The sequence below is a fragment of the Phycodurus eques genome, chromosome 17 (genome assembly GCF_024500275.1).
Source record: "Phycodurus eques isolate BA_2022a chromosome 17, UOR_Pequ_1.1, whole genome shotgun sequence".
Classification (NCBI taxonomy): Eukaryota; Metazoa; Chordata; class Actinopteri; order Syngnathiformes; family Syngnathidae; genus Phycodurus; species Phycodurus eques.
In genome coordinates, this window is record NC_084541.1 from 18,182,259 (window position 1) to 18,243,206 (window position 60,948).

At 42.2% G+C, this 60,948-nt stretch overlaps 8 protein-coding genes across 10 annotated transcripts in view; 4 read left to right on the forward strand and 4 right to left on the reverse strand.

The window, feature by feature from the left end:
* Window positions 1-1,272, reverse strand: part of LOC133415606 (replication protein A 70 kDa DNA-binding subunit-like) — a 23,076-nt gene extending 21,804 nt beyond the window's left edge. Inside the window, exons 1-5 of the mRNA XM_061701759.1 lie at window positions 1,151-1,272; window positions 801-848; window positions 530-611; window positions 353-458; window positions 199-284 (exon numbers count right to left, since the gene is read on the reverse strand). Coding sequence (XP_061557743.1) covers window positions 199-284; window positions 353-458; window positions 530-611; window positions 801-848; window positions 1,151-1,183 — 355 coding nt within the window. The 5' untranslated portion in view covers window positions 1,184-1,272. The remainder of the gene's footprint in view (window positions 1-198; window positions 285-352; window positions 459-529; window positions 612-800; window positions 849-1,150) is intronic.
* A 347-nt stretch (window positions 1,273-1,619) lies between these two features.
* On the forward strand, window positions 1,620-6,977 carry smyd4 (SET and MYND domain containing 4). 2 transcript variants are annotated; one of them, XM_061702644.1, is made up of 10 exons: window positions 1,620-1,823; window positions 2,422-2,575; window positions 2,662-2,751; window positions 2,971-3,844; window positions 4,414-4,599; window positions 4,665-4,825; window positions 5,215-5,350; window positions 5,417-5,533; window positions 6,083-6,206; window positions 6,819-6,977. In XM_061702644.1, exons 1-10 carry the CDS (start codon window positions 1,690-1,692, stop codon window positions 6,943-6,945), a joined length of 2,103 nt encoding a protein of 700 aa, XP_061558628.1. In that variant the 5' UTR covers window positions 1,620-1,689; the 3' UTR covers window positions 6,946-6,977. The 2 variants fall into 2 exon arrangements, with proteins under 2 accessions (XP_061558628.1, XP_061558629.1); XM_061702645.1 differs by having other exon boundaries at window positions 2,971-3,790.
* A 9,106-nt stretch (window positions 6,978-16,083) lies between these two features.
* On the forward strand, window positions 16,084-19,142 carry waif2 (Wnt-activated inhibitory factor 2). The gene has a single exon (XM_061703233.1). The coding sequence runs from the start codon at window positions 16,084-16,086 to the stop codon at window positions 17,116-17,118; it is 1,035 nt and encodes a 344-aa protein (XP_061559217.1). The 3' UTR covers window positions 17,119-19,142.
* A 5,439-nt stretch (window positions 19,143-24,581) lies between these two features.
* On the forward strand, window positions 24,582-26,802 carry LOC133416294 (cytochrome c oxidase assembly factor 4 homolog, mitochondrial). The gene is made up of 3 exons (XM_061703104.1): window positions 24,582-24,737; window positions 24,992-25,309; window positions 26,221-26,802. Exon 2 carries the CDS (start codon window positions 24,993-24,995, stop codon window positions 25,266-25,268), a length of 276 nt encoding a protein of 91 aa, XP_061559088.1. The 5' UTR covers window positions 24,582-24,737; window position 24,992; the 3' UTR covers window positions 25,269-25,309; window positions 26,221-26,802.
* LOC133416383 (olfactory receptor 2A1/2A42-like) lies at window positions 25,558-28,189 on the reverse strand. Its single transcript, XM_061703234.1, has 2 exons — window positions 28,013-28,189; window positions 25,558-26,715 (listed from the first exon to the last, which is right to left on the reverse strand). The coding sequence occupies exons 1-2, from the start codon at window positions 28,187-28,189 to the stop codon at window positions 25,861-25,863; spliced, it is 1,032 nt and encodes a 343-aa protein (XP_061559218.1). The 3' UTR covers window positions 25,558-25,860.
* Window positions 28,190-30,876: 2,687 nt separating this feature from the next.
* ubl3a (ubiquitin-like 3a) lies at window positions 30,877-40,267 on the reverse strand. Its single transcript, XM_061701934.1, has 5 exons — window positions 39,538-40,267; window positions 34,341-34,449; window positions 34,072-34,158; window positions 32,122-32,199; window positions 30,877-31,659 (listed from the first exon to the last, which is right to left on the reverse strand). The coding sequence occupies exons 1-5, from the start codon at window positions 39,562-39,564 to the stop codon at window positions 31,607-31,609; spliced, it is 354 nt and encodes a 117-aa protein (XP_061557918.1). The 5' UTR covers window positions 39,565-40,267; the 3' UTR covers window positions 30,877-31,606.
* A 905-nt stretch (window positions 40,268-41,172) lies between these two features.
* hmgb1a (high mobility group box 1a) lies at window positions 41,173-46,460 on the reverse strand. Of its 2 annotated transcripts, none has more exons than XM_061701931.1 (5): window positions 46,365-46,460; window positions 44,553-44,733; window positions 43,047-43,192; window positions 42,813-42,987; window positions 41,173-41,828 (listed from the first exon to the last, which is right to left on the reverse strand). In XM_061701931.1, the coding sequence occupies exons 2-5, from the start codon at window positions 44,697-44,699 to the stop codon at window positions 41,673-41,675; spliced, it is 624 nt and encodes a 207-aa protein (XP_061557915.1). In that variant the 5' UTR covers window positions 44,700-44,733; window positions 46,365-46,460; the 3' UTR covers window positions 41,173-41,672. The 2 variants fall into 2 exon arrangements, with proteins under 2 accessions (XP_061557915.1, XP_061557916.1); XM_061701932.1 differs by having other exon boundaries at window positions 44,553-44,716; window positions 46,365-46,457.
* A 5,695-nt stretch (window positions 46,461-52,155) lies between these two features.
* Window positions 52,156-60,690, forward strand: nufip2 (nuclear FMR1 interacting protein 2). Its single transcript, XM_061703123.1, is given in 6 exon segments — window positions 52,156-52,381; window positions 53,934-54,769; window positions 54,771-54,986; window positions 54,988-55,483; window positions 55,678-55,710; window positions 57,886-60,690. Coding segments are annotated over 6 exon segments (1,785 nt in total). The 5' UTR covers window positions 52,156-52,230; the 3' UTR covers window positions 57,939-60,690.
* Window positions 60,691-60,948: the final 258 nt, after the last annotated feature.

Sequence of the window (60,948 nt, forward strand, 5' to 3'; positions counted from 1 at the left end):
AAAACAATTTCAAAGCTTTGGGTTTGGGGATCAAAAGGAACCAAATCCTTCAGGGGAAAAAAAAAAAAAAAAAAAAAACTTGAATAGTGTCCGTGTCATTAGCTTTTTCTATAAGTGAAGGAGGAAAGGGAAATCAATAGAATCGTAAATCTCAATGATGTGAAATTTGTATTTTCCCCAGAATGTTCCATGCGTCACCGATTAACTGTGTGGGATTCCCGATATTTCCTCCGGCATCCGCAGCAGTCTGTAACACGTCCATGTCCACCACCACCAGAACCCGCCTGCAACGCACGTGGATGGAAACAAGCCAGCATGAAGACATATTACACACACACACACACACACCTACTTGTGGCCCAAATACGAGGAGATGGTCTTCTTGAGCATGCACACGCAGTTAGGCGCCAGCAGCTCCGCTTCCTTCAGGTGGTTCAACTGTGACGCCAGCAGGAAGCCTACGCAAACAAACACGCTCACCGCTAACTCATGACGTTTAACGACGACACGCGTGCGCGACGACACTCACAGGAAGAACTGCGCACGCCGTCGCTCAGGTTCAGGCGGTACCTGGTGTGTCCTTGTTTCCCGGGAGGGTACTCACGGATGTACTGGTAGGGAGGAGAAAGAGAACCCTTAAGTTGATGGAAAAAGACAAATACTTTCTGGGGAGGTCCCATTGAGAGTTAAAGGAGGCGCACTTATTGACAACTACAATATTTGTATACATTCGTCAAATTTTCCGAATATGACCCCTTTAATGTACAGTATCATTATAGAATTTAATAGCATTGACTCACCATAACCTGCAGAACTGGATTTATGACCGGAGACTCGTTAAAGAGGTCCTAGCACAAAATAAATAAAAGGATCAGAGGGGGTGACGTCACACGGCCAAATCACTAGAAGTTCTAGCGTGCATGTCAAGTTCAAGCCAAAACATTAGTGGTCCGTGTTTTGTTTTGGGTGCCACGCCTATCATATAACCTGATTAACATTACTTGTACACAAAAGTAGAATGTCAATGGAAGATAATTCCAGTCGTCGCGTAAATTTTCCCTAAAAGCGTGTTAGCAGTTTGAGGCTAAAAGTGTCACATTACCGGTTGAGCTACCGATTATGGCGTATAAATATTCGCACTCATTCTCACCTCAATCGCCCCTGCCGTGAGGTTAACGCTCATGTCTTTGCGTAAAAGTGTTCCAAAACACCTCAAGACTTCAGTTTGCTTTAAAAATGTCTGGGGGAGTTGTTGTGACGTAACAACATGGACCGGATACTGCGTAATATGCTATCAAAACAAAGGCAATCGAGAGGAACTGCGAAATTGCAAAGTATAGCAATGAGCAGACCGCACATGCCGAATTTTGCTTTCAAACTAAAACAACAACCACAATATCGCGGAAGTATGACTAACAATTTTAATGACATTTAAACTACATACATATTGACGTATTTTATTTACGCATGTAAAGCAACCACATTATAGCACTGACTACGAACAGGGCCGGATGTGTATTACTTTGAAGGGTTCATCTTTCCCGGAAGCGTCCCGTGACTACGCTGCTCGCTGGCTTTTGCCAGGGCCGGATGTGTATTACTTTGAAGGGTTCGTCTTACCCGGAAGCGTCCCGTGACTACGCTGCCCGCTGGCTTTTGCTGCATGAAAACAAGCTTTTAATTTCCCAAATGGATCTTCCGTGCGTCCCGTGGCAAGAGCACGTTGCTCGGAAATGGGTCGGACTCGAACCCGAGCTCAGGGAGCGTTTTAAGTCCCTGCTTGAAATAAAAGATGTCATTGAAAGCGCCCTGAGTCTGACAACGTGAGTAGCTTGATTTCGCCTCCTTAAGATATGAATAGGTGCTTCATTAATAGTGTAAATGGTGTTTGTGCATCATGATTGCATGCTTTAATTCTTCGTGCTGCACCTTTTGTTATACGTGCTTGGTCCACCAGGGGGGAGTATCACACATGCACACTACGTACGCATAGATTTGATAGTGAGAAGACAGAACATTGCAACTAAGCTGCAGTCATGTCGTTTTTCCTCAGAGAATAAATATATATGGATGTGATTTTTATACATTGCATGTGTTGCATGTTTGTGTTCAAATACAAGTTGTTTAAAGGCACTGTGATGCTAGTTTCATTAGCCCATCCATGACGTTTCCCATGATATGCTAGCATTAAGCTAGCTGACTTTTGGCGAAATTATGTTTTTTTTTCAATACACAAAGTATAAATCTTTGTTTTATGTTTAATTTGACAAGTTTCAACCAGTAGTTACAGTAAACTCTGGCGTTATCTGCCAAACTGCTGCTTGTTGTGGAGTTTACTGCCACCATCTAGTGCTGCGACTCTTATTAGCGGTACATAGTGCAACCCTACTATGGACTGTTTTGTTTTACTTGTGTTTCCAGGCAGCATGACGTGAAGTGCTTGCACAGCATCTCTGCCGGAAGACCTCATCATCACACACGAAAGGATGCAGAGGAGGCGGCCGCATGCAGGGAACGAGGCAACGCCAGCTTCAAAAGCAGGAGGTACACCGAGGCAGCCCTGCACTACTCACAGGTCACTCTTTTCTACCTTTATAAAAAATAAAAAAAGTTAATTGCATACACACTTTCATGTGCATTAATCATCTCACACCACGACAGGGAGTTTGTTTGGCCCCCCAAGGTTCTGAGCAACTGCCGTTGTGCTACGCCAACCGCTCTGCGGCACTCTTCCACCTGCAGCGCTACCAGGTAATTATTATATTTTTTATTTATTTATTTTATTTTATTTTTTTATTATTATATTACATTATATTTTGGTTTTAGGTTACAGCTCAAGTGCAGCATGGTTTTTATGTCCTTTTATCGGGTTTACAAGATCATTTGGTCTGAAAATGCCCAGAAAGTCCTTTTTCAAGCGATCGTAGTTTTTACGCTTTGCAGTTGAGACAGTATTGTTTGTCCCGTCAGGAAGCTCTTGACGACGCGGCAGAAGCCGAGAGGACCAACTACCCGTCCGGTCTCGCCCACAAGCTGGAGAAGCGTCGCGCACAATGCCTGGCACGCCTCTCTTCCTCGGAGCTCCATGCAGACCAAGAGGAAGGTGTCCGGTCGGGGGTGTCTCCTAAAGTGACCGTTCGAGTCAGCCTTGAGAAAGGTCGCCACGTGGTGGCGTCAGAGACGATCGAAGCCGGCGAGGTGATCCTGAGCGAGAGGCCGTACAGCTTCGTCCTGGTTCCGAGCAGCAGCGGCACGTTCGGGTCGGAGCACCGGCGTTGCCACGCGTGTTTGAACCCGACGTGGCGACCGGTCCCGTGCGGCGGGTGCTCATATGCCCGCTACTGCGCCGCCAGCTGCAGGGACCGCGCCTGGGAGGAGTACCACTGCCGGGAGTGCCCGCTGGGCGCCCACGTGACAGCTTTGGGCGTCTTGTCGCAGTTGGCTCTGAGAGTGGCGCTCAAAGCCGGCCTGAAGAACATCCGCCAGGCCTCTGGAGCCGCCGCCGAGCCCCCGGGGGATCCTTCGGGCGCCGCGTATGAGGGCGTCTCCTGCCTGCTACACCACTTGGACCGGCAGAGCGCCAGCATGCGCTTCCTGTGTGCGGTCACCATGGCGACGCTGTGCCTGGAGCTCAGCGGAACGGGACCGCCGCCCGCGGGACGACAGGTCGCCTTCGTGGGGGACCCCGCCGACGAGGATCAGGGGTGGCGGCTGCTGGCCGGCGCGGCGCTGAGGCATCTGCTGCAGCTGCGGTGCAACGCGCAGGCCGTCGTCATGCTGGAAGACCAAGGTGACGACCAACCGACTGAATGCCAGTCGATCGAGGGCACATCGCCACACTGGGGTGGGTACCATTGATGAACACTAGGGCTGGGCGATTACGGAAAAATAATTACGACTGTTTGATTATTAAAATTACAATTATTCATTTTAAAACTTTGTATTTATTCAACTCCCAAAACAACGTTTAAACTACAAAATAAATTAGCTACAAGTAAAATACATTAAAATAAAATCTAGCAAAAATACAGTCATGGCAGAAAACTGTCTATTATACTGTATATTTGCCTGTGAGTAATGTTATACTACCCGTCTGTATGTGTTCCTACGGCGTTTGTGTATGAATATTCATTACTTGAAGGTAAATCCCTCCTGTGAACTAATGCTAATTTTAGCTAGCTCGTCAATAGTATTTTCCATTAAGTGTTAGCATTAAGCTGACGGTCTTTTCTGAAACGGTGTGTTGTATACGCATTTATGTTTTACAGTAAACTACAACTGGGATGTAAATAGTTTTCCTTCAATTATGTTTTTAATGATCGTGAGAAGCCAAAATCAAGTTTAAATTCCAATGAATCGCCCAGTCCTAGGTCGAACACTAGATTGGTCGCCAATCGATGTTTTGTGCAATAGGTTTGTCAGACGCCCTCGTGCTGTCCAGTCAGGAAAGACGGGTCGCAACGGCCGTCTTCCCGACGCTGAGTCTCTTCAACCACTCGTGCCGACCCAACACCAGCCTGATGTTCGGCGGCGGCGGCATGGTCACGGTGCGGGCGTCCCGCAGCGTGAACGCCGGGCGAGAGGTCCTGCACTGCTACGGTGAGACAGATCGATTCCCGGCTGGGGGGCGATGGACGTCAACGTCACGGCCGGTTTTCTTTCAGGTCCTCACAACAGCAGCATGGCCGCCGCGGAGCGCAGGCACCTCCTGCAGGAGCAGTACTTCTTCCTATGTCAATGCGAAGCCTGCAAGGAAGAGCGGGCGCCGGGAAGTAGCAGAGATGGTACATCTGGACTGCTCTGCGCAGAGTGTGACACTTCCCTCGTAAGTGATGGAGGGATTGGGGGGGAAAAAGAAAGAAAAAAAAAAAAAAAAAAAAAAAAGATTCAAATAACTGCTAAGTTGACTTCAAAAATAAGTCGATGCAAAATTTCTGCTTATACGTATATCTATTTTTTTAGACAAATAGGATATATAGTATACAGTTAATGATGCGTATAATTAGTTTATTGCTGGTTGTCTCATTTTGACAACTTTCAGTTTAGGGCGCATCAACAATTTCCCACTGACTCTCATTAAATGATTGACACGGACAGTTGGTCCTCGTGAAATACAAAAGATATTGCCGAGGTAGAGCGTCGGATTCCAGCGCCGTTTAACATTAAACCTTGCACATTTCGCCCACCAACGGACTTGTCGTCTGTCGTGTCGAGGCGTCCTCCGGCGGAGGCGATCTGGAGTGCCGATCGTGCGGTTTCGCGTTGTCCTGTGGCGATCTGACCGAGAGGCTGCGGGACGTCCGCCGAGACTTGGACGAGGCCGTGGATCTCCTGGAGCAAGGCGAACCCGGTGAGTGAGCGCTCGTCTCCCTGCGTCCGATCCTGACGTCGAAAGCGTTTTTCCCCATTTTGTCAGGAGAGACCCTCGCCCTGCTGGAGAGAAGCAGGTGTCGCGCGGGCGTGACGCTGCCGCACACGCACCAGCTCCAGGGCCGCATGGACGACACTTTGGCCAGAGCGCACGCGACCAACGGTGGGGGGAGTCTTTCCGGAAATTGCTTCATTGCAAATGATTGCTTCATTTTCATGGATTTGTTTTGTTTCTTTTGACTCAGTGGTATATCAAAATAAGCAAAATCTACTCAAATACCTCACCTCCAAAACTATTGGTAATTATACAAATTAAACAGAAAATTAGCCTTATTTTACTAGAGATTGTATTTTATAAAATATACAAACTAAATTACTATATTCAAAATTAATAAAATTCAAACATAAGCATGACCTATTTTATCCATTTACTTTAAACAAATTACAAAATAATTGGTAATATTATATTAAATAATTTATATTTGTTACATAAAATATATATATTCAAAATCAATAATACAACTATTAATATTTTTTAAATAAGCATTAATAATTAAAGTAAAGAATATTACTTAGAATACAGAAGTATTGGTATTTTGCACCACAAGTCAAAATTTTGGACACAGTTTCTCCTTCATTTCCTTTTAAAACTCTAATGCTGCCCTTGATTTGTCGGCTTGATTCTCACACACTGTTCGTTTGTTCCGCGCAGGCAATTGGTCGCGTGCGGCCTTGCACTTGGAGCGCAGCAGTGCCGCCGTGGCCGCCCGCTTTGGCGCAGACAGCGTGGAGATGGCGCGACAGCTGGCAAAGTTGGCGCAGCTGCACTTCAACGCGTGAGTCACGTCACACGAGGACGACAAGTACCACCAAAAATAAATAAATACTTAACTCCACAAGTACCATCGTAGTGACCAATACTAAAATACAGTAGCTAGTAGGCCTACGTGTTCATTAGGAAAATGAGGCAGAGGTTTTATTCCGCAAAGGTATATTTCATATTATTGTAAGCCACTGCAACAGTCAGTTTTATCTGTGAAAAATGTGGATTTTTTTCCTTTTAAAAACGACTTTATGAAAATTTTTTCTCTTTGAAAAATACTTTCAAAAAAAAGAGACTCGGGAAGAAGCCCCACCGCGCCCCTCAAAAAGTATAACATTTTTCAATCTAAAACAAATCTTTAAAATCAAACAACCGCAACTTTTTTTCCCTTTCAAAAATATGGGATCTTTCCTTGGAACAACACCCTTTAGCTTGAAAAACAAAATCTTGACAAAAACAAAACTTGGAAGAATATACGGTTTTTCGGAAATAAATGTGAAAATGTTTGAAAAATGCTTTCAAAATGTTTCCGTTTTCCTAGCAAAATGTAATTTCAGTCTGGCCCTTGTAATTTCTCCATACAAAGCAAATGTGTATTTTAATTATTTTTGTATGCTTCCCGCAGCGGCTCGAGAGCCTCGGCCTTGTCCGTCATCCCCGAGGCCCGACGCCTTCTGAGCCTGCACTGCGGCGCCCTCTGCCCTGAAGTGCAGGAGCTGCAGGCCATGGAGGATTGTTTACATAATTCATAATTGATTTTGTCAATAAAAAGATGACTAAAATGTCTTTGTATTACACATGACCAGCTGCTTGACCCCGTGAGCGTCTTTTTAGATATGTAATTTATTGCCCAAAAAAATAATTCCACCCTCCCCCCCAAAAAATCTCAATACTAGTTTTCCTTGAAAGTAAACAAATATTTTTTTCCTCAGTCAAATTTTGTTTCTTAATCAAATTTTGTCTTAGGTGTATTTTTTTTATAATTTTTTTTCTTGCAAAAAAAATAAATAAAAACATTCTTACAAAAATATACATTTGTTTGAACCCCTACCTTAAAACGTGTAAGTGGGCGGTTCAACCAAATAATTTCTTAAACAAAAATTGCAAAAAAATGTTTCAGAAATGTGACTTAAAAAAAAACCTCTCTCTCTGGAGGATTGTTTGCGCTAGTGGTCAGACTTGCATCCTAAAACCCCGATCGTTATTCGTATTGACAGTAACGAATGACCATCGAATGGTTACTGCTTGTACTAGTCCAAAAAAATGAGTCCAACAAATAAAAAATAATAAAAAAATCCAACTTGATTATTTAAAAACTAACCTATTGAACCGGTTAGAGACTATGCATTGCCGTATAGAAAGGTTTTTCAGGTTTAGTTGAAAATGGCTTACTTTAACCAGAATCCCTCACCGTACGTTGGCCGCAGGTAGAATCCCGGCCGGGTCTCTTTTGCACTCGTCAGTGCCATAAATCCTCAAGGACTGGACCGAGTTGCAGTCTTTCCAGTTTAGTTTTCGAAATAAAACAATGATTTTGTGACTAAAAAGCTGAGCCCAAGTTTTTTTCTTTTATGATTATTTTTTTTTTTTTTTAACCCCCCAACACACACTCGCATTAGCATATGACCCACGGGCTTCCTACTTTCTCCGCGAATAATTCCAATTTGCCACTCGGCTGACAGCTAGCTTCCTGGCGCCCGGCGCCAAGCCTCTGCGTAACGATGGTCGCGTGACCTTTAGGTGGCAGCAGTCGACCTCCAAAAGCCTTGTGTAATTACACGCTTGAGAGCGGGAATGACTCCTGGCGGACGCGTCACCGGGCAGCTTCCCTCTCAAATGCTTCTTGCTCTTTTAGGAGGAAGATGGTCCCGTTAGGAAACAGTCCAGCATCCGTTAATGAGAATAAAGGTTTCCTAAGATTTGGATGACTGATTAAAATGTGAATTTGTGTCAATTACGCTATGAGCTCAAGGAATTTTCTATCAAAAATGTCTCAGACCTCTTTTTTTTTTTAATGGGTCGGAATTTTTGATCAAGTGCTTAAAATCATAGAGAACACGATTTATACTAACATCCCGGCTTCAGAATTAGTTTTTCTCTTCCAATAAAGCTTCAATATTGAGGAATTTTAATTCTAAATGTGGTCTTTAAACAAACCTTTAATTTTCTATATTTCAAGGGTTTTTAATGGGTCCGAATTTTGAATCAAGTGCTCAAAATCATAGCGCACAAGATTTATTCGGTCTGTCCGGGCCTTGGAATTTGTGTTTTTCTCATCCAAAAAGATTGGAACGAATTTCCGTCTTAAACATCACCTCGACAGTTAAGAGTTTCAACATGAAACCTTCAAATTCTTTATTTTCAAGGGTTTTCTTGGGTCAGTATTTTTTTGATCAAGTGTTTAAAATCATAGCGTTTTTACAGACATCCTGGCCTTGGACTTTGTGTTTTCTGGTCCAAAAACATAATATATCCTTTAACCTCCACATTCATCATCTTCGAGGATAATTAATGTGGTTTTCCGCATCCAAAAAAGCTTTGAGCTTGATGAATTTTCCATTTAAATGTCGTCTCTTCCTTTTTTTTTTTTTTTTTTTTAAAACATTAATCCCAGAAATTTTGGAAAAGGTGACGACCTTCCCTCCCAACACGCTCCAGAATCTCCTGATGGATGTCGGGCGTGAACGCACTGACGTGACGGACGGCCCGGGACTAACTGACACGCTCGTCCATCATTGTGATGAAAACGCGAGGAAAGACCGCACACACGCACGCAAACGGATGCTACACACGCTCACACTACGTACACTTCATCATTTGACTTTGACAAGCCTTTCGTTTGAAGGCTGCTACATGCGGTCAGGTAGCAGAGGTGAAGCAGCATGTGGCTCAAGGTTATTCTCCTACACGGTTTCAACCAACTAAAGAATTGCGTGTTTAACAGCGTCCAAAAAAATGTGACACACGCTTCACAAAATGTTTCTTCCTCTTGGGCGAAGAGGACAATAGACGCACTTACGTCGCCGTGGCGGCGGCACGTGATTGGCTACATGTGACTGACGGCGACTGGTCCAGCTGGGCCTCGGGCGCTCACCTTGTGACTCAGCAAATCTTTTTCATTTTGACACGCGTGCACTCACCGCTGCTCCATTTACGCTTATTGCTCGGCTCCACACCAGGAAAGATATTGTCGCTAATGCTCCCTGGAGGGAGGAAAAAACAATAACAAAAGGTGACCCTCTGACAAGAAAAATAAATAAATATGAAGAAGAAAAGTGCCCTGGGGGATGTTTGTTTCTTTTTCTATTAAATGTGCACCATCAGCAGTCCTGTGGTGTCTATTTGACAGGGGTGGGGGTTATATTTTAGCAGACATTTATTGGAATATTTACATAAAATATTCATTCATAAAGGGGAAAAAAATATATATATTTTGGGGAAATTATATTTTTTATATTATATTATTTTCAAAGAAGTTGATTTTTATATATATTTTTAAAGATGGATACTTAAGATAAAACTACATTTTCCAGAAATGTTGGATAATTGAAAGAAAAAAAAAGATTTTCTCGAAAAAAGTAAAAAAAAAAAGGTATATTTTCAATATTTTATTGAGAAATGTTCGCGATCACGTGGTAAACTATTGTGTGCTCTTGTTCACAAGGTAGACAAAAGTATGCGATTGTGATTGCAACGTGTATAATTATGTAACGACTGCATGTTTGCAATAATGAGATAATTGAATTATTGAGTAACAATTGTTTGCGTGTGACCACAGGATCAACAACGGTATGCTTGTGATCACAGAGGTAAACAATTGGGAGATTTGTGATCACGATGCAAATAATTGTGTTTTCACAGAGGTAAACAATTGCATGTTTGTACGGCAGCCATTGGGATTTTGCAAAAAGCTCACGCAATGATGATTATTTGATATTTGTCGTCATCATACAGATGATCGCGTCCCATTTGTTCAAGCCGACTGCCCCGCGTATCCACCGGCGGCTTCTTCTTAACATATGGCATGAATAAGGCATGAGCGGACGACCACGCGGACGACCCGTCACCGCCTCCCGGGGGAAGGCGGGTGAAGGAAAGGAAGATGGAGGATGGGTGGGGTGGGGAGGGGCGCCGCGTTTGCGGGGATTCGAAATGGATCTGCAGGAGACGGTGTCGCCTGTCCGTCCACCATCAATAAGTCATCTGGGTGGACGCCGGGGCAAACGCGGCCAATAGCTCTTAGCTAATGCCCACTTGGAGTCGTCCATCGAAACATTTTGCCAACAATGACCCCAAAATTCCAGAAGCTTCATGCATGTCTCTAGTGTCCTGTCCTACCGTTTAATAATGCCTCCATACATAATGTCGTGACCGTCATCTAATATTCCATTTTCCATCTCTCTCGGCTGAAAATATTCCGAACGTCATAAAAAGTTAAAATCCCATCTCACCAGGCGGGATGAAGAACGTTTATGAAGAGCCGCGTCACGTTGAGGCTTCATAAGTCTTGAAGATTCTTTTTAAATCATCCCCATACGCTTTGCAGACTTGAAAGTTCTGTAGACGACCGAGCAATTGAAGAGTTCAAACACAAAAGGTGTCGTGCGCCATTTTGACAAACGGCGTTGTTCGATGTTACATTTCCTAAGTCTGCAAAACCAAACAATGACTGCATCAATCTCAGCAAAAATGAAGGTTTGATTTCCAAAACCAACTAGAGACCGACTAATGACAAACAGTGTAGCAAGACGCAGACAGGCATGATGACACTACTCTCCGTCGTATATTCTTTATCCTCTGCGCAGAATGACTATTATTAGTGCCGTACTGCTGAGCTGAGACATCTCAATCCATCTGTCTGTCTTATACTATCCTGAGGTTGTCAAGGCGGGCACACACCAGAAACAGCAGCACTCAATTGAAATGGGACAACTGTTTAGTTCTTTTTAACTGTTTAATGACATTACTGTATATAATTTTTTTTTATAAAGTATAATATTAGAGTACAATTTTTCTTCATTAAAAGAAATTTTTTTTTTGCTATTTTTGGGGAGAAGGCTAGAAGGGATTAATATTTCCATTCATTTCAATGGGGAAAGGTGAATTACGATTTGAGTGTTTGAAATTACAATTAAATTTGTATCTCAAATAACCACTTTATTAGCTTCAACGCGGAACCAGTAATCAATTTTAAAAAACAAATTCACAAAAAAAAAAAAAAAAAAAATGGAGATGTCACATTTTTGTTGCTGCCTGTACAAAGTCCTCCATTCTGGGGTGCCCTCTTAGCCCTTAGTTTCTCTCAGCGGCTCTGATGACAAAACGCCGATGCGGCGGCGGGGTTGCACAAACGTATCGGTGACACGCGGCCCAGTCAGCGCGAGACCGGAGACGGCGGCCGATCGCTTTTAGACGACGCCTGGAACCGGATCGAGTTCCAAAGTGCAGATTGAGCGAGGATTTTTCCTTCCACTCCAACTGCTTCGCGCCGGGCAGTAGCAAGAAAACGCCTTGTTTTATTTACTAGCGCTGACTAATTCGGATGGACGGTGAACCCCCGTTTATATATGTTCCACACCTACCGGCAGTAACCAAAAATCGAAGATATTGAGACCATATAAATACATTTATCACTCCCAGTTGAAGTTTACTATAAAACCGAAAAAAACAAACATTGCGTATTGAAACACCAAACTGTTCCAAACCATTTAATTTCACTTTAAGTCAACTAGCTTAATGCCATAATGTAATGCAAAACGCTATTATCGGGCTGAATATATATGTATAGAGCCCTATACACAGCGAACGGTTGTTAGCTTGTTTCTGATGTCACTGATTGATTGACAAGTTCATTTATGCTAAACCATGCTAAAGGCTAACCATGACTGAATGCTAATGCGACATGTCAATCAATACCTAGTCGGCGCGCCGCTCGTCATTAGGCTGAACTCAGCGGTACTTGTCGTTGTCCCGCAACGTGGCGGTGGCATACAGGAACGTGTTTAGATGTGACACCACAGCCACGCCGAGCGTCCTTGAACGCCCCGCGCCGACGCCGGCAATGTCGCAGGCCTGTATAGTGTGATGAAGTACGACGGGCAGCGCATCGTTCACGTTGCTGAAAATACTCGGCCATTAGTGAAGGAACATTTGCGGAGATCGACGAGGAGAAGCAGATCTACAATTTATTAGCATGACACTTTTTTTTTTTTTTTTTTAAAGGATGTGGAGCTAAAATTAACTTCATCATCAGTGCCCAATAAATAAAATATCCCATGGAATATTTCAAATTATTTAAAATAAGGATGGGGCATAATGATCCAAGGAAAAATTACTATGAAGTTAATAAAAGGTTTAATTATGAGATAATGAAGCAGTAATAATTACTTATGGCATAATAATGATTTGAAGGTACAGTATACTCATGATATATGGTATACTAATGATCATGATAAGGTATAATAAGCAATGTATGTAATGAATATAAGGTATAATGATGTACAGTAATATGACCTACCTATAAATAAAGAATAATGCTCTGAAGTATAACAAGATATCGTAATAATATAGAGTATGGTAATAAATATAGGGAATAACGATACAGGTATACCACGGATTATAAAGTAGAATTATGAAAAGGTATACAGCGATAGGGACCGAACCCTGGCACAAATTTGTGCGGAATTGATGCCCACCAAAATGTTTGTAATTGTCGACAGATGCCGTAAAATGGCGGCAAAGGTTTTAAAGTGTGAGTGTAAAGTTTTATCTTTTGCAAAGACTTCAATGGCAAAAGAAATCCTAATTTCCATAATCACGCCTCTTTGCAGTTTCTGCGTTCATTCCCAGTTTAGGTGGATGTATCAGAAGTCTCGACGGGAGAATACACGTCAACGAAAAGCACGCGATAAACGACTTGCACGCAAACGTGAGAATATGGCGCTTAGCCAGCAAAAGTGGACCAGCGCCTCCAGACATCACGGCCAAGGTCACGGCTGTTACCCGGCAGCCTTTGCTGAGGAAATCAATGAAGCGGCCGAGCGTCAAGTTGCAGGCCGCAGTGATGACGCGGGCGGGGGCTACTAAATCAGCTGAGACCCCGAGAGGTGGTCCTTGTGTGTTTGGACACGGCACAACGAGGTGCCGTCACGCCACAGGCTTTACGGCGCTCGATGGTGTTTTATGGAGCTTATCGCAAGCATCCAGACACACCAACGCACGTCCTTATCTTACTCCACACGACCTTGTGTGTGTACACAGTGGACCGAGACCCCACGCCAACACTACATCCACCCCGTACATGCACAAAATATATATATATATATATATATAAAATTCTATTGCCACACAAAATACAATTGTCCGTAACAGTGGTTGTCAAATACACAAAAAAAATCCTTCCAAGTATCCCAGTCATGACAAACATCAAAATATAGTAGCGCAGTTGGCCAGTGAGGTTTTATTACTCAAAAATGTTTTAATCATGAATATTAACACCGTTTTTAAATATTAGGAACAATTTTAAAAAGTATAAAAAATAATAATACATTTAAAGAGGATTGCACATAACAGTAAGTTGTGCCAAAATAAAAGTTACACATTTCCTAAAGATTAAAAGCAAATTTAAATACAACTGAACTGTACCGAGGCAGTGATCCATCTGTGTACCACAAGAGGAAGCACACCACACTTTGAGAACCCTTGCTCGCTAGATCACAATTACAGTAACTTTAAATGGGAGTCCTGCCACCATTTAAAGTGCCTCCGATTAAGCCCAAATGAAGTTCAGATGTTCCAGTAGGCTTTTCCTGACAGTTTTAGCTTTCTCACAGAGGTGTAAAGTTTTTTTTTTTTTTTTTAAATCGACACAGTGACATTTGGAACTGTTCAAAATTATAGACAGCAAACCAAGCCCCCCCAATTTATTATTATTTTTTTTTTAAAGACCAGTATAATACTTTTTCCCCCATGGATTTTGAACATCCTGTTACGGTCCTGGCTTTCAAACAGGGGTGTGTAGACAATGTACTTGCCGAACAAAATTAAGGTGTCATTTCACCTTTTTTTGTCTCTTTTTTTTTGGGGGGGGGGGGGGGGGGGGGGGGACTCACAAAGACAATGAAATGGTTGTGGTTGTTGTCAGACAATAATTGGATGCTAATCTTTGTGGAATCTCTGCAGCAACAAGGTAAATAAAGTCAAAAGTCAGCCGAAGCTTGTTGTTCCTTCCGTCCTCTCGTGAATACGACAGTAAAGCTCCAAGGTAGAAAAGCTTCTCGGATCTCAAGTTTTGCCATCGGACGACACAGACGACATACCAATAGAAATGCTCAAATCTGTGCAGGCAATGTTTCAGGTGGCATTAAGCGTTACAACAACGTCTTTGTTAAGGGTGTCAAATTTTTGGGTAACGAACGATGATTTTCGTCAGCATCGTTCGTTATCTAAAAAGAAGGGAAAAAAAAGACTGAGAAAGTTGAGGGCTGGTCATCGAACACCGGTTTGGAACATCCCACAGGTGAACAGGCTCATTGGGCACGGGTGGGTGCCATGATTGGGTAGAAAAGGAGCTTCCCTGAATTGCTCAGTCATTCACAAGCAAAGGTGGGGCGAGGAAGTCAGAACTGGATTTCAAGTTTCAAGCAAGTCCCAAATTACTGAGGGAGGGGGAATAAAGAAATTCAGCAAGTCGAGTTTGCTGTATCTCCCATGTCAAGTCGTTAAATTAACTGACAATTGTACAGTATTTCGGTGTTTGGTGATGAAATGCGGCACGGGATCGTGCAGTTGAATCTCTGTGGGCGCTCGCTGGAATTCAAAATAAAAAATTTTAAAAAATTAATAAATAAAATTGCTGATCCTTGGAGTACTGACGAAAGCATGAAACAACACCTGGGAACTGTTTTGTCGTGGTGAATAAAAATGGAAAATGTCTAAGTCACATTTGAACATACAATCCGCGATAAACTGGGGAGGGGGGGGGTCACTGCAGTTAAAATATGAATAAAACAAACCTTAATACAGTATCAGGTTTACAAATTGAAACATGTCATGATCAACAATTTAATCTCAATATAATTCTTACTTACCAGAGGTGGGTAGAGTACTGAATACTTTTAGAATACTATGACTCAAGTAAAGGTAGTCCAAATAATTATCCAAGAATAAATAAGTGAATAATAAGTGAAAAAAGTACTGAGCAACTTGTGAGTAACCCATGATTTATTTTAATTCCCCCCCCCCCATCAGAGCTCAAATGAACAACATAAAATCGGAAACAGCAAATTCATAAATCGACCAATAGCTTTATTTAAAACTAATAAATGAAATAAATAAAACACGAAGGCAAACTTTGATTTGGGATTGTGAAACTTCCCAAACAAAATATAAAAGTGAATAAGTTTTTTTGTTAGTTTTTTTTAATCTTTTGACTCAAAGAGTGACATTTTTCCCCTCGACAGATGTAATAATCCATTTGGTTTTGCAAGGCATTTCGTTCTTCCCAGAATGTAGCATTAATCGAGCAGCCATAAAACAAACGAGGCACTTTTAGGTTCAGTTTGACAAAGGGAACATTTGTTGTCAACAAAAGAGTGATTGACGGTTTGCTCTACGTAATTACGCTGCGACGTCAGCACACGCGCTGCGACGTCGTTGGGCAACTTTGAGCAACAAACAGCCCCGCATTTTGCAAGTTAACCTGAAAATGAGGTCGGGCGCGCAGTCTACAAGACCTGCTGTGGGCACGCGCGTGCACGTCTCCCGTGTGCCGTGCCCCCGTGAAGGCGACACGCACGCGCTGATGAGGAGCTGGGGTGGCGGGGTGCGCGTGCACGAGGGAGCAGATAAGTGCCGACGCTCGGCGCGCGGACGCTCACACGAGAGCAGAGATGCGGACGCGCGCCTGCGTGCGGCGGCGGTGGTGGTGGTGGTGGTGCGGCTGGGCAGCCTTCGTGGCGTGCGCGGAAGACGCGTGCCCGCCGGCGTGCGCGTGCACCCGGGACTCCGGCACGGTGAGCTGCGGCCGCGACAGCGCAGCGTCGGGTGCGCCGGCGCGCGTCCCGGCGTGGACGTCCACGCTGATCCTGCACGGCAGGAACGTGACGACGCTGCGGCGCGGTGCGTTCACGGCCAACGGCAGCGCGTTGGACGCGGCGGGCACGCTGTCTCTCTCCGCCAACATGATCAGCGCGGTCCAGTCGGACGCCTTCGCGGGATTCCCGCACCTGCGCGTGCTCGACCTGAGCCACAACCGCGTGGAGCGCATGTCCGACGGTGCGTTCAAGGGCCTGTGGGAACTCCGCACTCTATGTCTCAACGAGTCCATCGTGCCCGAGGCGGCCTCGCAGCTCTCGGCCGCGCTCGCCGCCGGCGACCTGCGCAGCCTCCACCGGCTGGAGCTGGCGGGGAACCGGCTCAGGAGCGTCCCCCTGACCGGGCTGGACGCGTTCAGGCACCTGCACCAGCTGGTTCTGGTCAACAACTCCATCCAGAGTCTGGGCCGGGAGAACACGAGCAGCCTGGAGCAACACAGGCGCGTCCGGGTCTACCTGGCGCAGAACCCGTTCCGCTGCACGTGCGAGCTAGAGGTGTTCTACTGGTGGCTGAAGAACGGCTCGCAGTGCGCCGACGCCTCGCTGCTGCGCTGCGCCGAACCCGAGGCCCGGCGCGGGGTCCCGGTGGAGCGGCTGCGCGCCGAAGACGTGGACTGTCTGAACGAGAACCTGGAGGCGGTCTCCTACGTGTTCCTGGGCATTGTGCTGGCCCTGATCGGACTGGTGTTCCTCATGGTACTGTACCTGAACCGGGGCGGTATCAAGCGCTGGGTCACAAACATCCGCGAGGCCTGCCGGGACCAGATGGAGATCTACCACTACCGCTACGAGCAGGACTCGGACCCGCGGCTCGCCAATGTGGCCGTCTGACTGCCAAAACCGCAAAAACCTTCTCGCACAGCCAAAGACTGAAGACTGACAGTCTTCACTAATACTTTATACTACTGTACTATCATTTCTGGCCATGAAATGCGTATACTGTAACATGCAAACAAAATACTAAATTGGGGTCACAAAATGACAATAATGTGTGCATGAAATGCTAATTGTGACCATAAAATAGGTACAACATGCTAACAATACAAATTATCTCCACAAAAGACTAAATTGTGGCAACAAAATACTAATTTAAACCCACAAAATACAGTGCAGCTAATGTTCGGATTTAGTGCAATGCAGATTGTTTCCCCCCCCCCCCATACTCATATCACACATATGCTGCCATATAATGAAATTGAGTAGATGTTGTGATTTTTAACGGTAAAATAAACGCTTCCTAGCCTAAACAAAACTGTAAAAAAAAAGAATAGAAATACTTAAAACATAAGGAATAAAATGTACATAGTGTACTACTGTATGTTAAAGAGATTAAAAGGTAAGAATACAAAAAGTGTTTACAAGAGGATGGTATGGGTTAGGAGTGGGCAAGATTAATTTATCTGGGGAGGTTCATAATGGCTATAAAATTTGTATAAAGTTTTTTAAAAATGTGGTCGCTACTTCCACATTTCACCTATTGCGGGGTGGTGTGGCACCTAGCCCCCGGGATAAACGAGATTACAGTACTAAATCTTGGTCACAATATACCAGTTTGGGGCCACAAAATGGGTTTAACGTCCGTTCGAAATAATTGTGGCCACAAAATATGAAGTTCTGGCTTCAAATTTATATTTTGTGGCCACAATATACTCATTTGTGGTCACACAATTGGTACGGCGTGCGTAGGAAATGCAATTGTGGTCACAAAACTGTCATTTAAGGCCACAATATAACAAATAATGGTGACAGACCATTTTGAGGGCACAAAACAGGTAAAACGGGCGAATGAAATACACATTTTTAGTTATGAAACAGGCATCACATTGTGCACAAAATTGTAATTTGTGGCCACAATATAAATTTTTGAGGGCAAATAAATATTACATGCTCACAGAATACTTATTTGTGGCCACAAAATGGTGCCAATAATACGACAAATTGAGGCCGCAAAAATATAGCCATGAACAACTTGGAGGTCCGGGTCAGCAAATGGAGCATAACAAACGGCAATGTTCAAAGAAGGTGCACTTGATTTGCTGACCCAGCAGCAGTCGAGGAATGATGATGATATGCGCACGGAATACGATTTATTACTCGCGACGCTGCCTAATGGCAGATTTTTTTTATTTTATTTTGCAACCTATCCTCCATTATTTGCTCAAAACTAATTTGCCTATTCACTGACTTTGGGTTCAGGCCGAAGAATTCTAAAGTATTGCTTTGACGCAATATTGTGGCATACTGGTGCCAAGGAACTATGTTGAAGCGAGGGGAGGAGCTTCATTCCGGTTGCTTGCGGGAGGGCTCTGTCCTGGGTTGCACTGTTCCTAATTCATTGGCACGAATTAGTGTTTTGTGGCCACAAATTAGCATTTTGTGTGCACGTTAATAAATCTGTCTAATGTAGCTGCAATTAAGCCCCTCCCACTCCTCCCGTGACGTGTATTCATAATAATAATAACCTTGCTTTGTCAGGCTTTGTCTGTAGCACAGAAGCTGAGATGTAGGTGGCAAATATATTTAAGATCAAAAGCCAACAAATCCATCACGTTTGTACAGCCTGCCTTACAACATCAACAATTATGAACATGGCAATAGTTATGCTTTCAAGAGAGAAACAATTAGCATGTGACAAAAAAAGAAAACAAGACAAGTGGACTTTTACTCCCGCATGCTCGTTTGTAAATATGCTTTGTAAATATGCCATTAAAGTGATGTTCGAGTCAAAAATCGACCTTAACGAGATGATCGAGTACAAGATTTTGCAGTGTCCACATCACGGGCGTTTTCACATTCAAATTCAATGGGAACTCAGTGTTAGCATTAGCCGCTTAGCATAACCCCTTTTTACTGGTTCTCACATGAAAAATAAAAAGTGTCACGTCAAAGTGCTCTCAGGAGGCTAAACGAGAGTGAAAATGCTTGTTTTCTTCCATTAACAGGTGATGACACCACTCAAGTCATAAAAGTGCTAAATGCTAACACAGCACACATCTATCATTACACTCACACACAACCAAAATGTTTACATAAACACAACTGAAATGCTCTCAAATACAACTGAAACGCTTCGTCAGTCTTTCCTCCCTAACTAATAAAGGCCGACGATATCCACATTCAACATTTATTAAGAATCAATGCCAACGCGCTCACATAGACATAAAAACGTTTCTTACTCTTTAGACGAAAAAAACATGGCCACTGGGTGGCACTGTCGCTCATTTTAAATTAGGCTCAAGCAAAATTTGATTCCAGCAAAATATTGCCTCCAACACTCGTGCACGCGAACGAAACGCTCACACACACACACACACACAATCACACACACTTATAACATCTCACATGCACCAAAACTACTCAAATGCGGTATCGCACACACGCCTAAAACACTCTCGTGAGAATGCGACTGAAACGCTCTCACACATGTTCAACTGAAACACTCACACGCACACACAAACTAATGAAACACTCTCACACATGTGCAAATGAAACATTCTTGCACACTACTGAAACACACTGAAACGCTCTCACGCATGGACAACTGAAACACTCTTGCACACTACTGAAACACACGCACATGAACACGACTTAAACTCTCTCACACATGTGAAACACACACGCTACTGAAACACTAATACACGCGCACTACTGAAAGGCTCACACATGGACAACTGAAACATTTTCACACTACTGAAACACACACACACACACACACACACACACGACTGAAACACTCTCACACGTGTGCAACTGAAACATTCTTGCACACGACTGAAACAGTAATACACACACACACACACACTACTGTAACGCTCTCAGACATGGACAACTGAAACACTCTTGCACACTACTGAAACACACATACACACTACTGAAACACTCTCACACATGGACAACTGAAACAGTCTTGCACAATACTGAAACGCTCTCAAACAGATGCTATCAAAATTGTAACGCTCTCACACTTACGTCGTACTGACACGCGGACAAATGGCTGAAACTTACACACACACACTCACGCACACTACTGATACACATATTTCAGTATGTTGTGAGAGCATTTCAGTAGTGTGCGCGCGTACGTGTGTGTGCAATCGATGCACTCTTTACAGTTGCTGACGCGTTTCCCATGACGACGACGACGATGGTGTAACCTTCATCTCAGCGAAGGATACACACGCTCACGCTCATACACGCACCCTCGCACGTGAACTAATGGACTTAACACACACACGTGCACGAAGTCATTTGCATATTTCACCGTTTTAATTGGAGCGCCGCCGCTGCCCTGCCAGGTCCGCAAAGATGACATTGACGCTCAAGCACGCCATCGAGGAAAATGGCGACTTCGATCAAAATTCGTGTTTTAATTTCAACTTCAGATGGACGACTCCTTTAAAGGACATGTGGTCACTACTTTAAAAAAAAAAAAAAAATTATTATTCATTTCAACTTTAGGTGGAGTATGTAACAATTAAATTCTAACACTTAAAACAAAAATTACATTTAAAAATATCCAATCTACCAATTCATGAATAAGGTACAAATTTGAACTGATATTTTAAAATGTTTGCCCTGTTAAAAAATATATATATGTTATTCCCCAAGTTTCCTTTCAATATTCATGTTTTTAATATTTATATTTGCTATAATGATCCATTTGAATATTTGTATTTTTATAAGTGATAATTTCTCATCATATTTTGCAATAGCTAATCCTATAATTTTATATTCCATCCATCCATTTTCTGGGTCGCGGGCGTGCTGGAGCCTATCCCAGCTATCATCGGGCAGGAGGCGGGGTACACCCTGAACTGGTCGCCAGCCAATCGCAGGGCACATACAAACAGACGACCATTCGCACTCACGTTCACACCTACGGGCAATTTAGAGTTGTCAATCAACCTAGCATGCATGTTTTTGGGATGTGGGAGGAAACCGGAGTGCCCGGAGAAAAGCCACGCAGGCACGGGGAGAACATGCAAACTCCACACAGGCGAAGTCGGATTTGAACCCGGGTCCTCAGAACTGTGAGGCAGACCCTCTTTGTCTCTGCCACCTCTTCTGCGGTTCTCCTGACATCATTGGGTACACTACCCTTCAGTCTGTTTGTGCTCGTAGCGAACTAGAGAGCCCACGTGGAGGCGTCTGACCTTGTGTACAAACCAACAAAAGCTCCGGTTCACGCTTAAGCCTCGTTAATCGCATCTTTACGTTGTAATTAAGAGCGGAGGGCAGCAAATGTGCTGATTAAAAAGTTGTTGGTGTCATGGAGGAAAAGAGTTAAACCAAGAGCACACATGGTCGTTATCGAACATTGGGAATCAAAATGAGTTAAATTGCGGACCCTGTGGCCTAAAATACAATATCATAATAAAATAGATTGCTTTTACTTTTTAACCGATAATGTGAGAATAAATGAAAAAAAAAAAAACATGTACGTAAACATGATCACTGGGAGCCATTTTCAAAGCAGCGTCCCCAATATTGCCAACAGTTTTAGACTATCTGGACTGACTTTTCAAGATCCACACAATACTATATTATTATGTTGTGTGACAATATAAGCAACCCACTTACCAAAAGAAACAATCCACTCGCTTCTTCTTTCACAAGAAAGAGTGTTTCTGATCAAAAATCAGCAAAAGCAAGCTTTTTGTCAAGCATAACAGTGACACTTTTGGTTTATGTGGCACTTGAAGAAAAGGACTTTTGAAGGCACAATTATCCTTTATTTACAGATATACAACGAAGAAACGTATCGAGGAGCGATTCACTGCCGAATCTTTAGCTTCTACTCAAAAGCTGTGCTGATCTCAAATCCAAAGCGATACAACGCCGCCATCTACGGGAATCTGTTAATCATTACGGTGTTTCACGAACCTGAATTTCACAGACAAAATGGGAGAGACGCTATTCCAAACCCACCCATTGAAACAAATATTACAAATATATACGTCGGTGGCAGTAAACGTTTGGATTCCAGTTGAATATAAACATCCACGGCAGTGAATGAGCTAATCAATTTAAAACATTTTAAATGCAAAGAAGAACATACCTCAGGTCAAACCTTACCAACATTGACTCTAAAGTTTTTCGGTGACTTTGGATGGAATTTTCATTCTGTCTCAATTTGGCCTGAGGAGTCGCAGTTTTGTAGGTGACCTGGTGGATTTGTTTTGTTTTTTTTCCATGCAAGCCTCTTGGGAGCTTCTTTTGTCTTCTTAATCCTTTGTACATTTGTCCTGGATCATCATCGTACTTCATTAAGACTTCATTTGAGTTTACAAGGGTCGCCCAATGAGAGCCCCCATCACACACAGAAAAAAAGTTATCACAAGACTAATGCAGTTGTTGTGCCTAATCAAGTGTCTAGTGATGCACACGCCGCAGGCTAATTAGCGAGCCGCATTAGCATCATGTCTGGGAAGATCGATTTTTATTACGCAATCTTTCCTGCTAATGAGGATCAATAATTGTTATGATTGATTTGATATACAGATAGTTTTTTTAAGGATGTTGGGCACTATGAATCAGTGATGACCTCAAGTCTGCATGCACAAGCACTTTTCCTTTGCACGTTTCCTCAATAGCTGAGTGCTGCCCCCAGGTGGACATTTGCATACAACACAACACTCGCTGGAGACCTCATTAGGTACAACACATCCACTTTTAAGATGTCATCCACTGGAATTCTTGTTTTCTGGACACCAACGACTTTTAATCAGCACGTTTGCTGCGCTCTGCTCTTCATTTTAACACAAAAATGAGATTAATGGGGTTTAAGCAAAGGCCAGGGTTTGGCCCTCTCCAAGCAGGAGGGCAGGGGGCAGAAACGGCAGTAAAACAGGCCAAAATCCAGATGGCGGGGGTAATAACTAAATGCAAAGTGCAAAAATAAATCTTTGGTCGAGATTTGAACATATTTACAGAGGTAGCCCACCTTAATTTCTGCAGGTTATCAGAGCATAGTATCGTGGAACAGACAACGATTTAGTCGACACAAGGTTGTATTAACGTGTATTCTACGTTATTTCACAATTCACAACACAACATTGCATAGAAAGACTACTTCTACAGAAAGAACATTCAGTGGTCAAAAGGACTTGGGATAATATTCATTAGCCATAAATAGCGAACTGGAAAAATGAACAACTTAAGGATACGTAAGTTAACAGTGTTTGTCACAGGGTAGTAGCTCCCCCAAAAAATCCTATTGTGCCCCTCTTTCAATACTTTTGGAGCTATTTTCAGAATTTTAGCTCAGTTGCCCAATTGTTTTGTCCGATGGTCCAGATGGTGTTTCTCTAAAAAGGACCGGCCTATGCTAATTAAGCGCCAGGAATGGATTTTTAATCATCAAAATCACGATCAAAAATGGACTGTAACCTCAGTTATGTTTCTCACATCTTTGGCGAGTTTGATGCTATGCAAGTGCAAACAAAGTCCCTGTTCCGCAAGCAGTTTACTTCCACAGTCACCTTCAAAAGAACGACAAACACTTATGAGTCTTTAAAAATAAAAATACTTTGCAGATTTACCCTCTGTTTGCAGGAGTAAGATCACATGCAGGATCAACAAACAGATATTATGCTGTTCTAAGAATGGAGCAATAACTTCACACGACCTACCTCACCGTGGAAGAGCTAAGAGCTTTACAACAAAGGCACAAATGTTCAAAGGAAAACTGCTTACGTACCAAACATACATGCAATAGTAGCAACACTCGATATAACTATATAATAATCACTTTAGAACATTTAGCTACGGAAGAATACAATGATTGAACAGATAGTGTTTATTGAACACCTAATGAGACACGTGAAAGGCATGAAAAAAAGCTTTCCCTTGAAAAGCAATACGCAGGTTTAGCCAACAGATGGCGCGCTTTTTGAGTGCGTCAAATGCTAAAAGCAGCGAATCATATTAGGCCAATAAGAGTGATTCAATGCTTCAGAAAGCCTCGGCTTCTCCATACTGAACTAATTCTATTATATTATGAGCTCTTGTTAACTCTTGTTTGCAGTATAGTACCTGTAAAATTGTAATTCGCATTGAAGGAAGCGGCCGTGCTTCAGGGGAACTAGTTGACTGCTGCACCAGGTCTCGAACTTGTTTCTTCACAAAGACAACCCAGAAAACACCTTTATTTAACTAAAATAATATGAAATATATTATCAACGTATTATGTACAGCCGAAATCACAACACTGCATATTTTGATATTGTGAGCATTTTACTGAGTATACACACGTGCGTAGGAAAGATTTGACAGTTACACCCGGTCCTACGCTTAAATGTGTCCCCCTGTAACCCGTAAACCATAATCCATTTTTTTTCTCTTCTGGTTTTTAATGTATGTTATTCTTATTAAAGGTTCACGATTGTGTGTTTATGTTTTTTCCCCTTCGATTACTGGAAACACGGAGCCAATCAGGGAAAAGATAACAGGTAAGGAAATATGCATTTAACGAACAAACAAATGGCGGACGTAAGGTGACTTCTAAAAGTCAATCAATCAAGTTACGTCAATCAATCACCTCGGCAGTTATTGTTCACCACATTTGGAACACATTGTATGATAAATTGTTAACAGTTAACCATATAATCATGGATGACATTAAATAACTAACACAAGAGGAAGTTAGACATAAATGGCATTATTAAACTGAAAGAAATATTCAACATGTGACATTTCTGCACAGAATGACATCACCCTCTCCTCACGACCGAAGCGCGAAGAAGATGCCGGGCGCCAGCGATGACGACGGAGAAGCCGAAGACCCCGTGGAGCAAATGATCTCACGCACGGGCTGCGCTGATCTGCACGAGGCGCTGCAGGACTGCATGGCCGAGCATCAGGACTGGCGAGCGTGCCAGAGCCACGTGGGGGCCTTCAAAAAATGCATGCGCGACTACCACAAGGCACGGCAGGAACACTTAAGCCAGGGCCGGCGGACGGGCAAGACCACGTCCACCTAAGATCACACCCACCCGGCAATAGATCTTGACCAGAGGATCAGGTCTGTATTCAATTTGATTTTACGCGAGACCTTCAGAGCCTGCAAACACAATCAAAATGATCAATGTCGAAAAAATGCTCACTGTGTATAAATGCGTAATCTGGACCAGGTCTGAACCATACTTGGTTGTGCACCTTCTAACCCTGAAAACACTTCGAGTAGAAGATTAAATGAAGATCGGACAGATATGTACGTATGTCTGAACATACCACAAACACAATCAACAAATCTGATTTAATGTTATCAGTGTAGATACATGTTCAATGTACCAACAACAAATGTTTAAACTGGATCATTTCTGGAATTCATGCAGTAGTAATATACATCCAGATATAAACAAAGAAGATGCTCACACAACTGCTCAGTAAGATGCAGTAATATTAGTCATTCTTCACAGAGGATAAAGAATAAATGCCTGTGAATATTATGTTGTCTGTCTACAAGTGTTGCTACCATTTGTGTTCAAATATGCATTGCTTAAACTTGAAGCATTATAACTACCGCAGCATCCACGTTAGCCCTTCTATGGCTTTTTTCATTGTGTGTTAGCATTAAGCTAGCGGACTTTCAGGCATTAAACACACAATGTGTAAATCTCTATTTTTGTTTTGTTTGACAGTGTATTTTAACTGGGAGTGGCAATAAACAGCTTCAAGCTTCTTTTTCGAAGAGTTGTTCACTTTCTCCCAAATTGAGTTGAGTCGCCGCCGTGTAGCGCGCGTATCGCAAAGAATCGGCCGAGCGACGCTGCGCATCTCGGAAAACTCGTGAGTCGGGTCGCTCGTAAGTGGAGTTGTGACTGCACGTCCTATTGGAGCACCGTCCACAACTTTTGAGGGTCTGACGTGTTTGCTGTGTCGGGTGCTCCTGATGAGCCTGCTCAGCGACTCTTTAATCTCTTGCGTCTGCAGCGTGTATATGACGGGGTTGAGCACGGGCGGGAAGACGGAGGTGAGCGACAGGATGACGATGCGGCCGTCCGGGTGGATGTTCTCCATCAGCGTGAAGGTGATGAGCAGCGGGATGAAGTAGATGGCCACCAGCGAGAGGTGGGCGACGGAGGTGCGGAAGGCCTTGAGGCGGTCCCGGACGGCGGCCACCTTGGCCAGGGTGCAGCCGATGGCCGCGTAGCTGAGCAGGATGAAGGCCAGCGGCAGCCAGAAGATCACCGCCGGGTACACGCAGCTCACCACGTAGTTGGGGTAGTGGCTGTTGCAGGCCAGCCGGTAGATCTGGCCGTGGTCGCAGAAGTAGCTGTTGATCACCACCGACTTGCAGAAGGACAGTCGGGTCAGCAGGCCCGTGGCCACCGCCACCAGCAGCCAGAAGCTCAGGATCAGCGACAACATGAAGCGGTGCGTCATCCTCACCTGGTCGAGCGGCAGGAACCTCGTCATTTCATTGTGCTTTTTCAGGACCGTGACACGATTAAAGTATGTCAAGAAACCAAAAAACACAATGCAGTTTTTTGCGTACCTTTCAAGATATCAGCGCACCTTGGGAAATTCTCAACTCAACTTTATTAATTTATTATATATCGCGGAGTCTTCAGGCGAGCTAACAAATGATTCCTAGGAATTGAATTATTGGGAAGGGGTTCTAGAAATGAACCGGTTTTTGATTCCCATCTACAGCGATAGGTGAGTATAGGCTTTGAACGAGGGTTAGTGTTGCAGTTCGGTCAGTCTGAGGGCAAGGGTCCTCAAATACAAACCCTAAAGGGCTGTGAAACATTTTTTTCAATAAGTCAAAGGTCCCTTCATCGAGTTGACTCAGGCCACATGCGATAATACTGCAATATTTGAAAAGACACGTCATTTTCTGCTAAAACAACCAACAAAAATACAAACTGAAATAAATTTTCATTTTGACATAAATCAAATGGTTGAATAAGACAAAACATGAATCCAAAGCAAATATATCAGGAGGATGTAAATAACATTTTTCTTTTAAAATATAAATACAAAGAACCACAAAATAAAAATAAATATGCTTTGGGGCGTCGCACTTCCGAGTGTGTGCTACTGCGTTCATTTGTGTGTTGGGGGTTTAAGCGAGAAATTATATCCAAATACAGACTGGTAAGTGAACCCAAATACAAGATAAACAACAACAACAATAATCAAATGAGCACACTTACAAATGATATCTATGAAGAATGCTGTTAAGTTAGCAGCATTTGCACAGTTAACATACTTGTTGTATTATGCCCTTATTCTGAAAGACAAAGCGCGCCACTTTCAGTGACGGATTGCTGCTGAATTAGCGATGGGCACATGGTAACGTTTACTAATTAACATCCCAACAAACAAAAAAAAACTCATTCTGGTGAAACAAGTAATGACTGATGCTCACAAGGCACTTCAAATACGCTTGTGTGTAGTTACTCAATTTGTCATTGACGCACATTGTTGAACGAAACTTAAAATCTGATACATGCTACCGTCACAATGTGTAAAAAAACAAATTGGTGCCATTTGCCTCTTGTAACGCTCCCAAAATAATCTCACATTTCTGTCGTTTTTCAACTCAAAGTCTGATCATACACACACTCAAAATGTATACTGGCTAAACTCAGGCAACTTATTTTGTTTTTAAAAGTACATTGCATGAAATATAGCCATATAGCATTTATGCTAATAGCTTGTTGACACAAAGGACATTACAACAATTCAACAAAAACAAAAAAAACTATTTTAAAAATGAACCAATTACATTCCAAAAATATTTTAGGTAACAGGACTGTGATAAGAGTTTAACAATCCCAGTCATACTTAAAATATAATCAATACAGAAAAATAAATAAGTGAACTTACTTTTGGCCTGCAGAGGAATTGAATGACTTCCTGTGGACCATGTGACTTGCGGAATATTCCACATTTTTCAGAGGGGGCAATGTGTTTACTGAGTAAAAACCCATTGATATGACCAAAATGTCAATTTAAACTAAATTGTTCTTTTTAAATATAATAAACTCAAGGTATAGTTGTCATAAGGAGTAACACAATATTGTAAAAAAAAAAAAAAAAGAAATTCTAAAGGATTTAAATTATTATTATTATTTGTTTTTTTCCTCTCGTGTTCAAGGTAGTTTAAATTCATCTTGTAAATTGTAGTTATTAAATATGAAATCCGATCAATGTGCAGGACATTTTACTTAGTAAAAATTACACTTAATTTTATTGTGCATTTACACACTTTTATTTCCTGGGGACTCAAATGGCAGCGATTCAGTGGAATGGCCCAAAGTGTTTATTGTAATTGTGACACTTAATGCTGTCAATTCACTTAAAAGGTCACCCGAGACGGCAAACTTGCCTGTGATGCCACGGGACTTATTATTAGGAGTTATCATTAATAATTAGCTTTCCCAGAGAGATTTGCAAGTGCACTGTGAGCTGTTAGTAATATTGTGACACGCTCCAAACACTAATATTAGAAACGGCAGGCACCATAATAAACATCTTTCATCAGAAGTGAAAATGATTCATGTTTGGATGGCGTACCTAATGAAGTGACCATCTAGTGTTTTAGTTCATTATATTTTTTTTATTTTGGTTGTATTATAGTCTCCTAAGAAAATGTATTGAAACTTGTTACATTTATATTCAAACAGATATGAAAATGTGTATTTTTATAACTCAAATTCACAAATGATAACTGTTGAACCTTTGTTGTTTGGATAGATAAATGTCATAGAAATGTCAGCCAATCACAGGGCACAAACAACCATTCACACGTACAGGCAATTTAGAGTCTTCAATTAATTTGGATTTGAACCCGGTTCCTCGGAACTGCGAGGCAGATGTGCTAACCAGTCGTTCACTGTGCCGCCTTATTGTAAATTGAAAACTAAAAATATTTGTTAAATATTTCTATACATAAACGGTATATTGAATATTTGGGAAATAATGGGTTAATTTGTAAAAAATGTAAATGCAAATATTTGTGAGAAATGTGCACGAATAAACACTTACTGAATCATTTGTAAATTGATTTATTATAAATTGGAAACTAAAAATATTACTGAAATATTTTGTATGCTTACAGTTTTGTATATTGAACATTTTGTATTTATTTTGTTGAATAAGTGGATCATTAATTTGTTATAACAATAAAAATATATTTGTAAAATAAACAATTGTACACATACAGTAAATAATTTTTATTTATTTCACACAAACAAAATTGGTGGATTGATTTTGTTTGTAAATAATGAAAAATATATAGAAAAATATGTTGACATACACTATATTTCCCCCCCCCGAATTTAAATAATTCTTTGATTATATTATAGTTAAATGAATTATAAATCAATTGCAATTTAAATACTTATTTTAAAGATTAATAAGCAGCTGCTGCTGACTTGATATATCATCAACAATATTTATTTAAAAAAAAAAAAAAAAATATATATATATATATATATATATATATATATTGTGGTGAAGAAGCGAGTCATTAAAGGAGACAAACAAATGTGTCAGAGAGTCACTCCAGAGACGGTGGCTTGTTTTTCCCACCTGTGCTCCCTCCGGGCTTTCGCAACTTCACTAATTGAGCCTCAGGTGACACGCACGCACGCACGCACGCACGCACACACGCACACCACACACACACACACACACGCACACACACACAGTTTGTTTTGAAATATTCACACCATAGTGAAGTGACAAACTTTCAACTTGTCGCGGCGAAAACTAGTTCTAAGCTCGAATGATATCTGTAGTTGACAGAATGCTAAAAAAACAATGCTAACAAAATGCTAACATTATGCGACTAACAGGCCAAAAAGCTTTGCAGCAGCACGCACTCATTTACCATCCTTCAAAAATCAACCTTTGTCTGCTCCAAGTTAAACATTGTATTATCCATGTTGCAGTTACATGTTTTGACCAAAGGGTGGCAGCATAAGCAAATTTTAGCAGTTTAGGTGACATTTGAAACAAGCACACACACCTGCTCATATTCACTGTGACGACAAAGTTCTGTATCCCCGTCTAGTTACCAGACTTTACTAACTAGTTACCAGTATCGAGTGATTTCAGTCCACAATAACTAAGTACTAGTAACTATCTAGTTACTGAAACTTAAGTCGTCTCTTATTGTACTCAAGTTAACTACATTTGACTCTCACAGTACGCAATTACTGAAGCGACAAAGTTTACATCAAAACTAGTGACCATCTAGTAACTAGTATCTTCAATCAACAGTAACAAGTAGTTCAGGGATAGGCAACTTAAAAAACGGGGACAACTTAAATAATACTGTTACTAATCTATTCTCACTGTACTGAATGACTAACTTGTTGCTTTCTAGTTAATATCTGTTGCTACAGTAATCAGTCATCTTGCTGAATTGAAAATTGTTGACGTGCACATAGTGTGTAATCATTACATGTACTGTAAACACCTGATATGACATCGCCTGTTAAATCTTACGACACACACACACACACACACACACATATGATGAGTTCATACTTAACCAACACAATAAATGCCACGAGGTTTACACGCCTTTAAAATCTGAACTGAGATCAGCAAATCAAGTCATCAGTCATATGAGACTTCAATAAGCTTTATTTAGTTTACAGGTGTGTGTGGGGGGAGCTATTTATAATTGAAAATGTTGATTTCATGTACACGTGATTGCAATAAATGATCATGTTGATCAATTCACAATAATAATAAAAAAAAACAAAAACAAAAAAAACAAGCGCACATCAAATAAATCTGTCAATCATGAGGCCAGAAGCGAAGCACACATACAGTACATGCAGAACAACTCTTAAATACAAATAACATACATACATACACTTATACGTACGGTTGTTATCGAATGTGCCTAAGTAGCACACACTTGTGTTGTGCAAAATGGATGTCATTAATAATTCATGATAATTAGAAGAAAAATATGAATATTCACAAAGAGAAAAGACCAAATTGAGGACAACACTGTTGTGGAGCGTCTCTTCTTCTTGGCAACAAGATGGCCACCAGTGTGTGCGCGTGTGTGTCTTGGTATATTAGTGCACTTGTTAGAATTAAAAAAGAAAAACAAGGCATCACCGTGGCAACCAGCTCCCAGCCAGTTACACAATGTGTGTGTGTGTAGGCTTACAGTGTTGAGGAAAAGAAAAAGAAAAAAGAAACAACAAAACAAACTCCAAACTTCAGTTTAGCGGCCCAATGTAGATGTGTTGTTGTCACGAGATAGTGGGGACGGACCCAATAAGGCAGGGTGGTGGTCGGGGGGTCCGGATGACAAATTGGAGGTTTTAAAGGGTTCCATTTACAGGATGACACAGCAGTTACTCTCCCCGCTCTTCTCCCGGTTCCTCTGACCTGAACACAGAAACCCACTTGTCAATATAGTATGGAAACACTTTAAACCCGTGATTCTCAACGGGTGACACATATTAATATAATACGACCTCGGATAAGCGGAAGAAAATTTATGAAATATATGTGGGCCACGGATAGTGTTGGGAAGATGACTTTGGAAATGTAGTTGGTTACAAATACAGGCTACTGTTGCAAATGTAATTGTAGTGTATTTATTACAATTACTTTACCCAAAGTAATATAACTAATTACATTTGATTAAGTTTTGATCACTTTTCTTGATTTTGAATGAATGCATCAACAGGACCCTTGGATTTCTTCCTCTAAAAAAGTGGATTAAAACCATAGATTTGGAAACAAAATGACTAATATGATGTTTTCTATGTACATCATTACCAATATAATTGTTTTATGTGTAAATAGTTTTATGGTTAAATAAATGACTAATATGCAGTTGTTTACCTTGGGAGTTGGGCTCAGGCAGCGTCTCCCTGGCCACTAAGTGCATGACGGTGGTCTTGCCCAGAGGAAGCTTCAGGCCTGCCATGCAGTCACAAACACAAACATGGTTAACACCAACAAAGTGTTTTCATAAATTAAAAAAAATAGAGCATTTTTGTGTCTTTCAACGGAAAATTGTAATATTGTGGCTGAACAGTGTTCTAATTTGTAAATACTAAAATCGAAGCAAAATTGAGTATTAATGACCAAATAGAGTGTACTGTTTTCAGGGCAAACTATTACATTTTTGAGAACAAATTAAAAACTCCTGTTACTAGTGTTTTAATGGCATATATAAAAATTGCTTTGCCTAACTGCAGCAGTTCATTTATTGCTGAAAATCTGCAAAGTAGCAACTATATATATATATATATATATATATATATATATATATATATATATATATATATATATATATATATATATATATATGTTTTGTTTATTTTTTTTAATTTTGTATATATATATATATATATATATATATTTTTTTTTTTTTTCTTCTTTGTATATATTTTAAAGCTTTATGAGACTTCCTATTAAGGCTGGGGCTATCGAATAATTTTTTTTAGAATCGATTATTCTACCAATCATCCCATGGAATATTCAAGTAAATGCATAAAAATTTATTTTGCATGACACCAATACATAATTTGCACGTGAGGTGCAGGTGTTATTTTTGTCCACTTGGGGTCGCCATCTTCACCTTGTACAGGTCTGTTGTGCTGTGACTTTGGATGTGCGTGGCTTTAAAAGACAGGGCCCGGCTTGGTGAGTGATGTGGGAGTTGGCCAATGAGAGTGTGGTATGAATGTGGTTGTGACGCATTTATTTGGTTACTGTTGGTATATTATACAGTGTTTTAATGGCAACATATTGCATTTTGTTTTGATATAGTTACATGAAAAATATATTTTTAGGCAAAATGGAATATTATAATTTAATGGTAAACTACTATTTTTAAAGGTAATATTTACTCTTCATATGAACAAAAAAACATTGTATTTAAGGCAAACCCTGACAGGAAAACTCTTTGTTTGTCATTGCACTCATAAATACTTTTTGGTGCAGATCCGGATAAATGTCAGAAAGGAAGCGTCTGCCCCTGACACCCAAAGTCAACTCCGGACTGCGTGTCCCCGACTCGCGCTCTCTTTTCCCCGCGCCACTTCCTGTCTGGCTCAAAGGACGCTTGTCATGAGCACTAAGCTTCCTCTGTTCTGCTGCTCGGGAAAAAAAAACCACACGCCACACAGCAAAGAGCTTTCCAACAACACTGTGTGTGTGCGCTTGCTTGCTTACATGTGTGTCCGTGTGAGCCTTTGTGTTTGTTTGAAAGAGTGTGACAGAATGTGTGTGTGTATAAGTGTCCATTTGTTTGTGAAAGTGTGAGTGTGTCTGTGTGTGTGTGCCTGAGTGTGAGAGTGTTTGTGTAAGTGTGAGAGTAAATGTGAGAGAGGGTGAAAGCGTTCGAGACAATGAGAATATGTGAGAGTGTGTGTGTATGAAAGAAAGTATGTGTGAGTTTTTGTTTCTGAGAGTGTGAGAGCGAGAGTTTGAATGTGTAAAAGTGTGAGGATGTGACTGCGTGAGAGTGTTTGAGAGAGTAAGATGTGTGTGTGAGAGTGGCGAGTCAGTGAGTGAGTGAGGGACTGTGTGAGAGAGACAGGGAGTGACAGAGACAGGAGACCAGGAGTGACAGAGTGAGTGAGTGAGGGTGTGTGGAAGAGTGAGAATGAAAGTGAGTTAGTGTGTAAGAGTCAGGGAGACTGTGTGTGCTCGGAAGAGTGTGAGAGTGAGTGTGTGAAAAGTGTACTAGAATGAAGGCGTGCAAGAGTGAGCTTTGGCGAGAGTGAGTGTGTGAGAGTGTGTGTCTGATAGAGTGCGAGAGCGTCCGCGCGTGCGTGTGCGTACCTCCAAGCGTCACGTTCCCGTGCAGGAAGCGTCCCTGGTAGATGAGCCTGAGGATGTTGGGACTGCTGACTTGCTCTTCCTCCCAGTCTGCAAACATCAAACATGCACATGCACATTTCTTTCTTTCCTCTGACTTTTTAGACAACTTTTGCCACATCAAATGCTATTGCAGTGAATTCAAAAACATCATTATTTGCGCAAAATATCATAATTTGCCTTTAAAAGACAACTGAAGGAGTATTGTAATGAAGACGGAGTTACCAGCTCACCCATTGGCCAGTTGTCATAAACGTGTTTGGCGATGTCCGCCGCAGAGTCGTCGGGAGAGAACAGAAACTCTTTAGTCTTCCCACTGACCAGGATGAGTCGCAGGTTAATCTGAAAGCACACACAAAGACAATCAACAATAACAACGAGAGGGAATTCCTTTTTAGAAAATATATTTTTTTCATGGCAAAACTGAGTATTTTCGTCATTTTGTACAAGTGGATGTATTCGCAGAAGAAATCATCAATGGGAATGTAATTTGAGATGAAGAGGAGGGGACCCAGGATTGAGGCCTGGGGCACAACCGTGTTTACTGGAGGCGCCTGGGAAGTGAATGTTTCAAGTTGCTTGTGTTAGCTCCCATAAAATTTTATTAGATTCTATGCACTGTTGATACACGTGTGTCAGCTCCTATAAACCTGTGTTGTCTTCTATAAAATAGTTAGCTTGTGCTCTCTTGTATGATCAAGTTAGCTTGTGACGTCTCTGATGAGCTACTAAACTTGTGTTAGCGCCTATGAGCTTGTGGTTGTGTTATCTTGCGTTAATTCCTATGAGTTTGTGTTGTTTGTATTAGTTCCTATGAGCTTGTTATCTTGTGTTAGCGCCTATGAGCTTGTTAGCTTGTGATAGCTCCAATAAGATAGTATTAGCTTGTATTAGCACCTATGCACTAAAGTTAGCTTGTGCTAGCATATAGGAGCTTGTGTTAGCTCCTATAAGATAGTGTTAGCTTGTGGTAGCTTCTGTCAGCTCCTCCAAAATTTTGTTAGGTTGCGGTAGTTCCCATGAGCATGTGTGAGATCCGATAACATTGTGCTTGCGTCAGTTTGTGTTAACTTGCGTTACCTCCTATAGTGTTAGCTTTTTTCACGAACTGTTAATAATGAGTCAACAGTCAACTCCTGCAGGGCGTCACGCATTCACGCGTGAATGCAAACACACAGCACGTGCATGCTCGCCTGCGCACCCCCAGCGGCCAATTGTGATGACATCATCACTGAGGATGTCAACACCGCCGCCAAGCCACTGACGTAACAAGTATAAAACACGGGACCTTGACCCTCCTGCTTCATTGTGTGTGTGTGTGTGTGTGTGTGTGTATTGTGCACAGACACACTAAGGCGGAACAACGTGACCGCTGCTCAGTGAGCTAAAGCTAATATTGATGTTTGCTACTGGTGAGTCCGGGCATGAGCCTCAGATCAATTTCGAGCGCACTTCCTGTACTCTGCTGGACCTTGTCAAGCATTAACCATGAGATGGGCTGATGTGAAAGTCTGTGACCACTTCCTGTGGAGCGAGACGCTAATGACTTCCTGTTGTAGTGTCCTGGAGACATGCACTCTAAAGACACATTGACTATACGTACTGTAGTGTCTGTAGACATGCATCTGCCTTCCTTGAAAACCCCAACCTGATTTTCAAACCCTAATCTTGCAGTGAATCCCTAATAGGCTTGACACCGCACTTTGAAACCCTACCCCTAATTTAAAACAATAGCTGCAGTTTGAAACCGTAACCTTAGCTATCCCTAACCTTATGGTGAAACTCTAATTTGAAAAAAGAACAGAGAAACACACAACACTGACACAAATTCATAAACACTAATACACACGCTCCCTTTCACACACACACACACACACACACACACACACACACTGACAGACACCCTACGGCTGTGCAATATAGCCTTAATATCGGAGAACTAAACCATAGATGTCAAAACTTCCTGTAATATTGTAAATGTGCATATATTCTTTATTTGATGCCGTTTACTTAAACCTACTAAGTATTTACCTAAGAAAATATGTTTAAAACACCGCATCTACTCATCTACAAGAGATTGTGTAGCAACAAAAGTGTCACTGAACACAACATGTAACAAACGTTACATATAGTACTCTTATTGTGAAGTCGCACCACCGTAAGTACTCGGGTAAAAAGCACTACAATGTGACTTACAGCGTGTAATGCACTTGGATAAGCGAAAAGTACACATTGTATTTTGTTTCTTACAAAAGCTGGTGGTTCAAATGCTAAAAACAATTTCCTTCTCACTCAATCGATGTCACTTCCTGCTGCCTCCCCATCCTACCGGGTCCCAGGAGACCCTCCCCTGCCTCCTTCCTCCTCGTTTTCCTGCAGGAAGTCTGCGGCGAGCCCAAGACGGCCTGGAGGCAGGATTAGCACCACTGACCTTTAACACTGTTCACAACCATCCTCATGAGGAGTCTTTCTCAGACCAATACATTTGCTACATCACAGGTTTGAATATTATGTAAATTTGAAATATGACGTAAATATTCCACATTACTAATTAAACCGTGAAAACAATGTGTGCCAGCTGGGGTTTGAAGACAGTACAGACCAAACTAGATGATGAGTTTAATGTTTGGTTACTTCAAACGAATCGCAGCCTTCGACACTCGCACATAGTTTTGTTTTTCAGCGCTACCAAAAGGCACACGCTGGGGTCCGAGCGGACATTTAAAGGGCAAACGCACACGTGAGTGAGAAAGAGGAGTGAGGAAGATGAGGGAGGAAGAGCGGCCCCAAGTCAACAGTTGCATCCACAACGCTGATTTTTAAGGACATAGCTCACCATGTGTGCGTGGGAGAGTGTGTCTGTGTGTGTGTGTGTGTGTGTGAGAGAGCGCGACTGCAGGCAAGCAAAAATGTCCTCTGTGCTGGAATTTACCAGATGGCATACAGGCATGTGCGCACGCACACACAGGAAGACTCTCTCACACACACGCATAAACACCAATACACACACTCTCGGGAACACACACACAAAAGATATACACGCGAACACACTTTCATACAAACATAGACACACAGCACGTGCACAAAATTCTCTCAAACACACACACACACACACACACACTTGTTCAGACTCTCACAGTGATGGTGCACCATGAATATTACCCGTTATTCTCCGTGCTCGTCGCTACACAAATACAATAAATGTGTTTTTGCACATCCAGGAAGGTCAGTGAGAATAATGGAGAAAGGAGACCACAGGTTTCCTCTCAAAACAGATCTCCCCCCCCCACCACCCAAAAAGATGAACAAGTCAGACATTCTTTGGACCCGCCCGAGTGAGGTACAACCTGCCAACACTCACTCAAGAGATTTTCCACTTAAAAACACACGCACACACAAAGACCCACAAGTTGCTGGTTCTGTTACAATCGGAATGCCAAAGGGACAGCAGGAGCGTTGGTAGACGTGTGAAGAGGAAGGGTCCAACTACAGGATGTCATTATTCATCACACGCGATCAAGAGTACACAATCGGTTGCGCAATCAAACAATGACTGTGTGTAGTGTACTTGTCCGTCAATGTGGGACTTCACACGCGTGACAGCACATGAACCCTTGGGCGGGGTTGAGATGATGTCACGCGCATGTCAGCGTGGCCATGAAAACACACGCACACATTCAGCGACCCGCTCCACCCTTCTGGTTAAGTCCCACTCGTGTCGGGTTCTTTTCACTCTCCCAGAAATGTGTCAATCAAAGTCTGCGAGGGGGCCAGTCAAAAATCCAAAGACGCACAACTCCCATTGTAACATGAGTTAAAACAACAGAGAAAGACAACTGCCTTGAAGTCAATTGCCTTAAGCCAAAAGATCAACGACGCACAACTGCCTTTGTACCACATTCAAATCAAAAGGCACACAACTCCCTCCATAAAATTGAATCCAAACCTTAAATCCACACCTAAATATCAAGACACGCAACTCAGTTCGTACAATGAGTCAACACATCAAAGACACATTGGCGTTTCCTGTTAGCTGCCGTTACAACGCACAGAACACACGAACGCCTTTGAGGATTCATCTTGTACTTTAGAGGTCAGGAATAAGACACGTGATTATAGCCATAATCCATGATGTCGTGCTATTTTTAGACACTGGAGTTGTGTGTGCACCTACTGTAAGTGTGCGTTGGGTGTGTATGCGCGTGTGTGCGTACGTCGCAGTCGCCTTGCCACTTAGCTTCCTCCCCGCGGCTTAATGGACCCTCTGTTTTTCCCGAAGATCAGCTTCAACCCGCAGGAGCGCGTGAGTTGACCCAATAGAGACCGCGCCGCTCAAAGAGGCCGACCCGAATGGACGCAGTCGCGGCGATGCGAGGGCGGCGAAGCGGAAGGCCGCACTGCGACATCATGGCAAGAAATCGTGCCGCTAATTCACTCAACTCCCTTTTTATTAAATCAGAAATATATATTGTTTGTTCCATCTATGTGCGGCATATAGCTATAGACAGAACAATTTAATGCTCTTCCATTGGATATCAAAAGGTACAATAAACCTGTCCACCTGTTGCCATTCACAGTATGAATGAACGGCCTCCTTGACCGTTAGGTAACTCCACGAGCACTTTACAACTGAATGGAATAGCAAATGAGGGAGCTAACACCGACCGATCCTTGTGGACAGACAATGGCCTCTTGGCCAGGTGGCCTAATGGCTTTCCCCCTTTTTTGCAATCCAAAAGAATGATTCCATACGTGGTGTGGGCCTGCCCCTGAAATGGAGCATAAATAGTTGAGTTTTCCACACAAACCCTTGCTAGTGCGTCCTAACGAAGCCTTATTGAATGAATTGATGCAGCCTGGCGAAACACCTAAGAGAAATAGAACAGTCCAGTTGCAATCAATTCAATGCCCTGACAGCTTATCTTGAATAGATTGAATTAGAAAATCATATTTTATTTCTTTCGTTACTTATTTAGTAATTATTTCTTTGAAGAGGTATAGTAATCCCCGCTATATCGCAATTAAGGTTTGTGGCCCCGTGAAACCGCAGATGTGTTTATTACATTTTAAAATACTGTTGTCCAATTTTTGTGTTATCCATTGCTCTTGCTCCCTCTCTCGATATATGCATTTAAATGAGTTTTAAAAAGCTTTGAAAAGTGTAAGTGCCGTACATGCTTTAAAAGCATGCTTAGGGTGTACAGTATTTAAATAGGATATTTGTCTATCGCGCATTTCACTTATTGCGGTCTGGAATGTAGGAATGTGTACTGTAATCATTTATTATTTCATTTTGGATGATTTGTTTTATTGTGGTTGATGTTTAATGTTCAGTTGAGTGATGAAAACACGTTTAACACTTTAGGTTAGAGAGTGTAATCATGCAAACCCTTGTGTGTGTGTGTGTTTTTTATGAGAAATAAAGCTCACCATGTCTGCTGGCGTGCTGGATGTCATCTTGCAGGTCGTTCAAACCCAAACATCCAACTTCGGGTACCTCGGGTCAAAAACGGCCACTGCCTGAGATGGTCAGCAAGTGAATGTTTTGTCTATTTCTTTGTTTGTTTATTTTTGAAGGGGAACAGGCTAACAAATCTTAAGTTGGCCGCGACGACTAGTCTCAGGCAGGACCAGCACACCGAGCCAGACTGTCGTCCGTCCAGGTACGTCCAGCTCGGTCCAGGTTCGTCCTTTACTGCGCCGACATTTCTGCTAACTAGCTCGGAAGGAAGGCAAGCGTCGACAACATGTCTGCCGCAGAGTCCGCTCGCAAGGCAACCTTCTTCGGACGCTTTTGCCCCGTGGGGACCGCCGCCGTCGCGGTCGTCGTCGTCCCCCTGTCCCCCCCTAAACTCAAACAGCGTTCCGCCGTGAGAAGAAGGAAGAAGACAACGAAGGAATGAGAACAAGGAAGAGAAAGCTACGCCATGTCCGAACCAAAACAAGCAGAAGGACATTCTTTGAATCGTTCTCCCGCGGATGGAAAAGTCAAACGATTTGAGGGGTGAAAAAAGGTTGACAAAATACGTGGAAAGCGAACGGGGGGGGGGGGACGACGGTGGTCGGCGTTCCGGACTCGATCGTCGACGACGTCACCGCTTGGGCTGACAGCGACTTGATTGGCGAGTTAGCTTGTTAGCCTGTTAGCTGTCATCGACGACACGCCAAAGCTCCGAGGCACGACCACACGAGACACATCCTATTCCGTTTTCAGCATAAATCGTTCCTGCTCGCTTTCTCTAAATTCGCCTCTCCAAACCGTTTAGTCGAAACCCCAGAATGAGCTTAAATTTGTTTTGATAGTTTAACAGATACTCGTAATGTGAACGTAAAGGATTGTTGTCGTTATGATCACACTGGTGTTTTATTTTGAAGTCAAGGCTGCTTGGCTTTCTGGCGGATGATTTTTATCTGCGCTGCTTGACTCTTTTCTTCACCATTATCGAACAGGTAATTCGATTGTCCTAGGTATGCACTTTTTTCGGGAGCAGTTGTCCATCCACCCAGAACTTCACCCTCCTTTACTTTATTCCTTCACGACTTCACTTCTTTTTCATATTAGTTTACTCCATTTACCATTCACTTATTTCCTTCTTCACTTCAGTCATTCACTAACTAATTCATTCACCAACTCATTACTCATCATTCATGGTCATCTGTCTTCGTGAGATTTCATCGGACTCGCATTTATAACTTTTAACTATTTTTGCTTTACAACAGCAACATCTGGTGGACGGTTGGGATATTACAGGACGCACTTCACAATGCCCAATTTGGATCAACTCGATGGCGGCATAACGGTATACAGCATTGTTGTAGTTTGTCCACTAGATGTGGCCCAAAGACCGATGACGTGAAACGGCTGCTGTTACCATTTATCGACGTGTTAATTTTTGTGTAAAAATAGATAATTATATTTAGACTTTTATATTTATACATATGTACAGTATAATTTAATATCACCTAAGTAAATGTATACATTTATATATAAAAAAAAATCCACAATATAAATGTTCTTTTGTCAGCCACATAGCTTGATACACATATCACAGAAATAACACGACATATTACAAAAAATGTTTATTGACATCAGAAGCAATTTAAACTTTCAACAATAAACGAGGCTTTTTTTTTTTTTTTTTTTTTTAAATCATTTCTTCTCATGTTGCTAGGACAGTGGTACGTAAAGATCAATAAAAGTGATACGTTCAACAGCGATAAAATGAAAACAGAAAAACAGAGAGACACTCATAAGATCTAATGGTTTTTTTTTTTATGTGCTGTGCACATCTAGGCTAAATACTGTAAGAGGAGGAGGACATGGACACCAGACGTGTGTAGTGTTAACTATACAAAAAGGAGAAACAAACTGTACAGCATAAAAACAAGTGATATACACAGCCTTTTTCTGCATTTTTTTTTTTAACACCACCGTCCAACCCTCCGCCCCTCAGATGCGACTAAATGGATTTGCTTTTGTAAGTGTGTACACGGGGCGTCTTAAATGCTTTACAAACAACAACATCACCATCGCCGCATGACCGGGACCGACCGGGATGGACCGATTACTCGTCGTCGTCCTCATCATCCTCATCCTCGTCGTCATCCTCATCCTCGTCGTCGTCGTCGTCGTCATCGTCCTTTGCTGCCTTGGCCGCCGCTTTGGCCGCCGGGGCACCGCCACCGCCCGCCTTGCCCTTGGTGCGGTACGCTGCCACGTCCTAAACGCGCAACATGACATGGTCAGGTTGGGCTCGGCTCCAAATCAAGTTTAGCCTTTTGTTCCAATTTATTTGTCAGGAACTTTTTTCATCACTCATCTTCCAGAGATTTGAAAAAAAAAAAAAAAAGGCACATTACAGAATCCCCCCCCCCCCCAAAATGTTGAACATTACCAGGGAATTTTTTTAGCTTCTGTGAAAGAAAAAATAATCCCCCCCCAAGGTAAAAAAGTCAGACTTTTTCAGAATACACCACTTTTTTTTTTAAACTTGATTTTCAGGGATTTCTTTTGTTTTGTTCCTTTCATCAAGGAAGGAAAACAAATCTAAGAAAAAAGTCCCAATTGTTCAGCCTTATTTTTTTCACAAAAAGTCCCCCCCCCATAAAACATTTGATTTTTTTTTTCTTTTTAAAAGTCTTATGTCCTATTACCATTTTTTTCCAGAAAAAAAACTTGCATTAATTGAAAAAATAATATATATATATATATATATATATATATTTTTTTTTTTTAAAGAAAATGTCCTATTGTATCCATTTAAAATGACTACTTTTGAGAATAAGACTTAAAAGTTCAAATGAGATTTTTCCTACACAGAAAATAAGACTTTCAGGAAAATCTCTAAAAAGACTTGTGTTTCAGGGGGGAAAAGAGGAGTAAGTGTTATTTTTCTGACCTGGAAAAAACCTTGTAGATTTGGGGAATTAATTTTGTTATAGAAAACAAGCTCTACCCCCCCCCCCCCTTTTTTTTTTTCTAAAACAAGTCTTACATCATTCTGAAAACCTTTTACAAAGTCAGTCTTTAAAAAGAAAGTGTACAGTTTAAGGGCACACATTTTGTAAAGAGTCACATTTTTCCACCAAGAAAAAACTATTTTTTTTAAAAAATATTTTATTACTGAAAAGAAACTTTTAATGAAATGCTTTAATTATTTTTTTCTGAAATAAGGTTATAGATATTGGAAAATAAGAAGTCTCACCTTCTTGTACTTCTCCTTCAGCTTGGCCGCTTTCTTCTCGAAGGGCACCTTGTTTTCGGCCGAGGTTCCGTTCCACATCTCCCCAAGCTTCTTGGCCACGTCCCCGATGGTCAAGCCCGGAGTCTCGCCCTTCACCTTGGGACGGTACTCGGAGCAGAAGATGAAGAAGGCAGACCTGCACCAAAACAGTTTTTTAAGTGTCGACTTGGACTTGGGGGGACCAGGCACACTTACGGGGGCCTCTTTGGAGCGTTGGGGTCCTTGAACTTCTTATTCTTTCCTCCGTGGGCCGGCACGTAGCTCATCATCTCATGCTCGTAACGAGCCTTATCCTGCTTGGCCAGGTCCTCAAACTTGCCCTTGTCCTTGTTGGACATGGTCTGCGTAGTAGGGAGGAGGAAAACATTGTGAACCCTACTGATGCCGTCAAATTGACCAACTTGTATCCTCTGGGTCAAATTGACCCAGGCAATTTAATCCTCCAGTAAATTGTGTTGGTTACCCAAGTAGTCCTAAATAGTATTTATTTTCGGTTTAATGCAGCTGGAAAAATGCCCAGGTCAAATTTACGTGATCCATTTATAAAAAAGGTACCCAAATCTGTGTCGGTTACATAGTTGACTACCTAAATATCTATGTTCAATACAGCCAAAACAACCCTGGGTTAAATTGACCCGAGCAATTCAGAACACTTTTGAATGAATACGTAACCCCAAAGTTTTTTTCTTAAACAAAATGACCCAAGCAATTAAAACCTGCAGAATAAATATTGATACCCAAGTTTATAGGTTAAAAGTTGCCCTATCTGTATATTTCTACATGTTGTACCAGTTAAAGGCAGCCCTGGGTGAAATTGAGCCCAACAATTAAACCTCTCCCAATGATAAGCATCCAAGTTTATGTGTCGGTTATTTGTTGACTGCCAAAGTATCCCTAAATATATTCCTTATTTTGTATAGAACTGAAACTATTGTGTCAAATTGACACCAATGACAACACACAAGTACAGGACAACGAAAAAATATATAGAAAAATCTAAAATATCAAATCTAGTTGTGCCCATTAAACTGACTAAAAATATCAAATCCTAGTTGTCCCCATTAAACTGACTAAAAGTCATTAAGTATGAAAATTTTATTAATTTAGAGACATTAACCCACCGAACACCTGAAACTCATTTTATCCTTGCGGGTCAATTTGACCTGAGCAATTTGAACCTCTGGAGAGTAATTCTCAACAAATTGTTTTAACAAAAGTTTGTCTCAGTTACTTTGATTGCTGGTTATCTATATAAAATGCACTCAACACATTTTTTATATACAGTCCAACCTCGATCAAACTGACCCGAGCAATTCTAATTGTGGCACTGAAAGTCAACAAGTGACACAAAATAAATAAATATATTTCCTATAGGCTTTACAAAGCTAAAACAATCCCAGGTCACATTGGCGCAATTCTAATTGACGACAAATGTTTGTGTTTCAACTACCCAAGTATACTTCCTATAGGCTTTATAAAAACTAAAACAGTCTTGGATCAAACTGACCCTAAAGAAATCAGAAACAAAAATAGATGCCCACAGGTCATTGAAATCACAGCAATTATAAAGTACTATCAAATCATGGTTGTTCCCATTAAAGCGTTGGGACAGGGTGTTAACTATAAGGCAAAACAAATGTCAACCATTCATTTAGCCAGCGTGGGTCGATTTGACCCGGCTGGCGTGGGCGCTGCGGTTACCTTCCATCTCTCGGAGCACTTCTTGGAGAACTCGGAAAAGTTGACCGAGGCGTCGGGATGCTTCTTCTTGTGCTCCTCCCGGCATGTCTGCACAAAGTAGGCGTAGGAGGACATCTTGCCCCTGGGCTTTGTCGGATCTTTCCTCATCCTGGCGTGGAAAACACCTGAAGCCAAACAATATCTGCAATCCAATAATCTGGGTTAGAAGCGGGGGAAATATGGACTAAAATGACCTTTAAGAACGATCGAATAAAATATTAAATGCGGGGGAGGGAGGGGGGGACGTTGATACACAACTACTGTGATAAATGTAAATATGAATTCATTAATGCGGGCGACGTGTTCATTATGTCGCGGGACAAAGCGCGCACACAAACACACTTTGTGATGCTGGCAACTTCTTTTACGGTGACGTCGGAAGCTACGATCAAAAAACATGAACAAATGCGGCTCCGGTTGTTGAGCACATCACACACACAAAAAGACAAAACCACACATAAAGGACTGTATTTATTACAAAACAACACTTTATTATAAAAGCGTTGTCACACCAGTCGAAAAAAAAAAAAATCAATTTTTTTTTTTTTCAAAAATCGTCTAAAAATGTTTTATTGTTATTATTGTTTCAAATATCGCCGTTAAAGCGGTGTAAAGTTGCTGGAAAGAGGAGGAGTGATCGGCGAGTAGTTCGGTACTCATGCAGGCGCTCCGGGGAAAAGGAGGTCAAACAACAACAACGACGACGACAATATTTCTTCTTCCATTTTGTGAGAAGGGCCTCGCTATGAAAGAAAGTGCCCCTCAAATTGCTCCTTCAGGCCCGCTGCGAGCTTTCGGGGTCCCGCCGAAAGCTCCGGTGAGCTGTGCGCTGTCCTCCCGCTGCTCTTCCATACCTCGCAGCGTATTCCATTGGCTACCATTGGCTTCCATTGACTTGCACTTGAACGGCTCTCTATGAGCTCCTAATGGCCGCTCTCGTCTTCATGGAGGATATGGCTCCCTTCTCTTTGTGTTGGAGGCGGAGGGTGCAGCCCGAGCCGCTCGGCTTCGGACACCCGTAGCGCGGTCCCGCAACGCCGCACGGAGCCCTGCGAAGCGCCGTCGCGACCGCGAGGGTCTCGTCTAGCGTTCAACACCGTCGGGCGCCTCCGTCGCGGGCTCCGCGGGCGAGAAAAGCCGCTCGAAAAAAGTTGCTCGTCGCCGTTTGCCTCGTTTCCCATTGCGAATAGTCAGCCATTACAGTTAAAAGCACAGCTCGCTATGAGGCTCGTCTTTTTTTTTTTTTTTTTTTTTTTTTTTAATTTTTATTTTTGGAGGCCAAATAAGTAGACACACACACAACCCGGTGTCTTTTCACGCCTTTCTTGCCTTTTTTCTACACTTTTTCGCACATTTCAGTCATGTTTTATGCCATGACTGGCGGCTGTGGGCTAATGTTAACGGCGAATCTGCTACCATTGTCGCCACTGACGAGACGTCGTTCCCGGATTTTGGACGAGGTAACCGCTTGACATCCATATTCCATTTTGGACACACAATACCAGAAAAATAGTGAAAATTTTTCGCCTTGGTCAAATCCGCGGTTCACCGTCCGTTTGCCCGACGCGAATATTTGAATTTGTTCAGAATTACCACCGCGACTCGCCAGTCACTCTTTAACCTCAGCTGCCTGCATTTCTCGGCTTTTTCAGCCATTTCGAGACGACAAAACAGCAAACAGATATCAAAGACGTGAGGGTCGCGAGATCTTCTGGATTGCTCCGGTCGTCGTGGTGTTTAAAGACTCGAAATGACGCCGTGTGTGGTACTTACCGAACGACTGTGGCTGGGCTTTTAATGCTCGGCAATGGCTGTTGTGTGAGCGATACGCAGTGTCTTCACTCCTCCGTTCTCTAACATTACTCTCGACGGAGCTCACACGCGATTGGTCAGCACGCGGCCTGGCGCTCCACCGATTGGCTGCGGCCTTTTCATTGTCCTAATAGAAGACGAGTGGCCATTGGTGGGCTCTGTTTTACGTCACGGGGCTTTCCGGGGGCGCGTGGATATGAAAATATTTGTGTGGGAGCGGAGCACGCCGGAGCTGCTCGCACTGGTGCTGCTGTGCGCTCACTGTGTGGGTTTGCCCCACTCTTCAATCCACTGTGGATGAGTGGAAGAGGCGAGGCGACGCCGCCGGGAGCCGAGCCCCCCGTGGGGTCTCACTCCTGTCACGGACGACCCCGCGAGCGTCTGTTCCTTACCCAAATAAATGGAGTTGGCCAAAGTACAGCGCTCACATTCTGTAATTAACTAAAAGTACAAATACTTGAGTAATTAAAAAAAATGGGGAAACGTACAAGTACCCATTCATCTCCTTTCACTAAAACGTAAACAAGTAAATACCTTGAAATACATTTAAGTACAAAAGTAAAAATTATTTTTTACTGTCATTTACTGCACAGTATGCAGCTAGCAGGGGTCCGCAACCTTTTTAAAAGTGAGAGCTACTTCTTGTGTATTGATTAATTGACCCACACTTCTGAAAGAACAAATGTACTCAAATTACCTTTCGTTACATATTAATAATTAATGATATGCATCTATGTGCAGACACTGACCATGTCAATGGTTTATAACAATTATGATTTAAGGTAGGAAAAGATAAATACCAATTTGTAATGCTTTATTTCCACAAAATTCCTTGGAAATCACAATATCCTATCACCACTGAGCTACTTTTGTAGAACAGGCCCGTGGGCACTGTGTTGGTGACCACTGATATACAATAATTGACACAATGAAATAATAATAATAATAATAATTGACAGTAGTCTATACACTCAAGCAGCAAAACATAAAACACTTACGCTAAATTTAATTGCATGGTGACTGTGAGCCTAGTCGTTAACACAGCTGTCTCGCAGTTCTGAGGTTGGGGGTTTGAATCCAGGCTCTGGCCTCCCTGTGTGGACTTTGCACGTTCTCCCCATGCTTGGTGTTTTTTTTTTTCCCCCCTCCTCCAGGTATTCCGGCTTCTTCCTCCATTCTAAAAACCTGCCTCTTCATTGAGGACTCTCATTGTCCATACGTGTAAATGTGAGTGTGAATGTTTGTCTATATGTGTCCTGCGATTGGCTGGCAAACAGTCCGGGGTGCACCCCACAGTTCGCGCAAAGTCAGCTGGGATAGGAGGCTGCAGGCCACCTGTCTGTTTTGGCTAGCATGGACTTGGTACCTATGAGTAGGATTTCAATTTTATCACTGTTGAGTTGTAGAAAGTTGGATGAGAACCAGTGTTTGAGTTCAGAGAAGCAGGCAGTAAGGGAGGAAGGCGGAAGAGTGACAGTGAAAGTGTAAATTGAACTTATGGGAAATATTGCCAAGAGGTAGGATGCAGGCAATAAAGAGGAGGGAGCCCAAGACAGACTCCTGGGGGACACCAGAAGATTTTTTCTTCAAATGTTCTTTACTACTAGCATACGCTTTGACGCTGACAAAAAAGTAGTGATGTTAAGAGATGTGCCGAGTCTTTGAAGCATGTGTCGGGTAATGGAGGAGATGTTTTTGCAAAGTGTGTATCGAGTATTGATTCATTTAGGGGAGGGCCCGGAAATGAAAACGTCCGAAGCCTCGCTGCCTGGCTGTACCACAGAGATAAATGATAAGTGAGTCAAGTCTTATATACAATATCTATGATACCACGTGACTGATTCAGGAAGCCCTTCAGATTTTGCAGCGACGTTTGACAGCAATATAAACCCCTCTGGCTCCATTCAAAATGTTATTTTTGATAAAGTTCCGATCAGCTCATGGTTTAGACAAAGATTTTATAGTTTGTATAGTAGAATTTGGAGATAGTTTGGAGCTTACAGTGGGAGAGCGAGTGTAATGGATTTCAGCTCGCGCTGTGCCAATCAAACGTTACTCCTTGTAATCCTTATTAAACAGGATGCTGTCTGATAATTTAGCGGTTCAGGCTTTTAACCCAGCAGTTGGTGCACTGGACTCTCAAATTGGGGGTGCGCCGAAACATGAATAGTTTCGCTCAACAGCCCTGAACCAAATCCCATTCGATTTCAATGGTAGTATTAAACCACTACCGATGCGATACTGCAAACACATTTCAGACAATAAGCGGTCATCTTGAAATTGCCCGAAACCATTCGGCTACCATTTATTGAATGGTAATGTTTTTTTGTTTTTGTTTATTTATTTTTTTTATAGAGTTGCGGTCAGCACATAGTTTGGTGTAAGATTTTAGACCGTATGTGAAGCCCCCATGGATCACTGAGGCTTTCCAACCCATTGCGTCAGCAGGTTTAACGACTCGAGGCCTCATTGAAACGCTGAATACTGCCATCTGGTGTTCAAATGGACATATGACAGGAATATTCTGTTAGATTAGATTCAATTTTATTGTCGTTTCACAAAGTACTGAGACATCAAAATTTTGTTTAGCATCTACACGGAAGTGCAAAGAGAGCAGAAAGTGCGAATGGAAGTGGAATATGTCAAAAGATATACATATATACAGAGTATGAAATAAGACAGTGACAAGACGATGAACAGGAGCAGCAACATTGCTATTTTGGCAGTAGAAACGTAGTACAAATACGGTATACGTAAGAAACAAGACATGATAAGTACAATGAATAGTACAGACAAAGTATATGACGAGAAACACATGGGAGCATCATATTTTGTGTTCAGGCCACCCTTGTAAGACTACTGTCTTTATTGTCTGCAGGCATTTGTCATCAGCTGTGTGCTTTCTTTTCTGGGTCAGTCATTGGCTAGTGAATTTAGATAGCCTGATACATGTATTCGGTCGTCTCTTGTGCCCTCTTCAGGCTGCAGACGGAACGTATGCTACCTCAGTTCGATTGGTGTGTATGTACAGTCGCTCTAAAATGTTGCTAATGTGCATGTCGGGCCCAGGTAGGTGACAGTGAAAGGGTTGGCATGCATTTACTTTACAGTTCTCAAGCAATCCTTCTCAATCTGTGCATACTCCTGCTCAGTCTATGTCAGTGCACGGGATGCAAATACCACTGACTGTCCCTCTTGCAGGAGGCGACAACCCAGTCCCTTTTGGCCAGCGTCATTCTGAATAGTGATCAGCTTTGTCACGTCGTAGTACCTCAAGACCGGTGCTGCAGTGACCAGTCGTTTGATGTCTGGTTTGGGCAGCCAACGCCGTAGCACGTCCTTGTCCGGCAGTCGTCGCAAAGGTTCGCACAACTCCAATAAGCGGGGCAAAAACTTTGCAAGATAGGACACACATCCTATCAATCTCTGGACTACCTTACGCGTCGGCAGGGCTTATCTTGTACTGCCCTGATCTTCTTTGGATCCGGCCGCTGTCAGAAAGTGTTTGTGGAACTTCACCTCCTTGACTTTGAACTGGAACTTTTTCAGTTTGATCTCACTGCATCTGCAGATCAGTGCTATCGGTTTAGCGTCGTGATCGGCGTCAGCCTCTGCATCGGTGTCTCAGCAGCCAACAATCAGTATGTCATCAGCTATTGGCTCAACAGCACTGAGTCCAGACAAAAGTTCATGCTGTCTCCACTGATAAACCTCTGGGGCCACAGATGCACCGAAAGGGAGCATTAATCATCAATACCTGTACTACGGGGTCCAAAATGTTGTCATGTAGCTGCTTTCTCTGTCCAATATACGTTGTAGAAAAGCATCACATTCATTGTCAAACGTAAAGATCCGGGCTTTGGGGAGCTTTAGCAAGCTGGCCACTGTGGGCATCATATTGGACCCCTTTAAAGCTTTGTTGAGGGACTTGGGATCGATGCAAATCCTTAACTTTTCTAGCTGTTTGACAATTCAAATGTTGATGATCCACTCAGTAGGTTGAGATATACAGTAGTTTTTATATGACCAACCTTGTGTTTATCCAACTGAGCCTTGACGGCATTTCTGAGCGCTACTGGGACGTTCCGTGGAGATGCCTGTATAGGTGCCACTGTGTTGTCCAGCTCAAAATGAACAGGACTCGGCCATTGAATACATCTGCATATTTGAGACAACTGCTTGATGATATTGGCTCCAAGTAGGATTTGAGATATGTATTATTGCTTGGGCAATAGTTTAAAAAATATATTGTGGTTTGCCAGACATACTTGTGTCACTTCACTCTGTTTAGCCCATCCAACGTTACTACTAGAATTCCAGATCCCCTGCAACCCGAGAGGATAAGCAGTATAGACAATGGATGGATGGATTATGAAAACAAGAGCTATGTGATGCGCTGTCATTTGTGTCTGCCTAGAAATGTTGTCACTGCCTCCTACAAGAACGCTACTTGGAACTTGAGAAACTTACAAGAGGCTGTCTCGGGTCTGCGTTCGCAAAATGTAATGCTCCATGAAATAAAACCAGCAGGACAACCGCAGCACGTGAATGCACATTGCAGTCCGTCCATCCCAATCAGATCAATTGGACTTCTCTGTTCCTCGCTCTAGAATGCGTTCAAAAGAAGCAGAAAGAAAAGCAATGTATGCACAGCACTGAAGATAAAGATGTAAGATGGCAGAATTCATACTTTGTTTTTAAAAATAATAATAAAAAAAGCGGTCAGCATTGCTACTAAATGTGGGTGAATCCACCTGCTGAAATTCAATATGATCTACTTTTTTAAAGCGATATTGTTGGGCAATATTTGAATTTGCATAGTCCCATTTTATATTTTTGTCAATGCATTTGAAATTCATGTGCTATTTAAAAAAAATTCATTCGAAGTTAGTGTTACTCAGTAGCCTATTTGAGTGTTTTTTTTTTCTTTTAATTGAATACTTATTTACTCAAGTTATTATTTGGGGGACTACTTTTGACTTTTACTCAAGTCATCTTATTCGTAGTATATTATTAAGTTAAAGTAGTCTTACTTGAGTACAATTTTTGGTTACTCTTTACTCACTTCTACATATATGTGAGAGTTGTATTTTCCAATTATATTATAATTTGCTAATTTATCATCTTTGTCAGTTCACAATGACAGCAAAGCTATAGGAAAACGTTGTTTTTATAGCATGTCCAGTGATTTTTTTCTTTTTCCCAGTATGAGCATTTGATGCAAATAATAAAAAAATAAATAATAAATACATATATAAATAATAATAATTAAATAATTAAAAATAAATAAAATAAATAACTTCAGTACATTTCAGTCTGTATTATTTCATTTACTTGAGTTGAATCAGTGCTTCTACTTTTACTAGTGTTTATTTTATTTTTTTAAATTATTGTATCTGTATTTCTACTTGAGTAGCTACAGTATGTTATGAAAAAAAGGGGGGTTCCAGGTCCACTCCACCGGGACCCTCCACTAAAATGTGCTGGAGACGTGGCAGCGCCTCCGGTCTTATGATTTGAGTTGAAACAGCAACCCCATTTGTCAACAATATCATCGTTGCCTTCGATTCGTGTGAATTACCCAACATGCCTTCAAACTTGCGATCATGTCTGCTGTTTAACTTCGCATAGACACTCAACGTGGAATCTAGTAAGGGCGACAAACCATTTTTAGACGTTGTCGTTTACTGCTGACGTTTCCAGTCCTCAAATAGCTTCCGTTTTCGCTCTGGCAGTGATTGGACTGGTCTGTACTTTTTTTTCCCTCCCCTCTCCCCGGCGAGCTAGCATAAGCGCCCGTTAAACAAATCGCACATTCTCCACTTCAATGGAGGCACAGCCCAAAGATCGGGCACGGGACAGTCGAAATCAGCACCGCGGCGACGGCGCGAGCCCTCCTCGGTGGAGCGCTTGTGTAAAACATGATCAGAGCCACTTCCACCAGCGCCAGCATCAGGAAACGAACCCGAAGAAAACAGGTTTGGACAGCCCTAAAAGTTAGCTAACACTTGCTAGCCTTAGTCAGCTAATGTCAACTAGCCCCCACCGTGCTCGAGCTAACCAACGTGATTTAAACGTTAACGTACGCTGCTTGCTTTACGGTAGAGTATCACATGCGACATAAAGAGTGGCTTATTGATTAAAACTTGACTCGTTACTCGGCCGCTGTCTCCGGAGACACCGTTGGTTATGTAGCTCAATGGCTAGCTGACATTGCGTGACAGTTGTGGCTGGCGGTGGTTTGACATATCGGGGATTGACCTTGTGCGCCGCTCCCCTCGCCCACTTTTTTCCCTGGGCCAACGCTGCTACGCGGAAAGCCGCCGGGGTCGCCTCGAGCTATTAACAAGTGGTAGCCGTACGATTGAGTTGAGCTCTTTTCAGCAAGCTTGTACTGTCGCCCCGTATTGGGAAAGGAGCCGGCTCCACTGGAATGTTCGGAGCTGCCGTTTCCTGTCGGCCATGTTAGAGCATAACTGAGGGGCTAAGGCTGAAGTTAGCCGGTTAAGTTTTTAAATCCTACAACGACGTGCTTCCACTGTGACACGTATTTAAAACAATCTATTTTTAGGGTTGGTTTAGTTAGGTGGCCATGATTAGTCTTTTGGTATAGCCGAGCAGCTAGCGAGTAGACGTTAGCTTGTGCTAGCCAGCTTTGATAGGCCTGTTGCACATTCAGGGCCGAAAACACGCGACAAATCCGTGACAATTAAATAAAAGTACAAATATGAGGGTGTCCAACATGCCTTATACGTCAATATGGGATATGTTTGTTTCTCGCTACTTGCTGCGAGTTAACTGGGCTTTGAATGTGAAGTCCTTCGTTGACACAGCAGTTCATTGCTCAAGAGTAGACATTTTATGGTTCTTGGCTAGTCCAGTTATGGGTTTAAATGGTGATTTGAATCCACATTTTTCACCAGTCAAACATTATATTTGTTAAATTCTGCCCACTTTGAAGAATCAACTTTTGACACGTGTTGTGCTGGATATCACATGTCTGTAATGCAACACACAGAACACATCGTTGGATGTGTCAGTCATGTATTTTTGGGTTAAGGTTCATGTTTAAACCAGCAGCAGCACGAGTTGGCCTCTGTTGTCGAGGTAAAACCATGATGACAGCAGCAGTGTTTGTGAACTTTGACCTCTGCTGCAGGCAATAACAGGAAGGTTGGCTTTAAAGGAACAGAGCACCGAATTGCTCTTTGACAGCTTTGTTTGGGCACTCTGGTCACAGAACACTTCAGTTAGTGTATTTTGAATGGGTTTCATCAGTTGATGCCTTGTGTGGCTTTTGCACTTCGTTTTAACTGGCGATGAATTACTGCTATGACCCATTTAGATGAGGTAGGCAAGTTGAGTGATACTGCAAACTTGAGAGTGCTGCATTTCTCATCTTTGCAATATAACAACCACACACAACCTTTGACAAACCTGTTGAAGTAATTTTATAAATTACAGTTAATCTATCTCAATTTATTTAGTAAATAAATTAAAATAAAAAAAAGGTTTCTGTCTCCCTTGCAGGCAACAAAAAAGTAAGTGTCGGTGAAGAGGAGGTGGCAAAGAGTACGCATTCGTTTGCTACTGTTGGAATGCTGCATCCCCCCAACAGCAATGGAAACAGACACACAAGTAACACGAATGTGAAGCAGAAGTCAACGCAACGGCTGTACTCAACGGCTCCAAAAGCGAGCAGCAAAGGACTAGACTACAAAAAGGCTATAGATGTTAAAAATGATGACTTGAATTATGGCGAGGATAAGAAAGACTCCGTGTTGCTCCAAAATGGTGTCGCACAATGCGGCTTGATTATAAATGGCTATTCGTGCAAGGAAAATGACGGCAGCAGAGCCGATGGCGGGTATACCATGCCGAAGAAACGCAAGGCCAGATGTAACAACTTGAGGAACACTGACAATGCAATGCGAGAAAACGACATGCAGCAGGGCAACACTACACAGGAGCCTACAACTTTTAATACTGAAGTGACCGCAAAGGGAGGCACTTCCAGGTTTGACTGCTTAAAAGCCACACATAAAGCAGAGAGTCAGTCAGCGCAAAGACTGGCGGCGGCCTATGAGTCCTCAGTGGGGGAACCTCAGAGGAAGAACTCTGATGGGAAAGCGCTTGGGAAAAAGACTGAGGAGCGGCACAAAGCCAAGGTTTGCTCACCTTCAAAAGAGGACTCGTGGACTTTGTTCAAGCCCCCTCCAGTGTTTCCTGTGGACAATAGCAGCGCTAAAATAGTTCCCAAGATCAGTTATGCAAGTAAAGTCAAAGAGAACCTCAATATAGTAGCTCAAGGTGGAGCAGAAGCACTGCCTCCACCTGTGAGACTGTCGCAAGTCCCCATGTCCGCTAATGAAAACCATCATGTCAGCTAGCTTTACTAATGGGCCAGTTTCTGCTAACGGCTGCTCATCAGTGGGTACCTTCTTTGCTCCTGCTGCTTCGGGAAGTGGCGACAATGTAGCATCTCCTTTGGAAAGTAACTGTAGCTCTACAAGCAGCCCCATTGAGGAAGAGGCGTATGAACTGAGGAAGTGTTCTCTTTTAATTTACCCTTTAAATATGCAATCCCGCGCTCCCCAGTGCCCGGCACCTCAACCCGCCGGCTGCTCAGACAAATCAGAAAACCTTGGGAGCAATCTTCCAGAATAAATGGGGTCTTTCGTTCATTAATGATCCCAACTTGGGTCCGGAAGAGGGAACCGGGCCGGTGCCCGCAGAGGACAACGCAAGTGCGCGCCAGTGTCAGGCCAAAGCTGGCCAGCCGTACTTTGAGGGAGGCCCTTTCTTCTTGGAGCCCGGCACTTTGGTTCAAGACGCAGAGAAAAGGACTTCAATTATTTTGCCTGCTTGTTCTAATCAATGCGTCCTGGCTGAGGAGGAGAACAGAGACAAGACTAGCGTAGCTTCTGCTTTTCAGGACAATGGTGCTAATCCTGCACAGGGCCACACAACCACTGTGTTGTTTGGCACATCTAAAGAACAGGCCTTGTCTGAAGATGTCTGCAGAAGGCGTAGCTGGGGGTCTTTCGACGTCAAAGCTGCTGTCACTTATCACACTGAAGGTAACTAACTGCATTTAGGTCTCAAATGGTTTGTGTAATCGTAAAACGCTGGTTTGCAGTGAAATTGTCCGTGTCTAATCTCAACAAACACTTGTCAGCTTTCAAGAGATTTTTATGCTTAATCGAGCCATTAAACAGTGTTAAATATGTTTCATGCCGATTAACATTTACTGATGTTTTCTTCTACTCAACAGAAATGGAATACATTTTCAGCTTGCAAAAACAACGTGAGTTACATTTGTATTTTTATTTTTTTAAATACATTTTGTTGTATGACCAGGAATAAAATCGATAACAAAACAAAAACCCTCACTACTAGTCATACGAGCCCAAAAATATTTTCTGAAACTAAAGGTTTTAAATATGTAACAAGCTGATGTAGGGATAAACAATATTGAGATAAGTATTAAGATGCACTTCCTCATAGGTTGGATTCACACTGCATCGTTTGAGTGACACAGTTGAGATTTTTTTTAATTTAATTAATTTTTTTTTTTTTTTTGGCTCTCTGAGTCATGGCAGTGTAAATGCGAACCCTCCCTCACATAAACTCTGAGATCTTCAGATTCGAATCAGGCCTTTTCCAAATGTTTTAAATGAAATTAGGTCTGGCATACGCCAGCCAAGATGAGGGGCCTCTAAGATTAAAACTATATACATATATATATATATATATATATATATATATATATATATACTTTTTAGATCTGCACAATGAATGTTCTCAAAATTACATTATAGCTTATTTTTGCCCCTTAATTTAGCTTTGTTAAAGGAGCATACAACCTGATATTTCTTGTAGTGTCATTCTGTAAATAAAACTTTCACTGCGTTGTAAAATAATTAGCAATTTACTGCCAAAACACATAAAATCAAAACTGAACTTAAAAAAAGCTGTCAATATTTTGTCACTCAGAACTAGTCAAAGAGAGAAAATATAATAAAAAATAATTGGTGTTGTTTGCAGTTTTTCTGGTGGTGTGCGTTTGTTTTGGCTGAGATACAAATCGGCATCTCTGATGAAAAGCGTTGCTACGCAGTGCATCCAGAAAGTATTAACGGCGCTTAACGTTTCCCACATTTTGTTTTTGTCTAGATTTTTTCCCATTTATTAAAATAAGCAAAAGCATACTAGAAATGGTTTTGATTTTGTAAGGCCATTACATAAGAAAATGTGGAAAAAGTGAAGCGTAGTGGTGACTCCGTATGCACTGTAGATCAGTGGCAGGGTGTGCATGTGCTACCCAGGCCTTCAGTCTTTATCCACCTTGTAATACCACCACAATTACAGAAACCCTCAGTACTACACAAAAACACAATATAATGGCACACAACTGTGCCATTCTTATCATCCGGAGCAGCAGCGCAAATTCAATACTTGTCTAATAACGTGACAAGAAATAACATTGGAATAAAATGTTTTACTTACCAGAGTTTCTGAATTTGTGCAGTGTGCAGTTGGCTTGTTCTGACCAACCGATTATACACAGCATAATGTCGGCGTTATTGTGGGCGACTTTGAAATCTGATTGGTTAAAGAAACAGTCCTATGGCTAATATAGTTTCAGGCTTCGTTCACACTGCAAGGTCAGATGCCCAATTTGTATTTATTTTTTTGTTAAATCCAATCTTTTTATGTAGTCGTTGCATGCTCACAAAACACGACGCCACATGGTGCAGTGCGTTTACGGAAGTCAATATTGCCCCCCATGTAGGTGTCAGTCTTGACCTAATTGTGGAGATTTCAAGAATTTTGTGCATTAATTTTCTTATCAGTTCCAAATAATCTTCTTTTCGCCACTGACCGTTTTCGGTTCCTCCCTCGGCCATTGCTTTTCGTGCCTCTGTTGGGTCGAACAATTGTGACGTTTGTCGCTTTTGGACAACGTACAGGCCGGATTAGCGAGACATTGGCGACAAGACTGCAGTCGCATCAGATACATACCCGATTTCTATCCACATATGAAAGAGGCTTGTGTCGGATTTGAAAAAAATTGAATTGTATTGTTCACATTGACATGATAATCAGGTACATGTCACGTGTGCAAAAAAAATCTGAATTGACCGGCAGTGTGAATGTAGCCTAAATTATATCGGGCATACTAATTCTGAAAATCTACCAACCAGTTACTGGAAACAGTGCAGCCAAATGCTACGAAATGAAGACAATAGACTGTTGGGAATAAATTGAGTCAATTTCATGGATCAAATATTTGCATTTAGGTTGTGAATGTAGGTCAGTGCTTAGGCCAGCACAGAAGGCCTTCTTTCTGGCCTCTAAGACTCACCACTACTGTCGATAGGATAAAGCGTGTACTGCATCGTCATGACTCGAGCGTTGACCTCATTGAGGTGATCAAACTTTTAAGCCTCTTCATCCTGTCGCATTGTGTCTTCTTCAGATCCAAATCGAGTATTGGTTTATGACGAGACCAAGGATGGACCTGATCAGTGAGGTAGACGTCCGCAGTACTTGGCTCCATCTCCTCTGGGTGCTGTGGTTACTCTCCTTTGGGAATCCTTAGAGTGGAGTGGAAGAAGGTGGACAGCTGTGAAAACACTTGCTCGTTTTAACGTGGCAACAACTTCTTTGAGGGCGTCGGACTAATATGCGGACTCTCCGGGGGGAACGATATAGGAGATCGATCGGTGCCTCTACAACACGATGAGCGGACAGTCGATGACCAACGTGGCGGATGACGTCCGCGAAGAGAAGGTGTCATTAGCAAACTGCGTCTCCTAAAGCCTTTATCGCAGTCCGTCGCGGCGGCCGTCCGTCAAACTGCAGCAACGCCACTGACGCTTTTGAATGAGTTTAACGTAAACATGCACGCACAGGCTGGAATGACTGGAGAACACCATTTGAAGCAAATGCCTTCATGTGGCTCAATGAAATCAAACTGTCTACGTTAGTAAGTTGGAAAGGCCGGAATCTTGTCTTAAAAAAAATCTGCAGGGCAACTCAGAACAACCCCCGTTGTAGTGTTTCATCTAACGCGAACGTCTTGACTTGGATAGCACCTCGTCGTTGGCTCTTTACAGGCATGCTACAGGTGGTCACGTCTCCTCAACCAAATTGCCAAGTTTTCTCGCTCTCTCTGTCTGTTTCAGTTAGAATGTTTCGGATTTTTGCTTCCAAGACTCAATACACTCATTGTCTTTTTGTGTGCGTGTCGACGACAGGGTGAGGGGTGGCAGTCGACTTTCTCCTGTCAAAAATAATGTGCGTCGCGTTGTCGAACTTTAGCTACCCCGACTCAGCCTTTTCTGTTGTTTGTCTTTTCCTGCATGTTTACTGGTGGAATTCATCTACAAAGGTTGCGATGCCGGCTTTTGTCGAGCTGTGTTCAAATGTGAAGATGGGTTATCGGTCATGTCTCACCGCGGTTAGTTAATGGGTGCGTCGTTGCGAGATGGCCGACCCAGAGGGATCTAAGGCGCTTCTTCACTTTGGAAGCATTTTTGCTGTGTTGAAAGCTGTAATTAAGTCTAGGAAACCCAAATTTGCCCGCTGTGATGTCATTTTCATCACCTTCTCCAAATCAGTATTGATGTAATGAACACAACTAAGGACCTTTTTAAGGTTTTCTCAAAGCTACGGTTTGGTTAACATGTGGATTGTTAGCACTTTATGTACACTAATTGCTTTTTTTGTAAGTTGTTAGAGCTCTATTGACACCAACTCCTCCCGAAAAGAAAGAATGGCTCTGGGCTGTTATTTCTCAGAACAAACAAAATTATTAAATGTAACTCAGGTAGCGTTAATAAAGCCATGACTATCTAACTCTTTTTGTTTATTTTTTTCCCAAAAGACCCCTTGTCGCCATGCCCTCTAATATGGAAACGTAGAATTGGAATCTATTTATGACATCATGATTTGACATATTATGAAAGAGGATTTGACTAAACACCAAATATTAGTTTTTAGTGGAAGCCCTTTCGGTGTCATCAATCAGGCTAGAGTCCATTTAGAAAACCTTGATTTTAAAGCATGTTTGTTACATGTACATGTTTTTTTTTGGTGTTTCTTAACGTATGCTAGCCTGCAATGTGTAAGAGTTCGTTAGCTCCATGACTATTGTTGATTTTCTATCTCTCTCTCTCTCTCTCTCTCTCTCTCTCGTGTGAGTGAGCACCACTGGTTCCCCGCTCTCAAGTACTCTTCTTGGTGCTGTGGCCTGATTTAGGCCTCACTGCACAGGCGGACATGTTTTATTTTTTTCCTTTCTGCACGTCAACTTGACATTTAACTTTTCAACGGTGTTAAAAAGTGCTTTAGTTTTGCTTATGTTGAGTGTCAGAATGCTTCGCCGTAAATGTGTTTGTATGTGTAACATAAATAGTATGGCATCAAAAAAAAAAAAAAAAAACTTTTCCAACAAATGTCTTGGCGGGTCATTTATGTTGAGCACTGTATAAGGTGACACTATCAGGTTATCTTTGGGCATCTTTCGGTTTCTGCGAGTCCAAACAGGGTGATCAAGAATGAGTACGTGACTTTACACTAGTTTTGCAATGATTCCCTTTTGTGGCAATTGTTTTTTTTTTTAGAAAAAGGATGGGAACTAGTTACTCACCCTCCTTGTACAAGCACTTAAATGAGCAAAAAAAAGAAAAGAAAAAAAAGCTTCTTGTGTAGAGTATCCATTGAGAGAGTAGAACTGAGCAGTGCAGCCTGCAAACCAAAAACAGCTTCTTGGAGCGGAGTGTGTGTGCGTCCGCCCGCGTGTATGTATGTGACCGCGTGCGTGCGTTGGTGTTGTATAGTCAGGCCTGACCATGTGGAGTTGAACCCTCCACTTCTCAGGATGTGCAATCACCTCAAGGATGCTGACGCAGGCTTCCACAGACAACGTTAGCCTCTCAATTGTTAGCGCCTAGTAAATTGTTCCTGTTGTTGTTTATTATTATTATGCAAGTTCTTCATATAACTGCACCCCCTGTTTAATGTTCAGGTGCCTGTATGAAAAGAAATCTACTTTTACAGCAATTTTGATTGTTTCACATCAGCTTCCAGTGTATATCTGTGCCATGTTTTTTTTATAATTTTTTTTTTTTTTTTTCCCCCCCTGCCCCACCACCCTCACTCTTTGCTTAGCTGTTCAAAGCAAATTTCTTCTAAGGGACATGGATGCTGCTGAAAGCAATGAGTATTTTACATGTTTTGTAGATTTAAAATGAATAAATAAAATAAATTATGGACGGTTTGTGTTCGGGTAATGTGCGAGGGAACGCCAAACGGATCTGGACGTTGTGTGTTCCTTTTTTTTTGTTTTTTGGTCAAATTCATGTCTGAAGTAGGACATGGCTAATTTTAACAATAATTTTAGCATAAGAGTTTTTTTTTTTTTCCCTTCCTCAAGCTCTGAACTAACTCATCCGTCGATGCACAAATAGGATGAGATTTAAAAGGAATAAATGATACCGAAGATCAATATGTTTTTGGTTTTCATGCATTTCACATT

Coding starts and splice junctions, on each gene's coding strand:
- hmgb1a (XM_061701931.1), bottom strand. CDS start 44,699: ATGAGGAAAGATCCGACAAAGCCCAGGGGCAAGATGTCCTCCTACGCC. Junction 43,193..44,552: donor AGTGCTCCGAGAGATGGAAG/GTAACCGCAGCG, acceptor CCTACTACGCAG/ACCATGTCCAACAAGGACAA. Junction 42,988..43,046: donor AACGCTCCAAAGAGGCCCCC/GTAAGTGTGCCT, acceptor GTTTTGGTGCAG/GTCTGCCTTCTTCATCTTCT.
- smyd4 (XM_061702644.1), top strand. CDS start 1,690: ATGGATCTTCCGTGCGTCCCGTGGCAAGAGCACGTTGCTCGGAAATGG. Junction 5,351..5,416: donor CCTGGAGCAAGGCGAACCCG/GTGAGTGAGCGC, acceptor CCATTTTGTCAG/GAGAGACCCTCGCCCTGCTG. Junction 6,207..6,818: donor GCGCAGCTGCACTTCAACGC/GTGAGTCACGTC, acceptor TGCTTCCCGCAG/CGGCTCGAGAGCCTCGGCCT.
- ubl3a (XM_061701934.1), bottom strand. CDS start 39,564: ATGACATCCAGCACGCCAGCAGACATG. Junction 34,159..34,340: donor TTATGACAACTGGCCAATGG/GTGAGCTGGTAA, acceptor TGATGTTTGCAG/ACTGGGAGGAAGAGCAAGTC. Junction 32,200..34,071: donor CGGGAACGTGACGCTTGGAG/GTACGCACACGC, acceptor ACTGCATGGCAG/GCCTGAAGCTTCCTCTGGGC.
- LOC133416383 (XM_061703234.1), bottom strand. CDS start 28,189: ATGTGGAATATTCCGCAAGTCACATGGTCCACAGGAAGTCATTCAATT. Junction 26,716..28,012: donor TTTGGAATGTAATTGGTTCA/TTTTTAAAATAG, acceptor GTCCTGAAAAAG/CACAATGAAATGACGAGGTT.
- waif2 (XM_061703233.1), top strand. CDS start 16,084: ATGCGGACGCGCGCCTGCGTGCGGCGGCGGTGGTGGTGGTGGTGGTGC.
- LOC133416294 (XM_061703104.1), top strand. CDS start 24,993: ATGACATCACCCTCTCCTCACGACCGAAGCGCGAAGAAGATGCCGGGC.